The following is a 71178-nucleotide window of genomic DNA, read 5'->3' as shown; positions in this document are numbered from 1 at the left end:
GTGCTAATGTGAGTCAGTGTTGTGGTAAAACAGTGTCGCCCAGTGGCAGTGGCGTCCCTAGGGTTGGTGTCCCCCCATACCTCCTCCAGTAGCAGACCATACAGAATCCTTAGAAATGTTTTTTGTTCTAATGTTATTCGTAAATCGTAATTCCCCTATATCACTGAATGTAACATAGTAGTGACATAATGAGTAAAATTAAAATTACACCTTTAGTTTATAATATCATACACACAGCCTAAATCATAGTAAATGTGTTTACATTTACATACTTTCACGTGGTTAAAGTTAAAATTCGCTAAGAAAACAGAATTTTAAGTAAAAATGTTTAAGAACTACAATGCAATGTTATTGATATGTTCACAAATACTAATTACCACAGTATTGTAGCTACAATACCAGAAAATGTGACAAAGTCGGCGACTACAAAAATAGCAGCGGCGATGGAAACAACAGCGCGTGATCGTAGCGCGTGGAGCCGAAACCACGCGATTGGAAGCGTCACTGTAAATGTAATTGGGTAATAATGAGAGCTGTGAGCGGAGCGCATTGGAAGGTAAAAAAAAAATCAATGAGCGCAGAGTTTAATCCTTGTAGGTTTATTGATACATGTAAACTGGGCTTTGTTACGAAAAGTGTTTTTGTTTTTATAAAACTAAAGGGATATTTTTTATTTAAAAAAACATTTGTGTTGAAGCACTGCACAAACATTTTACAGACAGTCATTTTGGTGTCACCCAGCAGTGCGGCTCGCACCCTCATACTGATGCCACTGGTGTCACTAACCCTAACCTCTTAACTCAAGCGCCTGCGTGTTCCTCTCTGCTCCTTTGGTCTTCTGGAGGGGCAGCCTTTGCCCCCCACATTGTTCCCAGTTGTAAGAATAAAGTATTGAAAGTGCTCAGTAGAGAACTCCCCATGCTACCCCAACTATATCACTACTCTATATTTCTGGTGCAAAATGCTAAATACACACCTAATATTGGTGAGCAACATCACTGCAATTGACTGTGCAGCCCATCAGAATCAACAGTTAGTAAAAATCCCTAATAAACCTTTAATTAGAGTCATTTTACAAGTAACAAATTACATTAAAATATCTGAACTTCAAAAAAAATACTTTTGCTCATATTGTTTAGCATCCCTTCTTGCTCGCAGGTAGATACACTGGTCTACTTAGTTTGCATTTATATAATGGAAAAATAGACAATGGTACATGTTACAATTAGATGTACAGCTTATACATGTAACAGAGGAAACACATGGATCTAAGCACCTTTGCATTCGCTCTGTCAACAGGTTATAAAAATGTCGCCAAGAATATACAAAATATACAAACATCACCATAACGCAAAGTACAGCACAAAAAAATATATCTCATAACATTACCTTTTGTGCAGTTAATAAGGTGTTCATCAGTCCAGAATGTTATCAAGCCAGACACTGAACAAATATAGTGTCATATTCATTAAAAGAAAAAAGGAAAAAAAAAAAAAAAAAAAAAAAAACACACCAAGGCACGATGAGGTCATCTGACGCAGGGGTTACAACAGTTGTATGCTGTCCAGCAAAGTCCGAACTCCTACTTACCAGACTGCATGATTAGAAGAACTGCAGTCCAGTCAGCTGGATTTAACCCAGAGATTAAACAGAGTAAAATAACTGGGACTTCAGTTGCAAAATAATTTCCCCCAAAACCCAGTGAGCTTCCCACTCTTTCATGTATCACTGCAAAAGTAAACAACTCTAATGGCTTATATCTGAGTAGCAGTACACAGTAAATGTCAGCATCTTCAGAGGTTTCAACCTTAAAGACTAGTGTTTCTCTCCAATGATGTAAGCCCTTACTCTACCAGTGCAGAGCACAAGCCAAATTTCCCTCTAAATGCAACCATTCACACCATTGCAGAGCAAAGCCAAATGTCAAGGTACAGCATTTTGATGACAAACACTACCTTCAACGGACGGGGAACAAAGCACATCATTTACAAGCCTTAGTATTTCCATTGGCATTTCACTGTATAAAAAAGACCTTGTGTTTGCTTTTTATACAGAAAATTCAGCAAAGCATGGTCACCAAAGTTTATTTACAGCAACCTCAACCAGAAGAGCCTTACGTGCCGTCTTTGTTGGACTATATAACTCCAAAAAGGGTTTTAGAACACCCCCAAACACTTCAAAATAAATATCCATATTATATGATTGAATTCAAAGTATAAATAGGGTATTACGTTCAACAGCACATGCAGGAACACAACAATGTCAGAATAACTTTTTAGCCTAGGGGGCCAGCTGGACAGAGAAAGTTTTCCAAAAAATAAAATGCTATTTCCATCAAAGTCATCTGTCCAAAGGTTGAAGTGCAAGCAAAACCTGCCTCCCCCTCGTTGATCTGTAAACAAAGGCTCTGACACAGAAGCCCACTGCAAGCAATGAAGGCACATCCAACACGTTGAGGTCTCATCCGTAGGCAATGCAGGACAAAAAGTTCACCTTTTTTCCAAGCACCTTGTATTAAACACCCACACCACTGAAGGAAAGGCTTCTGGAGTCAGTAGTGAGGGCACCGTCATGCAACCACGTGGGTGTGTCCTCAGGAGAAGCTCAGATGGCTGTCGCTTTTGGGCTGGAGCCGCAGGTGAGACAGTGTGCTCATGTGCTTGCTTGAGGGCTTGAGGGGTGTACTGCAGCCCAGAGCCTGGGGGAAACGCTGGTGGTATCGGTCCAGGCGGAGGTACTTCACAGTCACCAGTTTGCCTTCAAAGAGAAAAGTGGAGCCCTAGTACAATGGTACATAACAAGGGTTCCCTACACGTTTCTAGCTGTGTATCATTTTTACTATCACTAACCCTTGCTGCATGCCTCCATTGCTTTCTGCATTATTCTTTGTTAAGCAAACTGTCGGGGTGTGGTTAGAAAAATGTTTTTTCATTAACAGGCTAGGCATGACACACCCTGGATGGGATACTATTCCATCGCAGAGCAATAACACACATTAACCATGCACCACCATGCTGTCCTCGTTGGGCAACAGTTACACAAAAATAAATGGAAAAGAACAGAGAAAACCAAGGAAAATTACTTCTCTGCACTTTCATCATAACCATGGTTCTCTCCCTGAACCTACCAACACACATGTGGCAGCACTGTCTGTACATGCAACCACAACCATCATGTTATGTGCAATCACAGACATGGCAGCAATGTCAGGATGGACCATCACAGCTACAGCAGTACCACCTATGTGCCCCATTAGATCTGTGGCACAAAAGCAATCATTTAAACACTGCAAAATGGTCATGCCTCAAAGTGTAAACCTCACCATCAAACCAAGATCCATGAAGCGCCTTAAATGCCTTCCCAGCATGTTCAGCCGTCAGACACTTTACATACACGCAGCCCTGCGAACAAAGTGGGCGATCACTACATAAACAAGTACCGAAACAGATGCTGTTTGGGGTAAAATGATAACGTCACAACATCACCTTTTACCTCACGTGAGCTTTTGTCAACAGCAATGTGGACAATTCCATCATTGTCACTGCACTTCTCCAGAATGGCTTCATGAATGGCCAAATCCCAATTTTCCCCAACCTCCCTAAGAGGAAACAAGAAGTCACATTACCATGCATTACTGGGAAAACTCGATTTCTAGGTTTATGAACACTATTTTAACCAATTGTCTCAGTCATATTACTTAGCAGAAGACTACTTACATTACAGGGTCAAACATATTGCGAATCTTCAGACATGGCGTCAAGCTGTTTGGTGGAGAGTTCCTCCGATCCAGCGGAAATGCTAAGAGGATAATCATAGCAATTAGATTCTATAAGGGTCTAACAGGCTGCAAACACACAAGTCACCTACTATAAAAGTCTATGGTGGTTCACTTGAACAAAACAAAGAAAGTTACAACCTGGCTGCACAGCTCTGGAAGACGCTAAAAGCTGCATCAGATTACCTTTGCCCTGCCACACTTTTGAAGGTGTGCTTGATATTTTATTGCAGGTGAGGGCTGGTTGGATCCACCTCCAGACTAAGAAGTCTGCACCTCCAATCCTCTGCGTCTCTGTCCGGATGCGAGACTCATTGGCGGAGAGAAAGGCTACAGCACGGTCCCACACCTTCTTCATCCTCTTCCTATGGAAGGAAGCAGCTTCATTAACAAATGAACAGCCAATATGGTAGTACTGCAGTGCAATGGCATCCCAACGCTGTGGAGGCTCAAGAAGGTTCACTCTGACCTGTCCTGGGGCTGAATCAGAGAGTCACGCACATGCGGGATGGGCAGGTAAGGCTGCAGGTCTGGACTCTCCTGACATGCTTCACTGTGGCTTCGCAGCACATCTTTGACAGCAAACATGGTGAACAACACAAATGGTCACTTTTCCGCATTGTAAATGTACGGTCTGGACACAAAGTCAACAGTTTTACCAATACACAAAGCCCATAGTACACTGCAGTACTCCAAGACCAAACATGTGATCCTTTTTTAGATCAACCTGTTAGTGTTTCAATCCTCTCAACAGAAGATATTTTTCAGCTAAAAGCAATGCTACAAGGCACGCTGACCAGGACCATGAAGCTGAGCAGCATGAGTACCGGCAATGTGGGTTTAAGCTTCTGCTACTTGTTTAAAAAAGCTGCAGCAACAAGCTATTTCAGTATTTTTCCAGTATTCCAAAAACAAGGCTTCCATTGTCTCAATCAGATAGACAGAAACTTTGTTCCCAAAGCAAATTCCACAAGGTTATGGCAGGAAACATACAAAATAGCAACAAAGAACAGTGTGGTAAACATCACTGAGACACTACATTAAATACCCCATTAATATGACTTTCGATTGTTTGTACCCTAACTTCACAGGTAATGGGAACAGTAGCTGAGGTAGTGGCTAGTTTCTCTGCCTCAGGATTCACAGGTCATTAAGATCCAATCCCACCTCTTGCTGTAGTACACTCGAGCAAGGTACTTACCCTAAATTCCTCCAGTTACCCAGCTTTGTAAATTGGTAAGTCACCAAGTAGCTCAACACTGCAAGTTACTTTCGAGAAGAGCAATCAGCTAAATGAATAAATGTAGAACTATATTTAGAAATGTCAGTTAACAAACCCTGTTGTAAAATGAGTAGTTATGGTTTTTGACTTTCTCAAAGTAAATTTCGGGTTCGAACTACGTAAGTGAGTGTGATGCATTTGCCCATGTTGAAAAACCATAAAACTGATCTTTTTCTCCCCTCAGAAGATTTGCCATTACAAACTGTAATATGGAAAAAGAAATACCAGCTGTAGCTTTTCAGCACATAAAGCAACTTGTTTGTAAGTAGTAAGTGTACAATTTCAGTAATGTCACTGTAAACATACATATATATTCCATACCGATGATTCTCTCCACCATGTCATACATCTGCCTTGTCTCCACCTCCTCCTTCTTCCAGCGGTACTTCATGTAATACAAGACCCCCCACACTACCCCAACACCTGGGAAAGTATTTAAAAACAACCATTTAAGTAGCTAATACAACACAAAGCATTGAAACATTTTTACAATAAACCGGGATTCACAACATGATATATAAGCCTCCACTGCAATCACCTGCCAGGAGGAGCAGGACCCGATGGATGACTGTGAAGAGGGCCCGGCGAAAGCGGCAGATGAAGGACATCCTGGGGTGCGTGGACTCAAGGCGTGTGACCTGGGACACATCTGTCACGGGTATCTCACTGTCATTGCCTATCAACCTGCTCCCCAACAAGAGACCGGTAGTCACGTCAGAAAGCTCAATGGCTAATTTAATCCCCTTTAATCCCCAATGAGGTCCGAGCTGTTTTTACAGCACCCACCACAGCCATTCTCAAACTAGCCTCCTTTATTTAATAAAAGTACATGCATTCAAGAGGTGGCACCTCAGTACACTGGGTAGTGCAGGTCCCTCGCAATGCCTAGACTGAAAAATTAAATTAGTTCTCCTGGGTGCTCTGGTTTCCTCCCACAGTCCACATGCATTTCAGGTGAATTTGTTACTCTAAATTTCCCTTAGTATTTCAATTATTGAGCAAGTCGCTGCATGCAGCTACACTGTGATGGACTTGTGTCCTGTCTTGGGTGTATCCTGTCTAGCCTAGTGCCTGCTGCCTCTGGGATAGGGTCTGGACCACCTCGATCCTGCCTTACAATAAAAAGTTAGGAACAATGAGTGTATGAGGGACATATATTCAATTTTCCTCCACGTTTAATATTTTAATATACATGTACACCAAAAAAATGAGGATACAGATTAATCCATTCACCGTAAATGTACTAACCTTATTCCTACATCCTCCCCTGCTCTGATAATCCAGTCCAAGGCAATGCTCACAAAGTCCATGTAGTCTGTACCACGAAGCTAGAACAAGCAAATGCCATAACAGACTAATTTTAATTAGCTATTCGTGTCATTACAGCTCACAGCAGTTTCACTGCTAAAATCTACATGGTCATCAGAACAATCTTTCCCCACAGGGGCTGTAGGGTCTACAACTTCCCTCTCCATCTTAAAAGCTAGATGGATACTCAAAACTTTCTACACGAATATGAAAAATTCAACAGGATTCTGTAAGTAAAAATTAACGGTTCAAAGGAAGGTGAGCCAACTACACACTAATTCAAAGCTAAACAGAATCAGGTTAAGTAATTTTCAAAAACTTACTCTACATGGTTTTCCTGGGAGACCAAAAAACCTACAAACCCTAAAGCCCAACCCTTCGCTAGAAGACAAAATCATCTCAGTACTTACAAGTATATACTGTTATTCCTGTGACGCTCAAGAGGAAAACTAAGAACACCTTTAACATTTAAAAAAAAAAAAAAAAAAAAAAAAAAAAAAAAAAAAAAAATCTAGGTGTAAATCAAGTCTACTTACCATTAAAAACTCTGAGACCTCACTGAGAGAGAGACTTCTGTTTGAATGTTGACTGTAATCCCCACAGTCATGTTCACCTACAGATGTTCATTACAAAATAAGCAAATAATACAGCAAGTGTCAAGACATGAAAATGGCACAAACATTTCTGGACATTAAATCACAAGGGAAGACTGGTTGAAGGCAAGATGAAATGTAGCGTACCGGCGATCTTTGCCAAGTGGTTGTGGAGGTGGTGCAACACTCCGAGTATAGTGTCTCTTTCTTTGTCTGTCTGTAATCGACACGGTGTCAGTCATACAAATCTGCACGAGGCTCACACATTTTGTCACACATTATAGTTACGTAAAACTTATAAGCTTTTCTTAAATGACAATATGTTAATTTGTGTCACAATGTTCCTATTTAAACCAATGGTTGGTATTCCTTCTTGTTAAGCGCACCAGGAATCGGAAACATATCAATGAGACAGAACTAATACTTACATGGGACGTGTCAAAGTCAATCCCAAATGGGTGGCTCTTAACTGGAAGGGGGAACAGAGAGTTGGAAACTTTACAATTGGCTGTTTTAGAGCATCACAACCGGCAGCTTGCATGCAGACAGGACTGGGAGTGTGAGCTGTGCTTTCACCTCCAGCTCGCTGGGTTCACCTGACTTTGCCACATGTATGAAGCAGAGAGGGTACTGGGTGTGGGGGCTGCCCAGGGTCCTTGGTGTTCAAATCCCACATTTGTGACAGTGCCTTTGATCAAGGTACATACTCTGAACTGAAACAGCAAGAACACCCTGTTGCTTCAATCGGTCACGCTGGCACAGCGGGTGAGAAAGGACGTCAGCTCAACCCCCAAACACTGTGTGTGGAATTTGAACATTCTCTCTTTGTGTTTGCGTGGGTTTCCTCCAGATGCTTCCAGTTTCTCCCCACAGTAAAAGACATGTACTTCAAGTAACTTAGTGCTTCTACATTGCCCAAAGTGTGCGTGCGTTGCTGTGGTGTAGTAGGCAGCGTACCGTAGCGCATCTAACATTGTTAAGTCCGCTTAGGTGAAATAGCACGAGATAAAAACTACATGTATTCACCGAATGTCACTTTGAAGGAAAGTGTCTGCTAAATAACTAATGTGTACAAACACTAAAAGCATAGTGAGATCAATGCTAAACAGCAGCTATCTCACCACAATTGACCCCTGAGATCCTGTCACTGTACCATCACAAGAGGAATGTGGATTTGGAAAAACCTCACCGCTTGGATCAATTTACCTCAACCACCATAATAAAACTTGGCTGTTTCACGTATCGATCATTGATCTAACAACTTTTTTTTAAAAGCAACTTACTTGCTGTGTCAGTTCAGAGGAAGGGGGTAATGGAGCAAGGGAATGGAAATGGAAACCTTCAGATTTTAAGAACCATCGTTCAAACCATCATGCCACCTGCACGTTCCTTAAGGCTTGCAGACACTCACTGGTAGCGTGTGACTCTGAGACTCCGGAACCCCGCATCCTGAGGTACATGAGGCCGAGGAGGATGAAGAAGAGGCAGGCGGTGGTGAGCAGGACCATGGACAGGTAGTGGGCGCTGAAGCCACCAGTGGCCGACGCCTCCTCCTCGCGCTTGAACTGCTGAAGCAGCTCGTCTTCGGGAGCTGCAAGTTTCTGCTTGAGAGCCGTCGCGCCGGAGACACGGCCTCGCTCCGCGTTGCCCGAATTTCCAGACAGGTACCTGGAGGACAGGCTGCCAAAGGCAGAGTACCGCGATCTGGCTCCGGGGCCCTCGCCGTGGATGTGGTTGTTGCTGTGGACAGAGGACCCGCTACTGGTGCCTTCCACATCCACAGCGTGGGAGGAGATGCCCGGTCTCACAGGAGAGCTGCGGTTCCGCAAGCCATCGCTCGGAGACATCGCCCTCCTGCAACCCGGCACCCCGTCCTCGCACTCCGTTGCACCCGCAGCCACGTCTCCTCCGGTCCTGCGGGTCACGGGGTCATCGACTCCCGACGTCCCAGCCCGAAGGATGCCTACCCTAGCGGCGTTTTCGTGGGACAGGGGCGCTGTCTTCGGGAGACTACGTCTGAGCGGCGGGCGGCGCTCTCGGTGCGCGTCCTTCGGAGACGGGACCCCCTCCTCGTCCGAGTCCGAGTAGTCCACCGGAGGAGGGATGACGGCGCTGCCCAAGGAGCCCGAGACACCGTGGCTGCAGCTGAGCCCCCAGCGGGTCCTGTGCGCCGCCGCCGCCTCAAGTTCCTCGTTCTCTCCGAAGCTACTCCTGCCGGGGCTCCCCGAGGCACGTCTGACCCGTTCATCCCACCACGCAAGACCAGAGCCAGCAGCAGCAGCAGCAGCGTGTCTGGCGTCCAACAGCTGAGGCGAAGAGAAATTTCCAGCTCCGCCACTGAGCTCCGCTCCTGAGCTCCTGCGACCGACCTGAGGCGTTTCTTCAGGCCCGGAACGCAGCCGGAGAAGAAGGGGCTGCTGAGGCTGACGGCCACACTCTCGCCGGTCTCTCCCGCCGCGGCTGTGGTTCGAGTCTTTTTTGAGGTTCACTTCCACATCGGACTCGTCCGAGCTGAAGCCCAGAACGAACTTGCCTGTTCCGACAGAAGCTGCTCTTTGGCTCGGCGGGGAAGCGCAGTAGGTCCCGCCGCCACCGCTCTCGCGCCCGTGCCGCTCCAGGTGTGTGACGTCATCGCCTACTGGCCTGGTTCCGAACGCCGAAGCTCGCGCCGCCGTGTTGCTGCGACTAGTAGTAGTAGTAGTAGTAGTAGTACTGGTCGTGCTGCTGCCGCTGTTGTTGTTGATGCTGCCGGAACTGTAGCGCGCCTTGTTCGACCTGGTCCTTCTCTGCTGCTGCTCTTCCCGAAGTTTCTTGAGCTTTTTCAAGTAAACGGGCCGCGTGCTCTCAGTAACCGGACCTGGAGTGAAGCCAAGGCGCTTCAACTCCGCGACGAGCTCCTCATCCGTTAACTGTGCAGCCGCCATCTTCACTCAAAACTCACGCAAAGGACTCGCCAGGAAGTGACGTCAGAGGAGACTGACGTTTGTCCTCGGAGCCTCGGAGGTTTCGGTTTTGCGTCGCCTTTTAATCTTGGCATTTTCATACTTCTGTGAAGTGCGTAACGAGCACGGTGGAAACTTATTGCTAACTTTAAACATTTTACATTTTCAGTGGGGTTGTAAGTTCGTACTATACGATTTTATGAAGCACGTTATCAGTGACAGGTCTGAGGTTATCTTCATAAAACACTCTGATTACCACCTGCATCATTTACCAGACACTTTTCTCCAAAGTGACTTACTCTGGAATGTGACAAAAATCGGAGAAACGGACCCGGTGACACTAGACTGTCACTGTCTGCAGCGACTGGGAATTTTTTGAGGCTTCGGCTTGCTGGAGAATTGCGCCACCGGCTGTCCATGTGGCGCCCATCGCGTCTCTTCCGATGCTCAATGTCGCACTTGTCACTTCGGTGTCATGGCTGGCAGTAGGCGAGACGTGACACCTCCGCTGAGGTCCCTCAGTTCGGACGAGCCCACGTACGTGGACTTCGTGAACGAGTCCCGACGGCCGGCGCGCGCTTGGTGGCTCAACTTTTGCGGACGACCCGTGTCGTACGGTGACATAGAACCGGGCGGATCGATGAAAATGAACACATTCCTAAGTGAGTGGAGACTTTTCTTCCCTTCCAGCATTTTCTCGGTGCGTTCGAGTCGTTCGTATACGAGTGAAGAGCACAGGCGTAACCGAACTGTGTCCTGAAGTGAACCCCACCGTGTGCGCATTCGGAGAAATCATCATCTATGTGTCGCACGTCCTCTTCTTTTAAAAGCTCATCCGTGGATCTTCAGAACCTCTGAATGTCGATCGAGACTTCGAGTGAACACACAGGACGTGTTCTTCCCATCTTCAGCGGTGTATGAGGACGGGTACCCGGTGTACGTGAAGGTGTGCATCACCTCCCCCGGTAGGTAAACGGCCCGTGTGTGTGCGCGTGCGTGTGTGTGTGTGTGTGTGTGTGTGTGTGTGAGTGTGAGGGGGGGGGGGGGGGGGGCTGATGGGAGCCTCACACTAACTCCATGCCTTGCTTGTCACCCAGTTTATTCCTTAAAGGATTGTTGCACCACGGTGATCCGTAAAAAGGTGAAAAAGGAGGATTTTGTCAAACTCGAGATTCCAGAATGTCTCCAGAAAGACCTTGCCAAGACTCCGAACCTACTGGAGGAATTAAAGATCCTCAACTTGCATTTTAGAGCCAATGATCAGTGAGCAAAGTGTAAATTATTATTATTATTATTATTATTAAATGCTAAATGAGTAATGTAAATGTATTATTAAATCAGAAAATAATTGTGTTTATTTAATACATTCTGCTTTTTTAAATCTTTTCATGCAAGAGCTGTATTGTGTGACTTTCCACTTAAGGCGTGGTGTTCATTGTACAATGTCAAGATTTTTTGCAAGGGAAAGTGGTTATTGTGTGGTGAACAAGTTTTAAAGAACCGCGGACATCGCATCTTGAGCGCCGTGCAGAGCTGAGCTCTGCGAGATCAATGAAACTGACCTCTAAGCATAAATAAACCAGACAAAACGAACTGGTCAATTTGTTGTTGTTGTGTTTATTATTATTATCATCATTATTATTATTATTATTATTATTATTATTATTATTATCGTCCGTCATTTCTTTTGGCTAGAAATTAATATCTAAAGCTTACGCGTTGTAAAAGCCTCCGAAAAATTGTTTTTGTTTGCATGTGATTTTATACTTTCAGTTTTGATTCGGTTCTGTGCATTACGTAAATACACAAAACGGACCGTTTCAGGGAACTGGGAATCGGATCATAATAAAAAGAGATCATAATAATTATTATTAATAATTATTGGATCTTTCACATGAAAATCAGCTAAGAATTCACACATTTCTAACAACCTGTGTCACAGGAAGAGAGCACCTTTTGCTCGAAAAACACATTTTGTCACTGCTCATCATCAGCGTTCAGTTACTTTTACGTTTGCCTCAAACTTTAGTTAAAAAGTTATTACATTTTCAATTCTTTATCAATCGACCATTTTAAGAATATAAATACTTCCTTATTTCATAACTTCTTTGGACATGGGAAGGAATGTTATGGCTCAGCTGCTAAACGACAAGAGCCATGATATAAATAAAGAGTATGATGACCACATTATTCAAAGTTTAAACTACTCTGAAAAGACTATGTTTCCAAGAAAGACGGAGCCAAAAGGTTCAGCTTCACGATACTTATTCTAGACTGTTCCTAAGAAAATAAACACAGTCATACTATCATAAACGGCTAAACAGAAACTGGTAATGCGGAACGACGTATTTATAATTTTTTACAAGTATACAAAATAAATCCTTAATTTAATGTAAAATCTGCTCTAAATGTCCAATTTGAGCACGAGGATCCACAGTTTATTTAACTGACTGTGGTCTCTGACTAAAGGTTTTTGTTAGAAGTCCTCCGTGTTGCTGACATTGATTGTTGTTACTAAGAATTAATTATACAAGCAAAATGTACACATAGAGAAAATGCTCCAATTTCAGCTATGTTACCTAGATTATTTTAGCAAAAAAGACCCAGTTGATCAATTAGAAATATAACGTCGCATAGCTGATCGCAGTGAACAAAGAACTTTAAAACTGTTGACTCCTGATCACAGTAGTGACAATAAAAGCAAGGTGTTCGAAAATACATTAATTCAAGCGGTTTTATTTCTTTATTTGGAGGCCAGAACAGTAGACAGCATAGTGACGGTGTATAAAACCCGTAAGAGAATCCGCGTCTTCGGAGCGCAGAGCTGCTCGGATCGCGACAAACCTGCAGGCCTCACATCAGCCTAGCAACCGCACGCTGCCAATTGTGATTGGCGCAGAAAATGCCAGCGGGCGGGGCTACGGTGCGAATAAACGGCGTCTCGCGCTGCTTTCGCTTTCAACTGGAGTCGGAGCGCAACTGGGCGAGAGCTGCTGCGCATCTTCACGGAACCTGTTGGCGTCCAAAGCGAGAAATAAGAAAGAAAATGAAGGCGATCGTGGTGGCCGTCGTGTTCGCGGCAGCGCTCTGCTTCGTCAGCGCCAAGAAGTGTAAGTGTGGATAAAAAAAAGCCAGTTCTGGAATCTCGACGGTGGTGTGACTGTTGATGTCTCGAGGCGTCATTAATTAACACTGCGCGCGCAGCGACGACGTCTCTGAACTAGAAGTCTTCTTTTTTTTCCCCCTGCATGTTACTGAAACGCGTGTGTACTGCGGTAAACTTATTCGTCTGATTCAGTCCGATAATACGATTTTTTTTTTTTTTTTTTTTTTGTAGCGACGAGGAAAGGAGTTTAATTAATTTTTGAAAAATCCTGACATAATGGTCTGAAAATGTTAACCGCTTTTATATACTGATCATGGAATTATTAACCAATTCATGTGAAGTCAGGATACGGGAAATGGGATAAATTTGATTTCTTTTAGTTTTAAGGAAATGGGAGGGGGGGGGGGGCGATATGCCGGAACCAGGAGTGTAGTTTTTTAGTTATTATTGTTATTTGTATTTTTCTGTATATAAGAACTAACTGCATGAAAACATAACCAGAAAATCCCCTTAAATACCGTCGAGTAGCTGGAGCCGATTGAATTTAATTTTTTAATTTTTTTTTTTTTTTTTTTTTTTTTTTTTTTTTAAAGCATAGGTGCGCGTCGCGTGCGGGGAAAACGGATACAAAACGGGGATCGCGAGCGCGGCTACACTTTAGAGGATTTATCGGCGTGTTATAAAACGTTTTTTTGTTTCTTCCAATTCCTTGCCTGTTTTCTTTTTGTTCTTGATTTACCAAGTGCGCGTTCACGTTGACGGGCGCCGGAATTCCCCCCCGCGGTCCGACTTACTTTCACTTTCGCATGAGAGACGGAGGAGGCGGAGCTCCGCTCGCTCGCGCGCCTCTAGAGGCCTCGAAAGCGTCCAGCCTTCGCAAGACTAGTTGTTTGCTCCAGGATTTGTGCTTTTTCAAAAGGATAAAACAGGGTCTATTTCAGGAAGAAGGTTTCTCCAGTTTGATTAACTTGAGACATAAAGTGGTCCATGACATCAGGCTGTACAGTGGACATTTGTCTTATTTGTCTGATACTTGTGGAAAGTGTGATTTACAGTACAGATACCTTGCTCAAGGTTCCTTTAGCAGGAGGTGGGAATGTAACCTGGTTTAGCTCTCAGCATTACTCTACCTGCTGACCTCACGTTGTCTTCAGCTCCGACTCTCGAGGGGCACAATCCAACAAGATTTAGAATATCCATTTTTAATTAGTCCCTGGTTAATGCCTGAAGCACGAAATGGGTGGATGTGCTCTCCAGGTGTAGTAGTTAAGAGCATTACTATGGAGTTATGTGACCCTGGTTTGGGCCATCCAGCAGGCTGAAGAGTCCTACTGCATGAAATTCCCCTATGGTGTCTCAGATCTAAAATCTATTGCAGTTTGGGAGAGTCTGTATTTCTGTTTATTTTAGAATGTTCACCTAGTAAACAAATGTAGATGCTTCTAATACTTGCCTTCTTTCTCTGCCACCGTGTTCCTTCCAGCCCCTCCTAGGGTGTCGGTCTACAGCCGTAACCCTGGCGAGTTTGGGAAGGAAAACAAGCTGATCTGCCACACTAGTCACTTCTATCCCCCCAACATCGTAATTAAACTGATGAAGAATAACAAGGAGATAGGGGACAGTTACCAGACTGACCTGACCTTCAACCACGACTGGCACTTCCAGCTCACCAAGACAGCACCCTTCATTCCAGAGAAGGGCAATGTGTATACATGCGAGGTCATGCACGATGGTGAACAAAAGGTCTACAGCTGGGGTGAGATTATAATGGATGCATTGAAGTTCCTGCTCAGCTTTCTCTGTCTCTCCATACAGGAATGTTAATCCCTCACATGCTGATCAGGGCAGCAGCCTTAGAACTAGGAGACGGAAGATGAACTTTTCCCAAGAATTTGTATCGCTTGGTCCCACACGGATAAACTGCATCATAATAAACTAGTACTTATGAGTAGCCTTTATTATGCGTGAAGGGTTAAGTTTTTCCTTCATTATATTTAAGATGTCTCAGGTCTCTAAGGATGTAAGTAAAGAAATATTTATTTTTTCCCCCCACACAGAGCCTGACATGTAGATCTTTGGAGAATTTCTTTGGGTAAGTATTGCATTGCATGGTATTTTTTTTCATAGAGGGGTCTGCTTCCTATTGGAAATTTTAACACACATGCAAGTAACAATTACAGAAATTCTAAGTAAAACTAGAAACCTCCATTTTTCATGTGTGCTTCTTGTTTTTCCCACAGGATGCAGTACTAAATGTGTGACCAGACATTATATATACTCTTGGAGTTTTGACAGTTTATCATCAATCGGAACACAGTGTGGACTAAAAGATGGCAACCAACCAGTTTGCATAGAAATTGAGATGGATGTGGAATAAAGAAATTACTGTAATTCACTGATGTAAAAAGTCGAAAATGGCAATTGGTTGTGTTGATTTCTTAGACAGTTTGATTTTACTTTCATTGTTCTTTATTCATAAGTAGCCACATAGAACAGCTTTACTTCACATTCTTAAGTATTTTTGAAAGTGCTTTCACTTGTTTCCAACTTTACAACTGAAATAAAATAGGGTGATGTTAGGATAGTTTTATCAATAGCAGCATAATGTTAGAATCTGTATCTTTGCTGGGAACACTACTGTGGTGTAGAAATTCCATTTCCCATTATAGTCAGTTGTCTTGATTCCAGTTCCTGCAGAATAATATGGATTATTTGTGAAACAATACTGGGTAGATTTCCATTTGGAATGTAATGTAAGATTTGTGTTTTTTTTTTTTTTTTCCTTTGGATTAAAATATTCTTTAAAACACACAGCGGTGTTGGATTATTTACTCTTCAGCTCACCACATGACAGTTTTTGTACTTCAAGGGAAATGTGGTCAGACTAATAATATCTGATAGTAAAACACAACCTTAGATGGACTGGGGTCCCTTCCAGGGTGTATCCCCATCTAGCCTAATGCAGTGATTCCAGGATAGGCTCTGGACCACTGTGACCCTCACAAGCACAAGAGGGTAAAGAAAGTGAGTGAGGGATAGTGTAATACACAAATGGTATGTCCAGAATAAGGGTATAAAGGCCATTATGCAAAAAAAGAACATTTTCTCTAAGTGATTAATTCTTTGACATGATTTATAAGGCAATGGTGTAACTAGTACCATAAGAGCTGCAGAGCTACTGCTTACTGCTCAAATTCTGAATTTAGCAGGAGGAAAGAAGGCTGAACCCAGATGTCTCATTCACTCTAATTTCTGTGGGAACAACTGAATTTTAACTGAAAAGGAATACAATTGATGACAGTTTTTTGTTAAGAGGGAAAGGGAAAAAATTGTACACATTGGAGGTCCTGTACACAAGCCATACCTGCAATCAAAGTTCTGAACGGAAAATTATAATGTATTAATGATTCTCAAAAAGAGGCATGGTGGTGCACCGGATTGTGCGGGTACCTCACAGCATCTGGGCTGTGCGGTTGGATGCAGGTTGGGACCCGTTGCTGATGTTCCCTCAATGTTTACATGGGTTTCTCTTGGGTCCTGTAGCCTCCTCCCGCACTCCAGAGACCTGTTTCAGCTGGATTGGAGACTCCACATTGAACTTAGTGTGTGTCTTTGCCCACGGTGTACCCTGAGTAGCCTGGCACACAATGCTTCTGGGATAGGCTCCGCACCACCCTGTCTTAGAATAAGCGGTTATCAACAGTGAGCGAGTGTATTTTCTCCCTAAAAAGTTTAACGTGGAACACGAGTTCTATATAGAAGATCAAGTGCTGGATTTTCCCCTGGATCTCATCGTCTCATTGTTTGATCAACGCGAGGCGGAAGACAACCTGCGGCGGTGAGATCTGCCTGTTAACCGAAGGACGCGCTGTGATTGGTGCATTGCCGACGGGAGGCGTGGCGGGGGCGGGGCTCCGCCGCATATCATTTGCTCCGCTTTGAAAGGCGGCGCGAGACACGGTGACGGTCATGGTCATGTGTCACACCCTTCTGCGCTATAAATAGAATAGATATAAAAGCAGTAAGTGTTGTGCTCGGAACAGGACAGGCAACACTGGTGTATTTCTGGTCTTACTGATTTTTGTTTTATTTTAGATTTTATTATTGGCATGGCAGTTTTTTAGGATTAATTTTATTGAATAAAGATTTTAATTCTCGTAAATGATGAATGGAGAAACTTATTTTTGAATTCCTGTCGACTAGTTGGACAGCGCGTGGAACCAGGTGGGCTGGTGATCCATTCTGATCCGTAGAGATTACAAATAATAATTAAAAAACCTTACTTTTGCCTTATTCACGGTGTTACAGTGTATTCCGATTTCAGTATAGTTTCTGAGTGCGTTTGAACAGGTTCAGTTAATTTTCAATCCATCTTTTAATTCCTGTAACAAAACGAGACACCTTTCCCTCTGACTTCCCTTCTTCTGCTTAAAAAACATGATCTAATAACCTCCTATTTGCATACACACACACATTTTCAGAACCGCTTGTCCCATAGGGGGTCGCAGGCAACCGGAGCCTATCCGGTAACACAGGGCGTAAGGCCGGAGGGGGAGGGGACACACCCAGAACGGGACGCCAGTTCGTCGCAAGGCACCGCAAGCGGGACTCGAACCCCAGACCCACAGGAGAACAGGACTGCGGTCCAACCCACTGCGCCACCGCGCCACCGCACCCCCTCCTATTTGCATATTTATCAGGAGCTATCTTTAGAGGAACACATTGTTGTCAACTCATAAGGAGAGCAGTATCATCAAAACACACACACACACACATTTTCAGAACCGCTTGTCCCATACGGGGTCACGGGGAACCGGAGCCTAACCCGGCAACTCAGAGCGTAAGGCTGGAGGGGGAGGGGACACACCCAGGACGGGACGCCAGTCCGTCGCAAGGCACCCCAAGCGGGACTTGAACCCCAGACCCACCGAAGAGCAGGACTGTGGTCCAACCCACTGCGCCACCGCACCCCCTGTATCATCAAAACACCAAAGGGAAATTAATTAATTTACTCTTGATTGTAAGACTCGGTGTTTCTTTGCCTTATGCCTTTGCTCAAGTGCTCTGTGTCACTGAGTGAGAAGAGGGCACTATAAAAATAAAGTGAATGTAACTTTGATATTCAAGATTTATTATTATTACAAAACAAAAAATCTGGGAAAATTTGATTTATTTCTTGTGCTAGACATATTACGCATATTTTTGCATTTTAAGTTTTGGCTACAGTTCACCGCTGTGTTCAATGTGTCAGGAATCTGCTTTGGACTTTCGAGTTTATTGTCGAGCTGATCGCATTGTCATCACACTTTCGGTGTTGTAGGTGTGTCATGCTTACTTTTTTTTTTGCTTCTTCTCAGCTATAAACACAAGAACATTGAATAGTGTCACACCCATTTATAAGAAGGCCACAACAAGCACACAGCACACACACACACACACACACACACACACACACACACACACACACACCTCTCCTATTTAGCCCGCCTTATTGTTGATGATCAGATAATAGGGACTCATTAGGGTCAGGTCATGTTTACAGTAAAATTGCTAGGGACTTTTGAAAAGATGTGTAATAAAGTACCTGGAGTTCCCCTCTTGCTACTTTCATTTTTATTTTCATGAGAGCAACGCTGCCACCTGCTGGAGAAAATCCGTTATGACACGAGTCGTGCCCTTCCCAGAAGTGCTGGAGCCTGAACAGGATGTCCCTCCACCCAACACACACACACACACACACACACACACACACTGGCTGAGGCTGCTTGGGGCTGGAATGGGCGGGGGGGCACACTCCGGACAGGACGCCAGTCCCTCACAGGGCACCCCAAGCAGGACTCGATCCCCAGACCCATTGGAGAGCAGGATCGGGTCAAACCCCCTGCGCCACCGCAGCCCCTCCACCCAATATGCAGTGCTGGGAAAAAGATTTACCCCCTTTTCAACTCCTGTACAGTATTTCCACAGCTTTTGATCAGATCCGTTCATTATGTGTGTACAGGAATCGAGCTTGAGAGAAAAAAAGTAACACAAGTACAGTTTTTATGTTTCTTCCTTAGTGTGTAAGACAATGAAACAGCAGTTTCATAACTGTTTCATAACTTTTAATGCTACTGAACATCAGCGAGTGGACCACAGCAGGGCTGTACTACTGTATTTATCCATTTTAATACACAGGAATTAACAGAGCACAATAACACTACAGTGCTCACATTCACCGTTACTAATGTACAGGTAGGAAAGGAGTGCGGTAATTTCTGGGATATTAAATGTAAGCAAAGTGCCTTGTAAGGTGTACACTGGAAATAACAAAGCAGGTGTTCTTGGTGATCACTGGCCACTCCCATATAGAATGTATAACCTGGATACAGTCCGTAACCCTCGGTAAATAAACCCCTTTCGAACCCATACCCTTTTTAACTGATACTCCCCCTTGCAACCTATAAGCCTTTTGGAACCTCAATGGAAGATGTAACACTTTACTCACCAGATGCAGTAAGGAGTTTATTCCAAGCACACGTGATGAAGTAGAGTTTGTACAAAGCATGTATTCTAAATGGGCATGGTGGCGCAGTGGGTTTGACCGGGTCTAGGGGGTTTGAGTCCCGCTTGGGTGTCTTGTGATGGACTGGCGTCCCGTCCTGGATGTGTCCCCTCCCTCTCCAGCCTTGTGCCCTGTGTTGCCGGGTTAGGCTCCGGCTTGCCGAGAGCCTGCTTGGGACAAGTGGTGTGTGTGTGTGTGTGCACAAACTGTACAGTTACAGAATGTACTCAACACTTAGTTAACAAGGTTTAAAAGAACATGTTAAACTGTAATTAGGCAATTAAATTAAAGGCAATTTGACATCTTTATGCATCAACGGAATCATATCAATTATTATAAAGAAATAACTTATATAAATAGCTCTGAAAATGTGCACCTTGTAAAAGAAAGATTAGTAAAATGTATATGTATCTACATGAGTGGGGGGCGCGGTGGTGCAGTGGGTTGGACCGGGTCCTGCTCTCCAGTACGTCTGGGGTTTGAGTCCCGCTTGGTGTGCCTTGTGATGGACTGGCGTCCCGTCCTGTGTGTGACCCCTCCCCCTCTAGCCTTACGCCCTGTGTTGCCGGGTTAGGCTCCGGCTCCCCCTGACCCCGTGTGGGACAAGTGGTTCAGATGGTGTGTGTGTATCTCTACATGCTATAACAACAGATATAAGAAGCCAACGACTGTAACACATAGTCAGATGGTAAAACAGGGTGTTTGTACTATAGTGCGTAGGACAAATGGAGCCTGAAGGTTTCCCAACAACTTGACGGACACACATTTCCCCGTGAACTGTAACAACACCTTTTGCTATTGGCTCGGCATTAGGAGGAGGAATGACACGTTGAGGCACTTTTACTTTTATTTTTGACCACTTTCACTTTGACTGACACATGAATCATTACTTGACATCGTGTTGTTTTTCATCGTATTGCGTGTTAACCAAGGATGTAATACGATTTTTTCTTCAGTTTTCGGCCCTTGGTGTCATAATACTCAGCATAAATAAATTAGAAACACTTCAAAAGAGGTGTGTTTAATACCCCGGGTAATACGTAACGAGATCTGACAGACTTCGGACACAAGCGACATCTTGAAGGTGTTTTGAAATGAATAACATCAGTTATGGCGAAAATGTTTGGCTGTATATTTTTATTCCGTCTAGGACTGATCCCCAGCCAGTCCACATGTCCAGACTGACAGTTGTACACGGCAGATCTGTTCTCACAAAGATTGAATAGCTGTGAAAATAAAAGCAAAAGTATCTTCATCTTTTTTTGGACTTTGATGTGATGAAAAGTATTAGCGAACAAAAACCAGCATCAATTTTCAAGCCAGCCGGGAAATTTTGGCCCCACCGTCATCCCTCTCTATACCACCCCCCCCCTTCCTTCCCGCGTGCTGCACTCTCGTTAGCGAAGAGCGCGGAAGAGATCTCCCAACTCCCGCCACGCCGACCTCGCTTCCGAACAGACGTGGCGGTGCTTTATTTTGCGGAAACTGGAACTTTGTCCATTTTTTTTTCAAAAATGCACATCCACAAACTGTGAGAAAAAAGTGACAAATTGGTTCACGAAGAACAAAAAAAATGACCTCCTGTCATGCTGACAATGAAGACGGCAGCAGCCCGGATGTCTGCCTCGGGAACCTGGACCCGAGTGCCGGACGCTGGCCCCGCGGCACCGCCGCACGGCCCAGAAACAGGCCCCGCACACACTGCGAGGAGTGTGGTGCAATACGCGCATGCGGTAAAGAAGTGTAACCCGAGCAGCGAAAACTTTGGCTTGTTCGTATGACGATGACACTCTCTGAAGCAACTATCAATACAGTGCATATACATTTAGAAACACGGTATTGTTGTTCGGGTGAATTCTATAGTTGATCATATTGTATTTTTCAACTATGTTATATAACGCAATGTCACAAAATTTTTCAAAGTTCTTAGGTCAATTTTTGCATGGATTATGATTAGTTGAAGTTTACCGATTACAAAAATACCACCAGTTCAGTGTCAGTTTTAGCTTGGTACTTTACAGCCATTGGAACATTCTAGAAAGTATCAGATGCTAAAAGGTAGTGAAATATTCCGTGCCTGGAACTGGGTGCCAAAATTTACCAAAATTTGCTAATTTCAAGAATGTGGAATATTTTTCGAAAAACTGACATGTAGTGCAAACTAACACCAAAAGGATGTTTAATCTAAACACTGAATGGAAAAAGCAAAAAATGGGAAAGACTTTTTTGTTACATTGTGTAATCAAAGAAAAACAATATGCTGACTGAACAGCATTACTGGCTGTTTATAAATCATCTCAGTGCGGTATAAATAAAGTTAAATACGGTTATTTTTCCTCCAAAATTCAGCAACGTGCATGACCAGTACTGCAGTTACCAAAGGTGTCAGTGTCGTACTGCACCCTATTCATTGTGAGTTGCTATAGAAAAAGTGTCTCCTAAATTAATTAATATAAATGTAAATGGTGAGAGGGGGTGCGGTGGCGCAGTGGGTCGGACCAGGTCCTGCTCTCCAGTGGGTCTGGGGTTCGAGTCCCGCTTGGGGTGCCTTGCGATGGACTGGCGTCCCGTCCTGGGTGTGTCCCCTCCCCCTCCGGTCTCGCGCCCTGTGTTATCGGGTTGCCTCCGGTTCCCCGCGACCCCATATGGGACAAGCGGTTTGGAAAATGTGTGTGTGTGTAAACAGTAAGTAACCAGGAGCCTTCAGAAGTGTCTCTTTGGCACCGCTGACCACTCTAAATTCCTTGCATTTTATTTTCTTCATAACGTTCCTCCATGTTTACAACTTTAGCAGTTTCCCTAATCGTACATATTACCGGTGAATTTAAATGGACTTGTTCACTATGAATAAAAAAAAAATACTTAGTTTGAGTGACTTGCCTTGATAAAGTCTTGGTTTTTTTAGCAGTGCTTCACGCCGTTAAGGTTTGGGCAAAGAGGAAATGTCAGACAATTCACGTGTCAGCTCAAATATAACACAATTTATGAGCAGTGGCCTGCTAGAAAGATGAGTCCAGAAAGTACATTTTAACACAACAGCATAATTAAAACTACAGTAGAATTTATGAATATTGTCACGTGTTGTTATTACCATACGCTTTAATAGCAACTAGTACAGGATGAAAGACGGATTCAAAGGAAGGATAAGACCACACTTACACATACCTTAAGGGGTCACACAGGTGAACACACACACCCCCCTCATTGGTGTGTCGCTGATTAGTGTCATTTGAGGCCAGCAGGAATGAAACTGAGCTGATTGAGTGACAAGTCATGGACTCCACACAGTTTAAACAACAGCACATTTCATTTATTTTCGTTTCTCTTCGCACTGTAAACTCTAAGAACGTTACCTACGAGTCAAGGTCATCCTCGGAAAGTGAGCCAACTACGGGTTACCAGGCCTGCATCCTTTTGTCTCTCTCTCTCTGTCTCACACACACACACACACACACACACACACGCGCACACACACGCGCACACACGCGCACACACAAAAACACACACAATGAAGTGCTGTCTCAGAAATGTAACCACAGTTGACAGGGCAATCACACAGAAACACATAAAAACATAGAAAAACTGACCCTTTTTTTAATAATGCCAGTTTCACATGTATATGCATATTATTTCATATTTACTCAAAGCAGGGAAAAATACAAAATACAAACGCACAGTAGACTGTCAGTATTGGTACCTCATGCTTGTCTTTTGTTTTCATATATATTTTTTTTACCCCTAACTTTTCTTAGTGTCCCTTCAGTCAGTATTTCTGCTGCTTTCTTTTTATACCCAGGGACAGAGGACAGTCTCCAGATACGAGTGTAACCACACATCAGACAGAGGTGGCGTCTGGGCAGCGGTGTACTATGACATGTGCTTCCTGGTCCCATCAAGGCCTCGTTCACACACAGCCGGCTATCGCTCACTGACCTCCCACTGCACGTGCCTGCAGATCCTTGTCTGCCCAGAACTGCCTCCCCCAGCAGAGCAGCTGCTACAGCGAGTAGCCCGCAGAATTCCTACAAATCCCCTGATCAGCAAGGAGCATCCTGCAGCCGTGCCGAAGTGACCCTGAGATTTACTGCCACCCTGCAGACACCTGAGGAAGTGCATAATGGGACACAGGTGGACCCTCGGGACCAGCTGTTGGTTTGCAGTGACAGCACACATGTCAAGCCTGGCCACACAGGATCGGGATGAAAGAACTAGTACAGATGTGTGGTTTGAGCAGGTGTGTGTGAGGGTGGGTGGGTTGGTTATCTGTGTCGTTGCTGTTCATGTCGAACGGTTTCTCTTGGATGCAAACTTCTACCACTACATTCTAACACTACTGGTCCAGACTTACAGCAGCTTCTCTGTAGTTTGTTTAATTTAAAAAAAAAAAAAAAAAAAAAAATTACAAAAATAAGAGTCTGACAGGTGCTGTGTACGTTTGCTGTACTCCGGGACAACGGTCCTCAGGCGTAGGTGAGCTGAGGACCTGGCAAACGCACATTCATGTGTATACACATGAATGCACACCCCACGTACACACATGAACGCACACCGCACGTACGCACAAGCACATCCAACATCACGTGTAAACAATGTAGTTCTAGCTGCTGTTAACTATTACTGTCCATCTGGATGAAAAAGGAGGGATGGCACTGTATCAGTCGTTGTAATGCTTCTCCTCATACTAGGGGTCCTTCTGGTTGTTCTTCTGGTTGTTTAAAGGGTACAAACACAAGCCTGTCTACCGCAGGCTTCAGGAAACAGGCTGAGTCCAAACCAACTCTGTTGGGCCTACAGAGACACTGCCTGGACACTGGATCTCCGTTCCAGGGATGTTAGCACCATAGGGAGCAGTACTGGTCCGTAGGCTCCAGTCCCGTTGCTATAAAGTCTGAGTTGCTTCAGTAGCCTCCCCCTCCACAGGCTCATGGTTCTGCCTGCCCAGCTCACTGGGCTCAGTCCAGTCCACTGACACTTCTGCAGCCACATTATTCAGTTCTGTATGTGACTGGGAGGCCAGCGGGTTCCTGCTGATCACCAGGTCCAGTTTATTTCCAGACTCAGCGATCAGAGGAACCACCAGATTGCAGTCGTAGTCTCTTGTTCGGACGTGGTTGATCTAGATGGAAGAACACAACCACAAACATTGTGACCCAGCTGGGCTCAATGCCTTTACTTAAGCTATCAGAGTGTAATACTTTCATTTTTCCTGTATCGGAGCACTAGCTATTAGCCAGCACTACGTTGCTCAGAGGTTGGATGACGTCAGTGACTGTTGTGCTCGGAAGGTATACTTAGAGAGAGTCCATTTTGCCCCTCACTGCTGGTACCTGAAGCAGCCTGTCATAGGTCTTGAGTCCCCCAAGCTGAGCTGCCCCACCGGGGCGAATGTTGCTGACGTACACGCCCTTTTCCAGGAGGCTATCAGACACGCTAAAGCCAAAATCATCCATGCCCAACTCCTTGAGCAGCGTGACCTGGACAGAGCCAGAGAGGACATAGGTTCAGGGCTCCATTGTAGAGAACAGTGGAGGGGGGGGTCACCAAACCACATGGTCAGTGTGTAAGCCCCTTGTCACTTTGTTCTAATTTCAGAAAGCAAAGCATATTCCAGTATGTCACTTGTGTCAAAAAAATGAGATGCTGAAATCTCAATTACACATTTTAAATCACAACAGTCTTCAGCTGCATAAGAAGCATTACGAGAACGTGCACTATCAAACACGTGGAATTTGTAGCGTAAAATCTGCATAACAAGCTATAAGGTTACCTTTAAGTAAAATGCTATAAGAGATTTCAGTTGAAATTATGAGCCTTTGTGACACTGAGCATCATGCAAGGTGTGAAGCCCCCACAGCTTGGCATGGGGTCTCTTGCACATCTCATTTGTCTCATAGGCATGCTTGCAAGCATCTCTCGGAAATCATCATAATGATGAGCCCTACCACAAAGGTTTTAAATGAAGTGCAAAAAAATGAAAAAAATAAAGGAATGCCTTACCTATCAGTTTAAAACAGAAAGTGAGAAAATACATAGAACTCTTCTGGAAAGCAATACCACTACACATGACTTTGTGCGATTTAAGATTCTGTTACTGAAAATGATACTATCCAACTAGTTCTGTAGAGAGGGGTTATGGGACACATTATTTATTTTTCCCATGTAATTCAGAGTTCATTTTATGAGTAGACTTTACAATCAGACATTCAGAAATGAATTATGCTTGTTTATGAGAGGGAAGCTTGTATGTCACTGCCTACTCACCTTGTGTAACTCCACAGGTGTAGGAGACGCATCCTTCACCTCCTGCTTTGTCATCCTTGCGGCCAAGGCCTTGCGGGTAGGATCACTAGGCAGTGTATAGCTGCGACCAGCCTGGGTATACTGTGCACGACTGGGGCTGCGCTCTTGGAAGCTGGCCTGGCGACCCAGATGGCTACGCAGGGATGGGGGCTCATTTAAGCTAAGGGTGCTGCCTGCCATGGTTGCCTGGTGGGGGTAGGCATTATCAGAGAGACAAAGGAATTTACTGAGGCATCCTGTACACAGAAACAAACACACTCACAAACACACGTACAAGGGATGTGCAGGACAACACAATATTTAAAGACATCCCTTGAAGTGATAGGGATGAAGATATGAGCACAGCTGGGTGATAGTGACATTTTTATTTTTCCACTCTTCAAGGGGCTCCATGTGTTTGGGGAATACAGTTCTCATCCCTGGTACGTAGGCACACACAGAAAGAAAAATGTTGAAGCATTTAGCCGGTAAATTGTGTAAATGCATTTGGTAGGAAAATTATGTTAAAGAAAGAGGAAAAAAGAACAGCGTATCTAGTAATAGAATCCTTTGGAATCATGGAACTTTTTTGCCATATTACCCCAATTCCTGAAAAGCTTTACATGTAACCTTTGATTCAAGCCACATATCCTGCAAGCTTCCTCTTGATCAGCACAGAAAAGATCTCACAAGCAATACACATTCATGGAAATGTCCAGATCCTAAGATTTCTTTCAACTGTTGTTATATCTGCACCTGAAAACCATCCACGTTCTCCATTCTGAAGGCTTGCCTGCATTTTGACGTGCTATCAAAGCCAAATGAGGCAAATGACGGCATAAGTTTTCCCATCATGCTTTGGGCTACCTCCCATGCTCATATCAGTCCATTATCTATTCACTCGAAAAGCTTTACAAGTAACCCTTGATTAAGGTAGCACATCCTGTAAGCTTCTTTTTTGTAAACACATTCACCAGAAGCTATATAAATCAGAATGTGAACTCAAATTGCATGAGTTTTTTGAAGGGCAAAACAAAATATCAAAGTGCTGCTAATTTCACCAGGCTGATGCACAAAAACCAGACATAAAAGCAGAAAATACAGCACAAAAAATATAATAAAGACCTGGGGAAGATTTTGTTACAAAAAAGTTTGACTTTCCTACAGGGCCACGGGTGGGTAGAACATATCTGGCACATGTGCGGGTACCAGAATGCACTCTGGTTGTGAGAGAACAACCACCAGCAAGCTACAGCAGGCCAACATAGCCAACATGGTGGGGCCAAATGGCAGAGCAGAGCAATGTTGCAGGGCTACAAGCAGAGAAGCAGCACAAAACAAAAGGGTACCAAGATGGTCAGGTTTCTCTTATTCAGAAGCCTGTCTGGCTTGTCCTAGAAAGAAAAGCAATGTTATACAAATCTAGAGAAAGTGACACCATCCAGCTGGGAAGACTCAACAGAAAGGAAGGAAAGGGGTGAGAGCAAAGCAGTCACTGACAAGGGTCATCAACTACTAGATGTCATGCTGTTTGATCCATTGTAGGGTATTTACTGACTTTGCCCTTTTTACCTCCAGCTCACGCAGGATTCCTGACTGTCCACATGTCTCCAGGTCCTCTAAGGCTTGGGACCAGAAGTTTTCTTCCTGGTCAGGCTCTGTTGTGTCATGGCCCATGGAGAACCTGCAAGGACAGTGTGGAGTAAAGTAAAACCTGTCACAACTGACCAAAGGCAGACGTCACACAGAGGGCCACAGAAATAAGGGACACATTCTCTGTATAACCTGGAAGGATTCAGAGATGCATGCATGTTTGAATATGCACAGAAAATCACTGTAAAACAGGCTTCTGGTTTGTGCCTGACCTGCTGTCTGAAATACGGCCAGTGGGCAGCGTGGCAGATCTGCAGGCAGAAATGAGCAGCGAATTAGTCCGTCACAACAACAAGCTGAACTGGAGGTCATGCAACACTCAAGACCAACCAGGAAAAATGCACAACTGAAACAGAACTGGGGAAACCTGTTTATGGTTAAATAAACAATATTTATTTGGCCATAAACAGGTCACAGGGGGCAGCTGTTAGCTTGGTTCGAGTTACTGCCTTTGGACCCACAGGTCGTAAGTTCGATTCCCACCTCTGGCTGTAGTACCTTTGAGCAAGGTATTTACCCTAAAATTGCTCCAGTAAAATTGCCTAGCTGTATAAATGGATAAATAATTGTAAATACCTTAACGCTGCAAATTGCTTTGAAGAAAAGCGTCAGATAAATGTAACATTATATTTAACTGCTTTCAAAATTAAACTGGGTTTTCTCAATGAACCAAATAAGGAAACCAAAGTTTCATAAAAATACTTAAAAATATAGAATATCATTCTAAGAACAAATGGAAAATAAAGATCAACAACCTATTATCAGATCTGTTATTCCAGACCTAAGAAAGACCGAATCTCTGGTAAAACTATGAGCTATGTGTACTGCTGTGAGTGTATTTTGCAAGGCATAGGAGGGTAAGAGGCTCTCGATAAGGGTGTTTAGGGCTAATAAATTAAACACAATAATGGTGCTGATTATTTCATCAGCTTTCCAGGTAAAACACGATGCTCTCAAATTAGTACTGACCCAATTCAAACAGTACTGCACAACCATGTACGGGCAAGTTCTAAAAGTAGAATGAGGATTTGAAGAACAAAGAAAGAAGAAACTTCAAAGATATGCATCGCAACTAAGCCCACTTGCTAGAAACAATTTTTTTTCCATAACAGACAACATTTTATGTCCATGTAATAAGTTTGGGTTGTATTTCACTTTCCAGTGCTGCCACACAGTTCTTGCACAAGTATGGGATATGGGGCAAATCTGGTTTCAGGCAGGGGTACTCAGGGTTTCACTCCACCATACTCATACATTTCGATTTAATATACTGTATTTTTATGGCACGCTCTTCTCACGCAGTGACACAGACTCTTTTGGAACTTGCCTGAGATTTTCCTCATCAGAATCATGGAACCCTGCAGCCCTGACCCCACATGCAGGTCATACCCACTGATGGTGATTCGCTCCCACTCGTCATAACTTCTCCCCAGGTCCTGTAAGGAGTGATCCTTCCGACTGTTTCCAGGCAACCCGCTGCCCTGTGATTGGTTGCTCCTCCCCTCGGGGCTGGGGAGGCTGTACCCAGAGGCTGTCCAAACCACAACGGACATACACACCTCAATTTGAGACATTAATACGCATACAATATATTAGCATTAGCTAATTGATACAAATGTTGTTGCAGCAACACAATTAGGACAGGTGTAACTTTTATAGTACCATGGAGGTATGGGTTGTTCGCAGTCTCACCCTGACCACCAACAGTGGAGTCGACGGCGGAGCCATCCCAGGACTCCACGGCACTGTCCACACTTGGCACGGTGGTAGAGTAGATGTCAGAGAGCTTGCCTGGTTTTGTTGTGGTCTGGACTTCATCCTCCACATCACCAAACTCAGTCATGCGGCCAGACTGGGACCTAGGACTCGGCACTATAGTGAAAACAGAACCGGACATTTCTGGTGTTACTCGACCACAGAGCGATCGCTATTCCCACGTCTATTTTTCTCTCAAATTATGTACAAAAACATTACTGCACAGAATTATACTGCAGATGTTTAAAGGCACAGCAGATAGTGGAGTGGATGGACTTGTTTCCTTGAGTTCAAAGAACCAAGTTGGAATCCCACACCAGCTGTAGTAAACTTCAGCAAGGTACTTGCCCTGTAATGTCTGCTAATTAATTAGTGGTATTTTGTTAACTGACTAATTTGAGAATCTGGGAACTGCATCTATATCGCTGTCTGGTGATGAAATACATTTTTTTTCCTCTGAGTTGTATGTTTCTTTGGAGTAAAGGATCTGCTATTGAATCAAGGTAAATGTAAATGTAAGGTTAATAGCTGGACCAAGAAACAGCTGCACACAATTCTTACATTCACAAAGGTGAAATAAACAAACATTGCCCCCTACAATGTATCAATCCGATGAAAAAATTAAATCAAATAAACCCTTTATATGTATAATAATTTCCAGTATTGTTCAACTGTAGGGACAATTGATGATTTATTCAAATCCTTTCATTTGGAACTAAAATTAAATCTGAAATGCCTGGTTTACATTACCAAATTCCAACTGAGCTGTTTCGTGCAAATGTTTTGTTGAGTGCTTCATCCAATCGACTGTACAATATAAGAGCAATAACAAGCAGGTGCACAAAACTCTGGAATACAGACAGTGACGACCAACTGAAGTGTTTGACACAAACAGCCTGCAGGGGGGTTTTACATGTTTGAAGGATTTGTAGAGACTCACAATCTCCCTGCTTCTTAATGCGTAGTGTAACGGACTCCCCAGCCGCCTGCAGGAGGTGGATGGCCTCGCTCAGTGGCTTGCCCTTCAGACTGTGATTGTTGATCGCGAGGATGCGGTCGCCCACGTGGATGGCGCCAGTCCTGTTGGCCGCAAGAGGAGCAGTGGGATCAATAGAGGTGCTAATAACAAGACTGCATAGAGCTGGAAGCCCTGAGCTGTACTTAAAACACAGTTGGACAGAAACAGATCTGCACACAAAATACCATACGTCATGTAAATAAAAAAAAAGTCCAAAGTGTTCTGTTGGCAGTCAATTTGTTGCTCAGGGAGAAACACAATCTGCCTGTTATTTTTAGAAACTCGTAACATTAGTTCATAAACAGCTAAAATAATGTGTTTGTGAAAGAAGAAGCTATTCAATAGCTAATATCCTTGTTACCATTTTAATATCTGTTAAAATCACCTTGTAAATCTAATTTGCTTATCCAACTGTGTATAACTCTTCACACAGGCAATGGGAATGAATTAGCTTTGTGCACCACTGTACAATCGAAGAAGGAAGTGTGTGTCAAAGTTTCATTCAAAACAATACTAGAAAAACTGGGTAGGGTCAGAGTAAGAGGCAGCTGGGATCAGCGTAAGGACTATTAGTGCCAAGCAACAGCAATAACTCAGATTCAAAATTAAAACAGGCTCTGTATTTTTGTCCCTGCATCCATGCAAACCTGGATACTTAGGGTACCTTTATGTTTTAACACCGAGGCAACCTTCAGGACTGGTTACATTCTGCATTACAGAAGTGGTACCCCCCAGATCCAGAGCAATGCTACGGTACATGGACCATATTGACCGTGTCCAGCTCAGTCATTCAGTGGTTCAAGCAGGGTGCTTTTCCTTACCTCTCAGCCAGGCCTCCTTTGGTCAGACTGGAGATGATGATGGGGTCAAAAGGCTCTTCAGTGCCTGAGATGGTGATGCCCAGTGGACCTCCATACCGCTTTAGCTCTACTGTGTAGATAATGGTTCCAGAGTTTTCCTGCTCATCTGAACACAGCACAGCACCAGGTCATCAGAACCAGCTGATTTAGAACTGAACAGACATGTAAGACAGCAGAATTCCTGAGACTTTGACAGCAGAGTACAAACTCCAGATATAAGATGCATTGAACAGGAGACTGGTGTCATGTTCCAAACCCAGATACACACACCAAAATCAGAGCCAAGCAATCTCCACTTGTCTCCTGATTATCTGCACCTTCACCTTGACAAGACTGCCTTACAGCTTCAACAGGAAATGCCCCTTCGCTTCCCCAAGACAATCTCTCGTCCATACCTGAGTTGTCTTCATCCTTGCGGATCTTGAGCTTGACAAGCTCCTCGCAGCGCTGTAGGATCTGCACGGCATCTTCCATGGAGCAGTTTTCCAGACGAATGTTGTCAATAGCCAGCAGCTTGTCCCCCATCTCCAATGTGCCCGTCCTTTGGATATGTGCATGTACATGTTTAATGTGTGTATTACCATTATATTATATGCATACATGCATGCATAAAGGAAAAAGGTGAGGAAACAGAACACTGATTTACATTGTTAAACGTTTAAAGACTCAGCTTGTGGCCTTGTCAGAGGTAAGCAATGTGTCATGATGTAAGTGGGTTATCAATCTGAGCTGCACTTTTCTCTGAGATTGACTAATTTAATGGGAACATAGAGTAGTAATAGGTGTCATTCAGGAAGGACCTTGGACTTCAGTAAGGACAAAACTGCAACTAGAATACATCATTCAACCAAAGGACGTAATACAGAACAGTAATAAACCCGGCGGTTGATACATGGACAGATCCTCTACCTGTGAGCCATGCTACCTTTCTTGATGTCAGAGATAATAAGGGCATCGCCTGGTTTCCGACTGGACGGGGCTGAGAACAGGAGAAAGACAAATTACAATTAACTATTAGTACGACTGTAACTAATACTAAGATAGACAGAAGGTAGCATAGTGGTTAGAGCCGTAGCCTTTGGATTTAGAGGACTCAGGTTTGAATCTGAGGTTCCCCCATAGTGTGTGAGTCACACAGAGAGAGTGCGTTTCACTGATGTATGGTTGAATGACCCATTGTAAGTAGTGCATCTAGCAGTATAATAAGTCACCATGGTGAATAAGGTGTGTGGGCTTGTAACACTACATAATATCCATTGTAAGTCGCTTTGGAGAAAAGTGTCTGCTAAGTGAGTAAATGTAAATGTAAATCTCACCATCTGCTGCAGTACCCTTGAGCGAGGCACTAACCCTGAATTGCTCCAGTAAAAGTTGCTGAGCTGTAAAAAATTGGTGAAATCATTCTAAACAACTTAAGTCACATTGGAGAAAAACATGAGCTAAATGAATATAACTAATATTAATTCATTCCTTAGCTGATGCTTGTCTCTAAAGTAATGTACAATATCTCATCTCTATACATAACTAGGTTTTTCACTGGAACAATTCAGAATAAATACCTTCCTCATGGTAACAGTAAAAGGGAACAGGACATGAATCGGCAAGCTTCAGTTTACTTGTCCATGCCCTTACTACTCTGTCTCTTGCACTCATCACACCATGACAAATTTTTGGTAATAGTGTTTGTTCCTATTTGCACCAAGATTATGACCATGGAAGGATAACAGCTGTACACTCAGAAAACTCCATACAGTGCCCTCCAACATGACTGGCGCACATAATGACCACTTCAGAATACTCTGGCAGACTCACATTTTCTGTTACCATTACAAGCACCTTAAATACTCTCTATTGTGTATTTATAACAATCAAAAAAAGATTAAAAAAAAAAAAAACTCTGCTGTGAGTAATGTGTATGTGGCTTTGCAGACTAGAATCCTGAATCAATATTGCACATAGCTAGGACTGACACTGACTGCATCTGCTTGGGAGAAGCTGCAGCAAGATGCAAGTAGCTTTACTCCAAGCAGAGTTAATCCACAGGGCCCCAGGCTCCTCCCCTGCAGATGTGGCTTCAAACTAACAGTTTCCATAGCAACCTTCAGCCTAAGCTACATCTGATGTTCTGGCACATCCCTGAACACATTACAGCATATTACTGCTTCCCTAAAAATGCTGCATCAAAAGCAAAAATGTGCTTTGGGAAGAATTCCGATTCTGAAATTCTGAAAACTGTAAAAACTATTTTTATAGTTAGAACAGGCCAGCATGGCAGCCATGGTCAAGAGATGGCGCTGAGGAGAACTTTCAATGCTTTCAAACTGGGAACACATCAGAGCTAGGCAGGCTTTCAGAGTACTAGAACAGTCGAGAGTGGTGGTCTCTGGCAGTGTGAGGCAGTCTAATGGGACAACCATAACATGGTGTATGCTTTGGCAAGGTGGGGTCATTAAGGGTGGCTTTGAAAAGTGCAGAGCAGTACTCAAGTATACTCACAGCTGATGGTGATGCCCAACTCTACTCCAGGCTTCTTTGGGAGCTTCACATGGAAAGTGCCACTGCTGGGGATTACTGACTCTGTGTGTGAGAGACGAGATGTGAGGAATCAGAGAAGAGGAGTCAGCACATGGTGCAGAAAGACCCAGGATGACATCATGGACTACAGCCCAGACTTACTGGTTATTAATAATTCAGGAGCCTAAATTCCCTTCTTTCTACAGAGCTGTTGTATGACTGAGGCCGAATTAGAAAGCACAGTTATACATTCATTCCGAGTGTCCTTCTTTGTAAGAAATATTTTGGGGAGTTTCAGATTTACTGCTGGTAAATTATCAGATTTACTGTAACTACAGTTATCTGGGAGAAGGGTTCAAGGAGTTTGAGCAGTTGGAGACAGGAGAAATGGGAGCTTTGGTGGATGAATCTCTGGTTCAGCTGACTGCAATGCAATTATTTTGATACAGACTGATCAAAAGCACCTCAAAAGGTCAACAGCCTAGGGGGAAGGTCAACTGTGAACCAATGAACTGCTCACAATCAACCACTGAGTTACTCAATAGGTTACATAAACACCTTCTTCCTACTCTTTCTCTCAAATTTCTACATGCTGACTGTCTTGGTTCAGTTGACAACAAAACATTTGCACCCCAACCCAACTGCCAGATCTGGCGATCAGCTGAACATCAGTCTAATTAGTCATAATACGTGTTCTGTATAATAACTCTGTTTTTTGCATCTCATTGCAATCACTGAGGCTCATCTTAATAAGCCATTATGAAATGTACCTGCTACATCAAACTCGATCTCCAGAGTTACGCTGCTCCCGACAGGCGAGTTGCGCAGCATCTGGTTGGTTTCCTCCAAAGAACTGTCCTCTGTGGGGACGCCGTTGACGGCTAGGACACGGTCACCAATCTGCAGTATTCCACTCCTAGGCCGTGCAGACAATACTGGGCAGAGCTCACACACAATGAAACATCAAACAGGGACAGACGACACACATAGGGGCCTCACCTCTCTGCAGGGCTATCTGGATCCAGGTAGGCAATAAGCGGAGGGGAGGACTGAGTCTCCGTGGCAAACACACCGCCCTGCAGCTGGATCCCAAAACCCATGATGGAGTCGCTGACAAGGGTCACCTCTGTGGTTTCTGTGTGGACCACCTGACCAGACAGGCCTAGGGTACTGGAGGCCAGAGATACTGGTGGGGCCAAAAAAGGAGAGGAGGTGGTCAACACGGACCTGAAGCAGTCAAACATTGCCTAGAAGAATATGACACTCATTGCAAATTGCTCTGCAATGACTTTAGAGAGTTCTCCTCTAGGATTTATAGCACATCTAAAGTTGTTGAATTTACTGCCCAAGACACATTTACTGTTTTAATGTGTCAAACTCTTATTGGGTGTGTGAGAGTGAAGGACAACAGAATGAGGAGGGGAAGCAGCATCGCTTGAGAAAAAGTGAGCAACAAGGTCATCTTGCTTGTGATTTGTTGCTTAGCTGCTGATTTTATCCATGGCATCATACTTACTATTTTAGCTTATTTTATGACTGTACAGAAGTGATGCTGTTCAGATTAAAAACTTTGTTCAGGGAACTACAGCAAGATGCTGTAGAACAGGGGTGTCAAAGGTACAGACCACGGAAACAGAAGCTTTTTGTCCAGCCCTCATGATGGTCCGTTGGTCGGTGTCTGTGATTATTGTCAAGTTTTATTGCTGAGACATGTTGAGGTTCAGTAAAGTGTATGGTCCTTAAGTTCTGTCCCTGGAGCCCTTTATTACGAACACCAACAGCAGGACTGAGGGAACAAGTTACAGTGTTGCTCTCAATGCACATCTTCTTCAGAACCGCTCGTCCCTTACAGGGTCACGGGGAACCGGAGCCTACCCGGTAACACAGGGCGTAAGGCCGGAGGGGGAAGGGGACACACCCAGGACGGGACGCCAGTCCGCCGCAAGGCACCCCAAGCGGGACTTGAACCCCAGACCTACCGGAGAGCAGGACTGCGGTCCAACCCACTGCGCCACCGCACTCCCCTGCTCTCAATGCAATGATGCTCATTTGAAAGCTGTTCTGAAGCCTCCCGCCACCAGTTGCTCACCCCAAACTTTGCTGCACCCAGTCCAAGCTAAGCAGTGTCAGACAAAAGGAAGCCAGTAGCAACATGAATAAGCTGCAAAAAATGTCATGGTGTGACAGCGATGCTTTTTCTGCATTTTGAAATTGCAACACAGGGAAGTCAAACATACATGCTAACAAAGGAAAGATAGTGAAGTAGTGTACAGCACCGTAGGAGTATAGTCGAATATAGCCCGGATAACTGACAATGGCTACAGTGCTTTCTCTGCTAGTCTCTGCCAGTCACTTTTGCTGTTGCTCCACGAATCCTATTCAGCCTGTCGTATGAACAAATTTTCTCTAGGAAGTTAAAGTCCTTGTCCTTTCTCATAGTGTACTGGCTACTCAGACATAAGTGGTAAACGTAAGGTTAATTAACTGAAGGAAGCCTTATACAAAACTACATTCATGCATCACTGCTTACTTGTGTACTCCTTTTCCAGGACATATTGACCAAACATCATTATATGTAGCTCACATCATTCCAGCTTAAGTAAAACCACAGTGTTAACTGTTGGTTGATGTGCAGAGTTCCTTTGCTTCAAAAAGAACACAATAACTGGGGGGTAAATAACTGTCTCAGTGGGGAGTTATTGTGCCACTGGGAAGCTGGCTCACTCTCAAGACTATTGTTAATCCCATTAAAGCATACGTATCATGTACAAGTACATTCAGTAGTCATATTGAGTCTCATTTGACCATTTATAACAAATATGTCGGCGATTACTATTATTCTTATTATTCAGTTGATACCACCTCCAAGGCAACTTAAAGGGATAAGCCTGATATATCACAGAGTAAATATGGCTCAAGCTTATTAAAGCTTATCCAGAGCTTTTGTTCACAAAGCATTTCTGTTTTTTTACTACTTTTACTCGTTTAGCTGACAGTTTTCGCCAAAGCAACTTACAATGATTCACCCATTCTTACAGATGGGCAATTTTTACCAGAGCAATTTAGTGCAAGTTCCTTGCTCAAGGGTACTACAGTGGTAAGTGGGATTTGAAACTGCGACCTTCAGATCCAAAGATGGCGGCTCCAGCAGTTACATCACTTGATACTTCAGCTGATCAGTGCCAAGTGGCCCTTTTTACACGTAAGCACCACTGACTTGGAGGATGGGTTGGGTAGGAGAAGTCAAACAGGTAGTGAAGAAGGAAGGAGAGGAAGATGGAGTTAGAGGATGGAAATGCAGGGTAGCTGGTGAATAGGGAAGGAAAGGCAACTGGAAGGGGTTTTCCTGTGGAAAAAAATAAAGAGACACTGATACAGTAAATGGTCCATCAAGCCCAGCAGCAAACTCCCAACAAACTGAAATGTCATTTTGTTTTTTCTAGCCTAACTTGAGTCATGATTTCTCTTTTTTCACCAGTTATGATTTTGTACCTCTTTTAGTTTGCGATTTCTGCCTGTCCAAGAGCTCAGCTCATACCATCCTCCCACCTGAACACAGACTTAGCAATGTGGCACCAATCCTGCAGGAGTCTCAAGCGTTCATTTCCAGTTCATTTTCAGACTCATTGAAACGGGCTCATTTTCAGCAGGGTGGCCATCTTTAGATTTATTGCTGGCTTGGGACTGGTTATTTGTGTCTTAGTACAAGGATCATTCTGATGTCAGAAGAGTGGCCGGGGCAAGTGTTTATAGCTCTGTCTGAACCCCCCAGTGAGGTAATTTGCTCCCGGAGACATGAGGCAGACAAATGTGCTGTTCCAGCCCAATGCACAACACCAGACATTCCTCAGGACGCAATTACAGAACCAGGAAAGATGTAATTCTCCCTCTACTTCTCATAGCAAGCAGGAGTAACACAGAATACTAATGCCATCTGAATAAGAGGCTTTATGGCTTCTAGCCCTAGACTGTGGACCCCCTGTGGTGGATATTATTTCGGGAGGGGAAGGGGTGGACACTGTTGTATTATGTTTTAAAGCCTGAAAAGGGATCCACTTTGCACATGGCTGTGTGGACTTGCTATATGTTGTTGGACACTTACAGGAACTCTTCTGGTCCTTCTTGTGCAGCTTGCGCCGCATTGTGGCAGTTCGGGGGCTAGGTGGCTGCAGGTTGCGGGGCAGTGTACCCATGCTGAGGGAACTCAAGCTGTAGGCGCTCATCGAGGAGTTTGAAAAGGAAGAGCCCAGCACTAGAGAAAGAAAAGCACACAGGTGAGAGGAAAAGCTATGGCAGAAAGACCTTCTCCAGCATTACAGCCCATCTTCTTCCACTTCTAGGACCCCTTATTAACACACTGACAACCAAAGCAGAGTAAACAGCCACTATTTCTAACAGCCTCAAAGACATGGCTCTAAGAATCCCAGTTTCTATCTGACTAATGTTTATTGCTCAAAATTGCTTAAAATACAAGAATTTCTAATCCTAAACTTGAAAAAATAATAATATACAAATGTAGGACTTCTACACAGACTCATGAACAACATGGGAATGACAAATCCATTAGTGGAAAAAGGAACATTACAGGGACTATTTGTAGAGGATTTGTGGTGCCTCGAAGCTTGTGTCCGTGACTGGTCAGGATGGTAGGTGTTGTAGTGCTGTGGGGGTGGAGGGTGGCCGTTGCTGCTCGGACAGGAGTCCCAAGGCAGGGGCCTGGAGCTCCGCTGAACCTTCACTGTCCACATGAGGGGCAAGTCAAGCCAAACCAGACCGGAACAAGTGCAGCGCCGTCACAGAGGAAAGAAGTGAGAAACAAACGAGACTAAAAAAAGAGCAAGGACGACAAAGCAATAGTCACGAGGATGATGACAGGTAACAGAAGGGCCAGCTGATTTGAGCAGTGTAATTCCTGGTTAGTTACCAATGATTGACACATCAGAATCCTAACCCACACCACTGATACTAAGGCCCTAAACAAAACACGACACTGGTTTCAGAATGGTTTTAAAAGCTGTCCAGGATTAAATAAACACAACGGTGGAACAGGATTGCTAGGTAGGTTGTTACACATCTAGCTCCAACAGCTTTGGAGGATATTTAGTCTTGACATGGAACAGACCTGTCATTGTGATACAGTCTAGAGTGAAGTACAGTGTAGGGAGCTGTAAGTGTCCTTGACAGATACTCTCCAGCACCAAGCTCACCCTGCTCCGAGCTCTTGAGGGCAAGTCGGGTCTGGTGGTGCGGTAGGATCTCCATCTTGACGTGATCGCAAGCATTAGCCAACAACTGTGTTGCTTCCACTAACGTACAGTACTCCATGCTCGACCCATCTACTGACAATATATGGTCGCCTGCATGTAAAGCACCACACCTGCAAACACACGGCACCAGTCTCTGTCAATTATATTTCAGATTCCAAACATCTCAGTTGTTATGGTGTTTCTAATCAAGTTATATGTTATTACATGCTACTGTCTGCCATTACCTGTCTGCGATGCTGGCAGGCTTCACCTTGTCAATGATGATCACCTGCTTGTTACAGTACATGGAGGTAGATAGCGCTATTCCAAGGCTTGAACCCAAGGGCTTGGCCACTTCCACCAGCAGTGGCCCGGAAGCTGTCGCTATCGAGTCTGAGGAAAAAACAGTTTGAAGAGTCACAGTCAAGTCCTGCAGCAGTACCTGAAGACTATGTGGATAACCCTATCCCACCCCTTCCCTTACAAATGTGGTATTCGCACGTGGAATTAACATCTTCAAGGGCAAAATGAGATACTAAACCAGGACTTATAATTTCTTTCTTACTGTTACAGTATGAAATGTATAGGAACCCACCTTACAAATAAAGACAACAGCACTAGTCTGTGCAACACGGCAGTGCACAAAACAGATGTATGATGGTTTTCATGGCACTGAGAGGGGGAACAATAATGTATTTGCACAAAATTTATTTGCACAGAATACTAGAAGTAGTATGAATGATATACAACTGGGTATAAATACACTTGTGTATTACACAACACAACATTGTGAGAAAATGAAAACTGGTACTATGTGCAACTTAAAATATTGAATAAATGATTCACGGGACCCTTTGGTGTGTTAATTACTGAAAACAAATGGATACTTCATGATTTAAAATGGCTGAGGTTGGTGACTAAGCACAGCTGGCACAGTGTTGCTACTGAGTACTGTTAGAGTGCTGCTCACGTTGGTGGGTATCATGGGCATGGCTGGGAGCAAAAGACAATATCAGAAGAGTCCGTAAGACAGACATCTGGAAGATACTGGTCTGATTAATAGTGCAGTGTCAGGGTGTAGCCCTACAAATGTACAAACATAGTCCACAAAGTGTGTGGGTCTGAATGAGAATGTGAGGCTGCTGCCTGAGCCGACAGGACGCACCCATGACAGACACGTCATACTCGATGAGAAGTGTTGCCTCCTGGCCGCACTGCTTGAGGATGCTCATTGCCTCAGCATGGGAGGTGCCATGCAGACGTATTCCATCGATGCTCAGCAACCGGTCCCCTGGCTTGATTGTCCCCTCCCTGTGGGGGAGCAATGTAACAGTCAGGTGGGCATACTAGCACACCAAACAGGGCAGGACACACTGCAGGAACAGTTTTACTTCAAGGACACTGACTGCTACTATAAAATCTTTGAACACATGAGCCTCTCATGCTGCTCTAGTATTAGTACCCCCATCAGGAAGAGAGCCATTCCTCAGAGAAAATGGAATCTACAACATATTACAATGAAACCGAAAACAAGTGGTTCTACAGGAACAGCCATTCAACGAGGGTGGCTACTGATTACATGTCAAGGAGGACACACTGCGGCACGACAGGATTCTAAACCTTCCATTACAGTGAAATACTGCATCTCATTGTGTACTCATTAAGTTCTTGAAAAGACTGACAAAGAGTTCTCACATTAAGGTTCCAGTTAACATAAAAAACAGAACGGACATTTCGCACCAACAATTTTTTTCAATCTAAGTGCAGCTTTAAAGTCCTGTTTTGCCTTCTCAACTCTGTGTCAGTGGCCCCCTAATCTCCTCACAAGTATATATCTGTTTCACCCATGGCCTTGGAATCCTGGTCAATAGTACAGTTTAACTGAAATACACTTGTCTGAAAGTGCAGGGAATCACCAGCCCCGCAGAAGGAAAAACTGGTTTGGATCAAGCACTTGCACACAGCCAAAGTGGATCTGAAGATGCTGGCATTCCAACTACACACCAGAAGCCAGTCCCATAAGGCAAACCCAGAGGACTGAAAACCTAAAAGGACGAGCTCACCTGTCAGCCGGGCCCCCTGGCCTGATGGACGTTATGACAACGGGTCGTGACTTGCTCCTGTCCTCATGGGCACCGCCTGGAGCAGTGAACGAAAAGTGGCGACATGCTAGACCAAGACATGCTTTGTAGTCAGTATAAAGAACTAATCTCGCAACTACTTCTGAATGATCTCGAACTCTACATTTTTTTGTCTTCAAAGTTCTGTTTTGAAAAGCAGTATTTCCCATACTGGCAAAGTGTTTTTTTTTTTTTTTTTTTGTTTTTCACTTACTGCGGAAGATGAACTGTAGCTACGGGTACTTTGAGACAGTTTTCTTGAGAATAAAATCTAACTGACAATATACTGCTGTTTAATTGCTTTATTCAAATACAGTATGATGCAATGTAGCACAAAGGAAAAGATTAATTGTGATCCCAGCAAGAAACAAATAAAAAATTCCTTTCTTACAAGTGAATACATTACAAATACAAACGTGTCCAACCCCAGAAAGATCAATTTGTTGAATTCTATTTTCCAAATCTGCCAGATTCTCATTGTCACTTGATGGTGTCACACATTTTTGTTTTCTCTGAACTGTACATCACTCTGGAGAAAAATGTCTGCTTAATGAATAAAAGTACATGAAAATGCACAAACAACTTTGCCAGGCAGCATACACTTACCTCTTAATACAAACCCAAATGTGTTTCCTTCTTTGTGCAGTGTAACTTCCACATTTTTGAACATTACCCCTGTTCCTTGCACAGCTGTCAGAAAAGAGAGGTGATTGGACTTTACATTGAAATCCAACTCCAGAACTGCACAACAGCACAGAAATTGACCAATCAAAATATACATATGTTACATTCCCACACCATTTGCTATATTCCTCCCATCACCCACATATTGGAACCAGGGAAGCAAAGAATCAAACTGAAGGACCAATTTGACATGTTTGTGATAACAGAGCAACATAGTTCATGGCATGTTATACGTGCAAATAATTAGACAGAAAGGAAACAATCACTGGGGGGCTGTGGTGGTGTGGTGGTGTGGTGGGTTTGGCCAGTGCCTGCGGTGTGGCAGGTCTGAGGTTCAAGCCCTTCTTGCGGTGCCTTGCAATAGACTTGCATCCCGTCCTAGGTGTGTCCCCTCCCCTTTCGGCCTTGAGCCCTGTGTTGCCAGGTAAGGCTCCGGTTTGCTGCGACCCCGCTTGGGACAAGCAGTTGTTGACGATGGATGGATGGTGACAGAAACAATCACACATTGCAGCCCTATTCTATACCGCAGTCAGACTAATGATGTTTGGCCGTACAGAGGTGCAACCTTATAGGACAAGGACCATTATCTTTTGCCCCTGAGTCTCTTCTGATCTCAAGCCTGACGTCTGCTTAGGGGGCTAAAGAATGGAGTAAATTGCCTTCCAAAAACACTCACAGACAGAGGGCAGCTCATACTCCACTTCCAGGACCACCCGTTCCCCAACATTCTTCAGTAAGCTGATGATCTCATCGTGACGGAATTTAGTCAAATTGATCCCATTGACTGACTTAATGTAGTCTCCGACACAGAGCTGGTCACTCCTGCATCAAGGGCAAGGTATGAGGAGACAGAGACAATCCGAGATGGGGAGTTGGAGAGAAAGTAAAGCAAAGACACAGACATACTGCATTTTAGTCCTCTGTTCTCCATGCAGAGTGAGTATGTTACTCTTCCAGTCTCAGGACATATAATGTCCCTGCATCCTCTATAAATGCCAGGCCACTAGTCATAATACTTGGCCCACAGAAAATCATTGTAAACAGATCACACACTACAGGACTTTACCAATAACAAAAACACAGTAAAACCCACAATCACACGTTCACATCTGGCATCATCTCACCTGGCCGCTATGCCTCCCTGGCGCAGGTTGGAAACACGAGGCCTCCCGTCCTTGTCGATGCCACCGGAAACAGTCAGGCCCAGAGTGGTGCCTTCTTTCTTCATCAACTCCACTAAGCTAGTCCCCCTCAGTTCCTCTGGGATTGGAAGAGATAGCAGGCGGTTCTCTCAGCTCCATGATCCACACACTGGTCAAGAGAATACTAAAAAGTAGCGACCCAGTCATCACTAACCAGCAAACTGCAGCATAACATTTACTAACCAGCGACAACAAAACACACACTGGCCAGTCATAGCCCAGCTCTCATTAAGCACTCTGAACCAGCACCTCACTAAACAGTTATAACCCAACTTCTACTAGTGAACCACTGCTCAAACTCTAGTAATCATGACCCCAGTACTCACCAGCTGCTTTCCTACCCATAATGCAATTTGCTATGCATAATTAACATATTATTATTAAACTTTAATTCACAGAATCTTATCCAAGGCGACAATACAATATCAGATAATCAACTTTACAAAGTCTAACATTCATACCCCTACAAGCAGTGTCCTATCTTTATAAGCCTAGTAAAGTGTAACGCTCATACCTACCCAATGTGTTTGTGGCACATTATTGTTCTTTAAAGTACCGCCTGTGAGCCGGTCATTGTGGTACACTGTGGTACATTGTGGCGTTAGTCCCCATGTGTTCCCACCCAGTATTTTGGTGTAACCGGAAAGTTCACAACAGTGTTGGAAAAGGAATAAGGTCAAAAGGTTTTTCTACAAATACTGGTGTGCAGAAAACAGCCTGCACAAAAAAAACACTGATGACTCATAAAAGAAAGAAGGAGCGTGATTATGCAAATTTCTACGTGTATAGGGTTGGAGGAAGCTTTTCAGTAACAAGACATTACATGGAACAGACCAATACCTCTAACTGGGACCAAAGATTAAAGAGAGCAGCAAGAGAGGACAACATGCTATAAATGCCCTGGTATGAAGATGGATCCTAAATGAGGTAGCCTCTGATCAGGCCACGTTTAACATACCAGCTCAGCATGCTGAGCATTACAGAAGAGCACACTGAGGTGTTCTCTGCAGAAGAGTCACACAGCTGGTGCAAACTTTCAAGGGCACTCGTGTTTGATACACGCTGTGCTTGAAAGCTCAATGAGTTATGTCACTCATGGGGTGTTAACCCTTCTGTGTGTTTTTAATTCATAAACTGTCAGTAATTGGGATTAAAAAATATTAACAATATTAGCAGTACTCAATGAAGTTGTACACAAATATTAGGAATGACAAAATAGTCTTGCTTCAACATCTCCGCCCTTGTTATATCCAAAATTCAACCTAATAACTAAAAACACTGAATCCCTTTTCACAATGCATTTTACACATTTGAACAAGTTACACTAACACATACATAATTGGATTCTGGAAAACAGATTGAAGATGGAAAAATTCAATGATTCTGAAAGTACTGTGTTTATGAGTAAAGCAAATATACATAGTACTACAAAACGTCTATTACAGCTAAGGGCAGCGACTAAGAGGTTAATTTTTTCCCAATGTTCCTGGTGTTACACTCCATAACAAAATACAATCAGCCTACTTTTACAAGGGTTTGTACATCAAAGGTGCATCTGTCTGCATGCTTAAATTGAAATTATTAAACATATGGAAATGATAGCAGGATTAGTCAAACTGCAAACCACAAAATTATTCAGCATACACAACACCAGAAAGCACTTCGCAACTGTTAAAAAAAGAGTTTATAAGTATGCAATTTAACCGAGAAAATTTTAAGTCTGGGAAATGCTGATATTGGACAGATAGTCAATATAATTAGTTAGGCCAATAGCCCACGTAATTTTTAGCCTTCACAATCAAGAAAAGGTTTTGAAGGCTTAGAAGACATTGCACTCGCTGAACATGGTCCAGTCTATCAGGCCGAAACACACCAGACTTCCGCCTCCATCGCACAGCCTGAATATCCTGTGAACAGCTCAGTGAAAAATCATTCAGTGGCTGCACTAAATAAAAACATTTCTGAGGTGAGCTAGATGGTCACAGAAACTACACTGACTTCCACAGCAATGGCATATTTACGCACGATGCAAACTAATCAATCACTGAGGTCATAAACTGCTGACAAGTCATCGGTGACGAACACAAACTGCTGTAATAGATAAGTTTAAAGACCTCTGACACCTAAGTGGAGCCAATTATCCTCCTTGGTTTTCACCTTGCAAACAAATCACTTTCTCTTTGTAAATTAAGCAAATTAAACTGCTGGATGCAATGAAACTCAGTAATTACGCATTAAATTACTGGAACCATAAACAAATATTTAATATAAATATTTTCAGGGAATATATGTGTTTGTGTTCTTACGGTTTTGAAGGAAAAAAGGCAGGAAATGCCACTCTAGTTACTCGCCACGTTGATGGTCTTCAAAACAAAAGCTCCTTCTCTTGACATGGCCTCGCTAGAATCACAGCTGCAAACAGCTGTCATCCACTGAATAATCACAGCCCAAGTGAAAAGGGTGAGGACAGATGAGGATGAGCAATGAGAAATGAGGGAGTACAGTTTAGAAGGACTTACCTGGGATGCTCTGTCTCCTGATGGACAGTCCTCCATCACCCGGCCTGGAGGACAGCTTTGAATACGGCCCTTCATCTGGGGAGCAGAGGGAAGCCAATGCCAATCAGAAGACATCGATTATGGGATGCGCATGCACACACACGCACACTATCTGGGTTCTTAGCAGCACACACAAATGTAAGTACACTTCCTGTCATCTGCAGCTGACACACAGTGCATCATATAATTTCACTCAAGATATTCCCCAGGGAAATTATACAATGAAAGTGCTTTTTAATGCAAAAATGTGGTATTCTCAGCAGCAGGATGTGGGTTGCGGATTGTTTTGAATCGGCTCAGCATTAGAAGAATGCCAGTATTATGCACAAGACCGAAATTATAGCCCGAAGTTCCAAAAGCACCTAACATCCTCAAGAACACATTACGGAAATTATCTTTTGCAGTGTTTGAGTTTGTTTCACGTGCCAGCCTGCCTCCTGTGCAGGTGTACACCGGCAGCTCTCAAAGACACATGTAAGTGAGCACCTCTGTGCCAAGAGCCCAGGTCTACTGCATTAGCTGCCAATAGAGCCACCGGTGGCCAACTGTTTTTCAGGTCATGCTGTGCCAAGGGAAGTAGAAAATTACATAAAATACCTTGCCTTTCGGGTAATGAAGGAAAGAGGAAAAACAACAATACCAGATCTGGTTCAGATAAGAAAGTGAAGCTGCACAGTGCTTACTGAGCAGGCGCTGCCTTCAAAACTGAGGAATACATTACTTCTATCAAACGGCATATTAAAGAGTTGCCTGCAAAATTCAGAAACAGAGACTTATACATGAGGTATGCAAATGCAAATGCTTACACACCAGGTATGTAAATGCAAAGTCTTTGTAAGTCAGACAATCATGTCTCCGACCCACAAGGGAGGATGTGAAGTGTGTCATCCATATTGCAGTCCATTGATCGGTGCAAAGGCTTTGCCCTTGACAGCATCTCTCTTTAGGGCTGAACGGCTGAACTTACACCAGCTGCTGTTTCCCAAAACCAGCCAGCAGGAGACGGAGACGGTCATGAAGGTTGAGGATCGATGTCTTTGGTCAGGTGTCTGTCAATCATATAGCTGAGCTACAAAAAAGCCCCGCACCCAGTCACAGCTCAGGGAAAGAAGGAGGTGAGGAGCTCATCACAAACTGAATTATACATCCCGCAGAACACACTATGAATTCACACCGAACAATCACCCCTGAATACACCGCGTATGAATTCAAAGTGCATTAAACATCCCAAAATCCTGAGGAAAAGCAATCACAAACCACACAGGTACCCAATCACTCTTAATGCCCCCAAAACATTAATGGCCTATAAAAGATAACGATATGGGCTCCGAAAGATGATTTACACAGAATCTCCTACCGTCTCTGTACAGAGCACTAAGAGAGAATATAATGAACCATGCGAACGTTTTGTGCCTTGCAAGTTCTTGCCGTACTGTTGCAATAAAAAGTTAAACGGTGAAATGGATAAGGAAATTGCTGATGGCTCCCGCGCCTATGGCTATGTTTAAAATAAAATCTGATGAACCATTCAGTATTTTAAACAAAATTCATAATCATACTTCCACAATACAGGTGGGGATTTTTAACTTCTTGTTGCTAGTTTTACCCCTGCTTTATAACCCTAAACCTTCGTAGCAGTATGGGTCAGATATGTGTTTCCTACGCAGGGCTGTGAATTACACTTTCTCCTCATGAGTTCACCAGCCAGATGGGGGGGGTCATGAAATTTAATAGAATAACAGGACACTTGCTGGCATCACCAGAAGGCCAGTGGGCCCAGGGCTGCAGGGCACGGAAGGTGGCCACTGTCCTGCCCTGAACAAGGGCTTGCAGCTGTTGCTGTGCCCCGCAGATGACCCCCCCACCCCACCCACACTGCAGCACCTTCAACCGCCATGAGCAGTACACTGCCGAGCAGCCCGGACCACGCATGCAGCACGAGAGGTGCGCGCGGCCTTCCGCCACGTGCCAGTTACCCGCCAGCGCACGACGACGCGCGCGGCACAGCGCCAGGAGACCGTGTGAAAGCAACGACTAGCATTTCCGTGCGTTTTACCACCGGACATCCACATCGAATCAATTTGTCCCAACAAGTTAATAACAATTTTGCATTAAGACGGTTTCCATAAGAACGGATCTGATTAAAAAAAACGCGATGACAGTGCTCCTTTTGTTTATTCAGACTTGTTCTTAACTTCCCCTCGGCGGACAGGACAGTCGGAAGCGGTCACGGTAACCGCCTGTCCGGTACACTGCCACTCTTATTCTGATAGAAAAAAACGGAATTACAGTGACAATGATAGTAAAATACGTTACATTTTTCACTGAACATGTTCAGAGAAAAACACACACAGACAGGGGAGAGGTACTCGGCGACGTCCTGTTCAGTCTCTCAACGTCGAGTCTCCTGTCGAAACTAGTCTCCAGTTATTTGCTGTGTTTAAGTAACAAATTAATGGTGTTTTAATACTTAAATGACAGGAAAGCGAATACGTAATAGGCATTTTTAACAGCTAGAAACACGTCAGTGAGTGGGACTCTCGGGTCTCTGAGGGGACTCGCGCTCTGCAGTGTGTCACCGTGTCCGCGGCCCTTCTTACACACGCCTCACTCGAAAACGGGGCCAAAATGATTGATGAACGCCGTCGCGTAACGACTAGACACAAACGTACAGTTTACATGCGAAATTCATCGAGGAAACACAAGAGAACCCGTTGAGTCCTTAAAGTTTCCACGACGTTCCCCTCCGTCCCGCTCTCGCGCACTCGCGCGCGCCACACACACAACAGCAGCAGCAGCAGCATCAGCGCGAGCTGCCACAGCATCCCCGCAACCGCTCCTCATTAATATTAATGCGCTCCACAAACGAGAGAAACGCTCGAGCGCTTCGTCGGGCCCGAGGCGACGCGACAAGACGCGCCGCCATCCATCCGCACCTCTGCCAGGTAGCTCCGCTCAAAGAGCCAATGTCCTCCCCGCCGTCCCGCGCTCCGCAAACACACTCCTGGCTGCGGGTGCAGTTTCATGCCGAAGCCTCGGCGGTTATTAACGCCAGCGAAGCCTTCGCGCTGCAGAAGATGTACGAGATGATGCGCCGTACCTTTATTGACCCTCCGCAGTATCTGGCAGCGACATTTAAACGAGAGCGCGATCATCGTTGAGGCGACGGCTCCGCTCGGACGCTGACTCCGCGGCGGCGCGCGCACATCTCCGCTGGGCTGCACTCCCACCGGGCAGCCGCACAGCGCGTGCGAGCGAGCGAGCGAGCGAGCGACGCGGCGGCGGCGCAGACGAGGCTCGGAAGCTGACGCGCAGCTCCCCTTTCGCTCCCGCTACCAGCACAGAGGAGATCGGGGCGCCGTAATGACACATCACATCCCCCCCCGCAAAAAAAAAGCGCCGGACTGGGGGGAGCGCGAGCGTGTCCTCGCGCTGCGACGTCCAACGCGGCTTTGAACTTGCGCGACCGCGAGGAGCCGTCGCTTGCGTCTTCGTCGTCCGCGTTTTCTTTCTTTCTTTTAACGAATTAAAAAAAAAAATCATATTAGTTTTGCTCCTGTTTGAGCTTTGGAAATATTGTAACCAATTGCGCCATTGTATAATGACGTGGGATTCTTTTTTTTTTGATAAGCCAAGGGACTTCATCAGAGGAGCGAACGCAGCCACCGCTCGCTCTCACACAGAACCGCCATATAATTAATCCGCTTCATTTGCTCGCCACTCTTCCATTAAACGCTGGCCTTGCTTTCAAAAAGTCACATTTACATTTTTCTTTCATGCTCAGAAAAATAAAATTAGTCGGCTCCAGAGCCGCAAAACATGAAAAGAGCTCTCGATTCTTCCTGTCCGTCCGAGACACGAGGTGCGTAAAACATCTCATTCGAGACACTTTATTATGTGTGCATTGTGACACGGAGAGCATCTGGCACAGCTTCAGCTCCAACCCTGCGAAGATCTTTCTGAAAAGTGACTCCTCCGTAAAGATACATACAGTATATAAGGACTCGAAGACAGAATCTATGGAGACACGTGTGTAGGGATCCCTTGTTCTGCTGCACCTGCAACTGGGCCTTTATGGAGGACCAGTGAGCCCAACAAGAAGAGGGATCCCTTAACTGGTATTATATGCCTCGCAGATTACTGGTGCCCATTAGGCCATAGTGGTAATAATACTCTTTTGGCTTCCCTGTGCACAGGTAGAGCGGTGATCTTGAGAACTGCAGTGATGCTGTGCCCGGGGTCCATCCTGCGGCGCGGTGAACGGATGCAACCCGTTCCAGGCCCAGGAGAAAGCGGGCCGTTCCAGTGTCCCACAGGTACGAGCAGGCTGTCGAGCCTCTGCACCTTTTTGCTGCGATGCATCTGAAGGTGCCTCCTGCACAAAAGGTGGGAGGAGGAGCCTTCTGGAATGATGCTGTATTCAGAAAATAAAATCTGCTTCTGTGTCGCCTGCATGTGCACTGGCCATGTCTCAAGCAAGTGCTTTTATTTAGAAAGAGCTGTAGATGCAGTTCTTGAAATTCTAAAACCGGGTCACGTATTGTGTACTACATGGTAATTTTTTTTTTTTATGCACTAGCACATGTACGCATCCTCAGTGCTGCTCAGGTACTGTTAGAGTATTATATCAGGATTGATTTTTTAGGAGGAGTAAGTGTTTCCTTAAGGAAAGGGTTCGATTTTATAGTCCTACTTCATCTTGAATGCGTAACCTTGTAGTCAAGTCTCACCTTCTGCTGCTGCAAGCAGACCCCGCAAATATCCAGCCAGAATAGAACCATCATCATAAACCACATACAGGGAGCACAGGATATAAAAGAAGGAAATAAAAAAACATTATAATGATAAAACTGTTGCGGAATGGTAGAGCGAGTTCACAAGACCAAAATACAGCCGCTTTTTCTGGGCCACGTGCTAGGTGTCTAATACCCAGTTTAGATGCAAGATGGAATTATTGATGCCTTTCTTTTTGATTAATTCAGGGATTTCCAATTGTTATTCAAAGTAGCTCCCCTTAAAGCAGCTGTTACAAATAAAATTTCCCCGCTGACACGGGAGGGAATGGTTCGCCATTCAGTTTGTAGTTCTGCATCCCAACATTCCCATAACCGAAAAAAGTGAACGAGTTCACGGCCCTTAAAGAGTAGCAGTTATTCCAACAGCGTTCTTTATCATTCACATTTATATTTATCCGATTTAGCAAATGCTTCTTTCCCCCAAAGTGAGAAGTACAATTCTGCAAAATCAAAAGTGCATCTCACCAACAGATGGCTAACATAAGACAGTTAAAACACTAACCAGTCTTGGCAAGGTAGCTACTTTCAAATATATCTTAGAGTATCACAGATTTGCAATGAAATGCAGCAACACATAAGAGCTCATAAGGTCCACCATCCTGCAGGACATCTGGTGCAGCGCTGCTGCAGTGACGGGGACCCGCTGCCCTGCTTTTAGTGACCCCTAGTGGTTGGGAGCGAGAAGTGCAGAATCCGGCAAAATCCATTCCGCAACATGCTGTACATTTGAACTGGAAGCCACCTTATTTCACTCAATTTCAAAGTAGTCCTCCTGTTTATATACATTTTATTCTCCGAATTCTAATCCTCTCTAAATTACATTCAAAGTTTTCAGTTTACATCAACCAAAGTATTTCAAAAGAGGACAGCAAATTACACAGCCTTGTATCAGCAACCCATAGATTAACTATAGATGAGGAGAGCTGAGCCAATGACACAAATGACATCGACAACACACTTAGACAGACTACTCCGGTGCTGCTACACAGATGCTTTCTAGAGATTGCTGTTTTAAACCTGGAGCTCCATTTAGTTTCTTTAAAAAAATCTAAATTTCTCCTCCCGGGTGTGATAAGGCTTCTTTTTTATTATGCCCTTTTGTGTGATACACAGGTCTTAGAACGGTGCTGCAAGAAGAAACTCGGTGAGGATTCAAACGGAACGTTTCCAGAAGGCACAGTAAACACAGTTCGTAACAGAAGTGCAAAGCAAAACTCACTAGCATTCCTACCCTTGTGAACATTTGCAATCAGAACAGAGTCCCTTACCTAAATCAGTTCAGAAATCACACTTTGGACAAAAGGTTCTACACTCCTTGTTTTCTGGGCACTGAACTGCCAATATTTTTTATCACAATTCCAGGTTCTTAATCACTAAGGCAGCAACACAGGCTCAGCTGGTGACGGAGTGATAACTGTTTCCTTTGGACCAAAAGGGCACAGGTTCAAATCTCACGTCCAGCTGTACAACTCTTAAGCACGGTACTTACCCAAAATTGCTCCGGTAAAATTACCAAGCTGCATAAATGAGTAAATATAAGTTGCTTTGAAGAAAAGCCCCGAATAAACATAAATTTCAGAGTCGGTTTATTTAAAATACGTGATGGCTACTGGATATGGCTGTTGCTACTGTTAAATTCTGTTTTCTGGAGGCACGGAGGTGTTTATTTCACAGTACTTATTCCCAGATGTTGCTCTTCTGCCAAGAACCAACAAGTTGCAAAAGCACCTCAGTCACACAAGTCTCTTACACCATCTTACATGCCTTTATATTGTTTCTGGGTGCCTTTTTTTGTTTTAAAACTTTACACACACACAGCTGAGAAGCTCATCGGGGTCTTCCTTCCTTCCATCACAGACATTTACACCACACGCTGCATCCGCAAAGCCACCAGCATTGGGGATGACCCCACGCACCCCTCACACAAACTCTTCACCCTCCTACCATCTGGCAAAAGGTACCGAAGCATTGGGGCCTCACGGCCAGACTGCATAGCAGTTTCAAGCCATCAGACTCCTCAATAATGAGGGACTGGACTGACACTAACCCACACACAAATCCATACTCAGCTGAACACCATTCCAGTCCCTTGGCAATTTTTTTGCACTCTTCTTTCTTAAATTCATGCTAACGCCTTACTAGTATGTTTAAATGCACGCAATTTATTGTATATTTACTGTTTATATATGTTTGTTTACATTTCTTGTTTATTGTGTAGGTAACTGTGTCGTTTCTACGTAGCATCATGGTCCTGGAGGAGAGTTGTTTCATTTCACTATATACTGGACCAGCTGTATACGGCTGAAATGACGATAAAGCCACTTTGACACCCACAAGACCTGCTTTCAAACGTGTAAGGTTATTTACTTTGACAATTTGCATTTCCCAGGTGCCGGAAACAGTGTTTTACCCTGCACACATGAAATACATACATAATGCACACAAATGTTACACTGCAGTTCCTTCAATGGACTTCATTGGAATGGACTGCGCAGCGTGACGCGGGCGGACAGCGCCATCTAGTGGCCGTCCGTCATACTGCGAGTCCGGCGCGGACAGTGCGACAATGTCGCCATGAAAGCGGCTCCCATTAAAGTTCTGCGCAACTGCTGTCGCAGGAAAAAGCTTTTAACTGGTCCCAGTAAAGTCATCCCACTATACAGCCTGTCCATAGCTCCTTTTTCCACTTATCCAGTCTGCGATTATTAACACCGCCTACCGTTATTCGGCCTGATTTTCGCTTATGGTTCTACGACATCGGATCCGCTCAAGTAAAGTAGGGCCCAGCTTGGAAAAAAAGGAGAGCGCATTTAAAAAGTGTCTCAAACAACGCAGTACATTGTGGGAGCCTCGTACCGACGCTCAACTGCGGCGCTTGCGCACCACAGTGCTTTAATTTTAATTGCCCCATTATTCATTTATTTAAAATGCTATACACCCTTTATCCTCCTCCAGCCAGTCCCCACACACTGTCACAGTAAGTTAAATCTAAAACATCATGATTTAAACATTTTCAAAATTTAAGATTCCACTAGCTCCTTCATTTTGATCCTTCTTACGAAAAAAAAATATTGCTGTTAATGTATAGGCCCAGAAAACCTTCAAAAACTGCAACTATAAAACTCATTTCTGCATTTGTAACTTGGAGTAGAACAAAAAAAACCTATATTTTATGTTTAGCGAAATAAAAATAAAATGGTTTTTACCTCCATTCCAAAGATAGACTTTAAAATCATACAGATGTAGAAGGCGAGAAATGTATTTATATGCAAGCCTATAGTTGCTTTTCAAAATGCCCTGGACATCCATGCAATCCCAAAAACAAAATTTTGCAGATGGAAAAGTGAAATTTGAAGGAAAAAAAAAAAATTCTGCAACAAATTGCACAACAGTACAACCATGTTAAAAAAAGAACACGAAGGGCTGAGCGTTTAATATTATTAAATCTATTGTAATGGGTTTTGCCGTTTTCTCCTTATGATCGTAGGCATCACTGAGTGTGACTTTGGGGTGAACATGGGATGGGCTTGGAATAACCTCTTTTTTCCCGTAAGAAATAATGGAATAAGTAATTCTGTTATCGGGTGTTTCAATTTTAGGTTTGTTTTCAAGAACCAAGTAGGAGTAATGAACAGGAGGTAAATGTGTATATACTCTGTCTGCTTTTTCTGAGAATTTACACTGGTATGACCATCGTCAGACCAACCCCATTTCAATAATTCTGTGAGTCATGTTACATATTCCCCCCACCCCAAAAAAAAACACTCTTGCAAACAGACTGGAATGCCGCAGAACAATAAATAAATAAAATCACAAAACAAAAAGGAGTTTTTGCCATTGCTGCCAATTTTGCACCTCTTGTAAGAAGAAGCACTTTTATCAAGTCATTCTTTTTTCTTTCCTTCCCCTGCAATTTCTTTCTGAGTGCAGAAGGGTGTTGACAACAGCAGATCCAGCACTTGATCTTTGTTTGGATCCACATGAAGACCGAAGAAGTGACAGTCACGAGATCTTCTCACTCCCACCTCGTGACACTTCCAGCTCAGCACGAGGGGATGTGGTGAAGAGTAACTGCCCGAAACTCTGCACTTGAGGTCCACCTCCAGCCCGTCCACACCAGGCTTTTAAAGAAGATTTGTTCAGCTATTATTGCTGCAAGCAGCTCAGTGAGGTAAAAATAAAATGTCAGTTTTATTATGATATTGTTTCACGGTTATTACCCACATGTGACGTGCGGCGAGTCCTGCCGTAAACAAACAATTCAGCTCAAATCTCAGGCAGAACAAGGGGATAGCGCAGAAGGAGGGGAGGGGGAGCTGTGCAAAGGTTGCTCCGGGGGGGTGGAGGTGATGGGGTACAGTGCGGTCCAAAGGTGGTGGCGCAGGTGTGTGTTGCATCACTGACACCATCTCAACGTCCAGCTGGGGTTCCTACATGTTCATCTGCCTCCTGGATCCCTAAGGCCTGTGAGATCCATCGCGTTACTTGTTTTTGGACGCAGACACCTTATAACATGAGGACGCAGTCAAACTGCCCTTCATGGAAACGGTTCCACCCGCAGAAGTGCCACTTTGTCCATTACATCATCAGTCACATTTATGCCCCCTAGTGGTGAGGATGTTAATGACAGACCTGTCACTTTTACATCTGTGTAATTTGCATCCCTTGTACAAGCAACCCTTGGATGGGAAGGGGTGTGTGTGTGCATGTGTGTGTCTCTCTCCAGCGCTTCGGCGGATTGAAGGCCTCAAGGCAAATAATGACTAACTGCAAGCATAGCTCTGACCCGTTTACCGCTGGATGGCTGCAAGTCAACGCCGAGCTTTGCACCGCGCGTGAGTCACAGCGCCCAATTCAGAGGGGTATCATTTTGCCCTGAGTTACTGTCAGCGTATCTGCAGCATGTGGGAAGCTGTGAAACAGAGAGACTGTGCTGCACTGGGAGGTGAACATTACCTGCATTTCTCCGAAACGGTGTTGTGGTGCAGGTATGGATACCAGTGGGTAAAGCAACATGGAACTACAGTGTTCTCTACACTATTCATTATCCTCAGGTAATGCGGTACACTGCTGTACACTTACTGCCCCGGGGGTTTTATTTCCCTTGTTCAGCGTTCCGTAGTGTTGCGTATTGTTTGTCCCATTTAGTATCGAGTTAGTATGGAATTCACCTTCACACGTTACCGCGAAGCTACTCCAGCCAAACCAGGGTCTTGTCTGCCGTCCTGCAACACCGTGGACCAGCCAAACTGTCCGGCATCCCGGTCGCTCCGAGCACAGTTTGTTAGTATGGAAAAGGACTGCGAAGAAGGAGGAGCTCCCTAAAGAAGAGCATCGAGGTGTACGGAGCATCAGTGCAGCAAATGAAGATGGAATGAGACACCGCCCCCCAACACTACGGGTCCTGGATCCTAGATGGAGGCCATTTAGCTGCCCTACACAGCATACCAGACCTGCATTTCCACAGTTCGTATAAATTAATAAAAACGCAGTAGTTCACATACAGCTGAAGCTGACCCTCCCCACCTATAAGCGAAGTGGTGACTGTACAGTAAAAAACACGTGTGCAGAGCAGCTACACTCAGACAAGCATCACAGCGTAGTACAGGTTCCCTCACACTGCCTACAGCAGCCAGTACAATCCCACGGTAAAGATAAGCAAAGCCCATCTCCGGGAAAACACCTTCTCGCCAAACGAAGAGGTGAAGGCAAACCACCAGCGACGGATCGAATACCTTTAAAACGAGGTACCTTCACACCGCCCTGCCCATCCGGCGCTGCAAGCGCTACTACAGCGAGGACAGGAGGCTGGAAGGGTGTCAGCTGGCTGGAGCTTCTGGAGAATATCTTCTCTACAGTTTTCTGGGCTCCTTCTTCCAGCTCAGTCTGCCTTCGCAAGCCTCTCGCACCTTTCGCCCGATGATTCACGCGAGGTCCTGTGGGGGCCGTGTCCCCGAGCCATAGGCTCTGCGAGCTGTGATCACCCACACAAACAACCATCTGCTGAGCTTAAAGATTACAGAATGATGAAAACGTGTGTAACGACGTCTTTAGACAGAGCCAACAACAAATTTGCATTTTTTTTCTCCAAAGCAGGCAGCATCATTGGAAGGGGAGGGGGGTAGGGACCAGGAGCGACACCTGTAGCATTGCGGGGAAAGAGTGGCGCGATCCATCGTCAGTTCATCATCCAGTCACTAAAGCATCTCCTTCATGCCGCCCCAACCTGCTCATCTTTATAACCGCCACAATCACACATATGTGGGGATCAAGATGGGCTGTTTGAAGGTGGCAGCGCTCCCAAGGAACATGTTCAACGATTCGGCCAAAACGTTTCCCAGACGAGAGCAGACTGACGCCGAAAAGAAGAGCAACGACCCGCTCGGATGCGGGCTCCCTCCACGAGTCAACAGCAATGCGGTCCAAGATGACCGAGGAGGTACAAGAACAGTCGGAATGCGCGCCTAACAGCACCATACAGGAACACGAGCGGTCAGTTCACAAGCTGGACATCCCTGCACTATAGCCCAAACTCTGAAATGCTGGACACTGACAGCACAGTACAGTCAAGGCTGCTTCCCCTAAAGGACTTTTACGGACCAGTCCAAAAAGCCAACCCACAACATCAAAACTGCGTGATCACTTCATATTCAAAACATCTCACCACACAGCACCACACGCCAAGAACACCGGTGCTAGGGGTGTACGGTGACTCAAGAGAGTAACTGCCCAGAGCCCAGGTATAGGGGGGAAAAAAAGTCCATCAATGGGAAATACCCTGCGTCGAGGATTCGGGATTATGTCCGGCTGCAGAACGTAGACAGCGTGGACCTCCTAGAACTCTGGTAAACCGTTACCCTGCAGTCATTTTTGCCATTCCTGTTATTAATGCATAATAAAAATATAGACAGAACAGCTTTGGCTGACCTTGTGGATGCTCCTGGTGGAAGTTCCTGAGTGACAATTCATCGTACTTTGTCTCCCAGGCTCATAAAAAGCCCTCAGGTCGGGCTCTTGTCTATAATCTACAGTGGAAAGCACATCTCTTCATGTCGGAGACAATTCCCCTTTTCCCGAGCTCAGGGAACCTTTAGAAACCCACATGAAAGAAGAGGGATTCTAAGAGGAATACAGAACTGCAGCTTACGCAGACAAAATATATATATTATATACTATATATATGTGGGTTGGACCAGGTCCTGCTCTCCAGTGGGTCTGGGGTTCGAGTCCCGCTTGGGGTGCCTTGTGACGGACTGGCGTCCCGTCCTGGGTGCGTCCCCTCCCCCTCCGGCCTTACGCCCTGTGTTGCCACGTTAGGCTCTGGCTCCCCGCGACCCCGAATAGGACAAGCGGTTCAGAAAATGTGTGCGTGTGTATATATGTGTGTATATATTAAATGTAATTGTACTTAAGGACAGGATGTCTCAGAAAACTTCAGCAAAATAACGAGTGAACGGCAACACCCTCCATCAGTCGCGACTTCAGCTTTCAAATGAGTCGCCACCAGGTTGCTACAGGAGTATATGCAGTAAAACCCATTTCCAAAAGCCCCACATTTTCGGATCGGCGAACTTGATTTGAGTAGGTTTGAATCCAGCTGTAGTACCCTTGAGCGAGGTACTCGCTCTAAATTGCTCCAGTAAAATTACCCAGCTGTATAAATGGGTAAATAGTTGTAGGAAGGTAAAGAGTGTAAGTTGCTTTGGATAAAAGTATGAGATCAGTACATTACTCTGGTAGTGGTACATATATGCACGCTGCACTGGTACGTTTATACACTGTGCCACCATTAACACAATCTCAAATGGGGAGGCGGTTGGCATAGCAGTTAGAAGCACAGCCTATGAACTCCGCACACTCAAATGTCATCTCCTGCTGTAATACCCTTGATAGAGGTACTTACCATAAATTGCTCCAGTAAAAATTACCCAGCTGTTTAAATGGGTAAATCATTGTAAGGAGCTTGTCAATGCAGGATGCTCTGGAGAAAAGCGTCAGCTAAATGAATAAATGTGAATGGTATATACCAGCGTGCTGAGCGTAGCCCATACGCAAGACCTCTAGCACGAGTGTGTGTGTCACACACACACTTGCACAGCACAGGTAGATGGCAACGGAAATACCCATCATGACTGCGTTCCCCAAAACCCATTTCGGTGTTCGCATAGTGCAATGTTTCAAGAATCGCAATCATTTCCAGTGCTCCAAAGCATGTTACATTTATTCCAAAGCAACTTATAAAGTTAAGCTACTCATAATTATTTACCCATTTATACAGCTGGGTAATTTTATTGGAGCAATTAGGTATCTTGCTCAAGGGTACTAGAGCCAGAGGTGGGATTTGAAGCAACAACCTTTGGGCCCAAAGGCAGCAGATCCAACCACTACGCTATTATCTGCGTCTAAAGACAATTTGTTCTCAGGCCAGTAATGTGAGACCAAAAAAAAAAAAAAAAACGCTCAAGTGGTCTCTCTGGTTGGTGCTTGTCTTGCTGGAGCCCAGCCTATGGGAACAACATCGGAAGCATATCCTGTAAGAAATGGTTCGGCGAATCCTAAATATAATATAATCCATGGATCAGTCGCCGGAACACGAGGATTCCTCTTAATATGAGGAAGTCTTACTTGAGGTCAGATTTTACAGCAGACGTCTGCAAAAGACAGTAAAATCGAAGGCAAGAGAACACCGGGCAACGCAATATTTTTACGACCCCAAGGTGGTCTAGGGGTGTGAAGTATCGTTTTCGTACCGAGTTCTGGGTTAGGAATTGACAGGAGAACAAACACTGTGCACAAACGGGAGTGTGTGTTTAACCCTCTCCAGGCAAATTAGCATCAGCTGGTACAGATTTTTTCTACTGCTAGTGTTAATTGAGCCCTGAGAGGGTTAATGTTCTTGTTGAAGGGCAAATGAAGTGTAAAAATTAGAGTGAACAAGAGCACCTTATGGAAACGGACAGAATTCAAAGGGTATTCAAGAAAACATGTAACTAACAACCCATGTAGACAAGCAACTTTTTAACTCAAACACAGAAACAAAAAAGGGTAAAAACCCAAAGTCTTGTGCCACCTTCTTAACTACGCTACTTTTACACTACTTAAAGAAAGAAAAACCACCAACCAACCAAAAAGGTGTTCCAGCAGTATACAAGTCACACAAAGAAAAAAGGGGGAAAGAAAAAAGTGACAAACTAAGGCGGCAAACAGGAAGCACATATTGAAATCATGTCAGAATGTTTGTGTTTGGTTTTTTTTTTTTTCGCCCCATAAACAAGATCTTGAAATGGCCTCCACAGGAAGTGGCTTCCGAACGTGAGGGAAGTCCCGCCTTTCCGGTTTAGCGAATCAGGTCCGGCTCTCCTGGAGTGACGTTGACGGACAGGGGCGACTCCAAATCCAAATCAAGGGGAGGAGAAAATAAGAGAGAGATCAAAATGGATGCTCGTGGATGTAACGCTACAGGTAACAAGCAATCTCAACGGCGTGGCGTTTACTGTGATTAGTTTACGGTCAACATAGAGTCACTGACTGGAAATCCTGCTCCGAACTGCTACGCTAAAATCTCAGCTGTGGAAGTGATGGAAAAGAGGCGAAGACTTAAGGAGGCACAACAGCTTGGGGGGGGGGCACCTCGGGAGCGCCTGCTGCATTCCAGGTCTCATGGGGTCAGTAATGAGAGAGCCTTAACCGCTCTTCCCACCACTGGCCCTACACATCCCCACCCAGCAGTGCCGCTATAGCTGGCACTTCCTGGAAGCACGGGCCGCCCTAAGCATCCCGGAATGATGGCGACCGGTTGGCGGGCACCATCCCGAGAATACGTTCGGACAGAAAGAGACGCAGGGAAACGCAAACAAGAGGCGTCGAGGTGTTTGTGGGAGCGATCTTGGTCTCGAGAGTCCCAGTCTCACATGGTAAAGAGCAGCGGTAAACAGCCCGGCCCACGCTGTGTGCAGGAGCCAGGCGGTCACCTTTGAAAAGACTCTGCAGCAAGTAATTAAACCGCGATACAAATCCTGCTAACAGCTGATTCATCACCCTTACACAAATAATTACACCGTGTGTATTTTACCGGAATCTGTTTGCACTTAGACAACGATTTAGAACAAAATGAAAACACAAAAGTAGTTAAGCGATAATAAGGCTGTAATTGGACAGGCATTCAAGGATCATATCAATGTAGTGTCATTCCCTTCGGTCTCCTCCTTCGCTCCTTCTGCGCATCACAGGCCGCCATCACTTCGTTCTTTACCCTGCTCTTTTGACACGTCCACCCAGGGCAGAAGGTCGAGTCAAAAGGTAGGCAGATGTACACTCTCTACCTGTACCCCTGACCCACAACCACCCAGGGCACAAAGGGCAACAAGGCTCAAAGGTACACTTCACTCAGCCGCCTTGTAACCAGGACTCCGCCACCCCTGTACCCGCCACGCCTAAAAATGACATTTAATGCCCTCTTCTGTTTTCAGTCTAGTAACTGAGGGCAAGAACTTTGCTCGAGGGTACTACAGCAGAAGGTGTGACTCAAACCCACGAACTCCAAGTCCAAAAGCGGTAGCTGTTTCCACTACCAAAGAGGTGCCAACATGTGTACGAACCCAAATTTTTCATCGCAGCTGATAGTCAAAGAGAAGAATCACGTCTGCATCCAAACCTCTTCTTCAGTTGGCGTGATGCACTTTTTAGACTGTTCTGAGATTCAGAGAAAAACCTCTGCTAAATGAATAAACGTACATGAATTTTAGCACAGTTCCACATTCCGAAGATCCGGACACATGTAGGACTCTTCCTCAAACTCAGCGGAGCGCAGCGCGCAGAGCCTGCGAATGTCAAGGAGCCCTGGCCGGCTGCACGGCGCACGAGAACAGGGCAGGGGCTCCTTGCGCTCAGCACGACGGCCAAAACACATTCGCGAGGATCCGCGAGCCGCTGACATCTCCAACGCGTCTCTCGGTGGGAGAGGCTGATTGTCATGCAGCAAGGAGAAGCGCAACACCACGCTGAAATAACCAGAGCAGACGTATGCCACCATTCCACAAACTACATTTATCACATCGGGCCAAAGGACAGCCCTGCAGCGTTCGAGGGAACTAACCCCGAGGCCTGCGACGGCGCCACCTGCTGGGCACCAGGATGTTCAGTTCCTACTGCAAAGCCACTTCATAAACATTCATTCACGCATTCATTCAATGCTTTTCTCCACAACAACTTGCAATATTCAGCTCCTTGCACTTTTTTAAAAGCCATTTATAGAGCAGGGTAATTTTACTGGAGCAATTTAGGGCAAGTACTTTGCTCAAGGGTCCTACAGCTGGAGGTGGGATTCAATCCTGAAACCTTCGGGTTCAAAGGAAGCAGCTGTAAGGACCATTACAATTAGACGCCATGTATTCCGCCCCGGAAGGTGTCTGAGCTAATGAATTACCGAAGCAGTCTTTAGACATCACTTATTCCTTGCGTGGAAACTGAGAATGAACACACACCGCTGGTGTTACCTTTTACAACATGACCGGTATGTATTGACAGACCAAAACAGGAGAAAACGGCAGAGAAATTATCACCACCTCTGACACGAGTGAAGTGGGAAAAAAACCACTGCAAAGAGAAAATGTTTAGTCTGACACTTTACGCAGAGCGATATTTGAGAAAATAATGACTGCCACCTGCTGATGCTTCCAGATCCCGACTTCCCGACCACGGATGCGGGCTGGATGACTGTCCGACACAGCTTCCCCACGCGAATCTGTCTCAAACACAACGTCTGCTGGCGTACAAGGCAGCGGAAAGCTAACGAACGGCGCCGGGAGGCCGAAACCCAACCGCCGGTCCACGTTGCCTAAAGCATCCCCAGCCGCCCCATCCTCCGACAACATCCCATCCCGAACTTGCCGAATGAAGGGTGGAGGGGGACTTACTGTGCAGGTGATCGGAAGTGTAGTAATACACATCCTCATAGCCCTCGTGGTAGTCCTCCTCGGGCCGATACTTCTTCCCTCTCCATCTCCTGGACCTCCTGATCTGCCTGACGAAGCCCAAGAAGCGCTCCATGGTGAGTGGCAACAGGAAGTGCCTCTACAGAGAGAGACCGTGTGTGTGTGTGTGTGTGTGGGGGGATGGGGGTTAATCCTGCTTGTCCTTGAGGGAAGCCAGGTAGCAGAAACCGCACCGCAGGAGCCTCGCCCTCCAGCCTGTACTGGTGCTGCGATTAGCCGTGTCGTCCACGCATCGGGTAGCAGCTGTCCGCACCAGCCATCATGTGCACTGCGGGGGCCCGACAGGCACTGCTCATAAAACACACACACACACACACACGCGCGCGCACGCACCACTGCTCCCTGCCGACGGGCAAAGTTGAAAGAAGCTGACAGTCAAAAAAAGAATCCCATAGCTGCAGCTTCTACGGCCCTTGCAGAGTGCAGCTCTCGCTCTCCTCGCTCGCCCGCTCCTCCTCTGTGCCTCGCACCGACAAGCCACTCCGGAGGAGGGGGGAGAGGTGAGAGAGAGAGAGGGAGAGGGAGAGGGAGAGGGAGAGGGAGGGAGGATGTGTGCAGGGTTAGGGATGCTTTCCTAAGAGCAGCAGCAGGACAATAAAGGGATGCGAGTCGACACCCTTTAAGCAGACAGTGTCGGCGTCACGGTGGTGGAGGGGATGACCACGCGGGAGCAACATGGGGCAGAAAAGGTTCCAAAGCGCCTTTCAACATAAAGGTATCCACAATTATTTACCCGTTTATACAGCTGGGTAATTTTACTGGAGCAATTTAGGGTAAGTACCTTGCTCAAGAAGACTATAGCTGGATGTGGGAATAAAACCTGTGACCTTTGGGTCCAAAGGCAGTAGCTCTGTCTACTATACCACCAAATGCCAACAAGAAATATGCCGTCAGGTCGTGATTGAAAGCCCCTCCCGGCCCACCGCTCCAGGGTCCCTAGAGGGCACAGTAAAGAGCTCAGAGGGACAAGACCACCCTATCGGCCCACGGGAGTCTGTTCAACCGCAGCGCTACTTTCATCCCTCAGTTTAGCGTCTCCATGTTTTGTCTCAGATAAAGAACTGTGCTTATTTCTAAGAGGAAAGACTCACAGCTGTGTCCTTGATTCAGACGTTGCACGTATTGGTCTCAATAAGACAAACCCTGCAGGCTAGGATTTAACATGAGTATCAACATGACTGCCAATATGCGCACATATTCATATGGTACTCAGCTACGGTCAACTTTATTATACCCTACCTGCAAGAAAATAAAAACGCTGATTTTGTTCCCAGCTAAGATCGAAAGATCTATACCACATGTGAAAAATACACATGTGATAAAGAGCGAAATATCCCACCCCAGCGCCGTTTACATTTATTCGATTGACGCTTTTCTCCAAGGCGACTTACAATGTTAAGGTTACAATTATTTACCCATTTATACAGCTGGGTAATTTTACTGGAGCGATTCAGGGTAAGTACCTTGCTCAAGGGTACTACAGCCGGAGATGAGATTTAAACATGCAACCTTTGGGTCCAAAGGCAGCAGCTCTAACCACTACACTACCAGCTGGTCTTTAATAGTTGGTAATCGGTCCTTTGTGAACTGGGTCTTCTGATCTCCACTACCATGTCCACACTGCAGTATTAGACTCCCTCCCGGCGGGGTGAAAGCCCGAGTGTGTAGCGATGCAGGTAATGTCACGCAACCATCATGTAGGTCAAAGCCACACGAAGACCCCCCCACCTCCTGGCGATCGACAGCATGGAAGCATCAAGCACAAGGCAGAGTCTCCGTTTCTCACACGATCCCTGGAGAAGGGAGGTCACGGAAGACAGGGCACACAAGTGGAATACTGATCAGTGCTCAAATTGGGTTTCTTGTAAGCCCTCGATTCTACCTTGTTTTCATGCTCCGTACATCCTGCTCTCGATAAGGGCATATGTTAAAAAAGCAGCCATTGCAACAACAGCTCTTTTAAATAACCCCAGCATCATCTTTGGCCATATTGGGGCTGTGATTGCGTAGGGAATACAGAGCACCTTACACGCACTACGTCTTGTCGGATCACGCGAGGTAGCCAGAGGAAATATTGGCTAGTATTTGAGTTTGCGTCTCCACAGCTATGGAGCTTCGATCCATTCCGGTCCCAGTCCTTCGAACCCGCCATTCAAGAGAGGAGCACACAGCATGTAGCATCATGGGCCATTTGGCATGCAGTCTCTTCCCAGGCTGATCACATCCATGGGAGAGACATCTCCAATACATTTTTAAAGGGCAGGTAACCAGAAATTGCACTGCGAACCTTAAAAAAAAAGTTCAGACTCAACTAGGACATTTAGTATTAGATGGCTGAACACTGGAGCGAAGAGGCGGCGTATCGCTTGGTGCATCTCTGGGCTTATTTGTCAGCCCCTCTGAGGGGGGAAATGGATACTGAGGGAAACCAAACACTCTTCCTGCTCAGGAGACTGAAATAGCAGCCACTGCTGACTAACAAAGGAGTGTCTTTGCGAGGAGGCCCTGTCTCTAGGGTGCAAGGGGCCATACGCTTGGTTTTCAACTGCTTATAACCACTCTCGGCAGCAGCACAGAGATGAGCTGCAACACCCAACCACGCTCGGGCAGGATATTAGTCCCAGGTGGGGCAGAAGCTTTGTTTCTACTTCACCGTGGAGACAGAGATGAAGACCTCCAAACATGGTTGCAGGGTTAAGTGCTGCTTTCAAAAACTAGACCTCCAAGGTATCAATCCCATGAGGTGAGCAGCTCAATCCATCTCACCAGTACCGTCAGGGCTTGGGAGAGCAAAGCAAAGAACCTCAATAAATATCATCCAACCACACACACACATACGACTCTTCTGATGTGGTAGTCGTGTGACGTTGAGTAGAGACTTGGACGTGAAGGACATCTTGCCGAAACACAACATGGTCCACGAGACCGAAGACTCAACGTGCCTTCATCAGATTTGTTAGCTCTGTTGCACTCCCGTGACAGACTTGCACTGAACGTAGCTCCTGCCGCCAAGACAAACGATGCCGAAGCTCATCAGAGAAATGAGGAGAAACAAAATTAAGAACGTTCATTTGAGGCGCGACACCAACACGCATCAATCACATCCCGGCTCCAATCAGCCTGCGAAAGAATCCCGGTCTCCATTTGTGCTGCACGAAGCACGCCTCATTGCAATTCCTTGACAGTGTTGGAGGAGAAGACATTAGCACTTGGCTCTGGGAATGTGCTTAGAGCCTACTTATTAGAAGGACCCGTAGCTTTGAGCTTGGCAGCGGTCGAAAGGCTCAAAATGAGTTTCCGACTTCCACTTTTCATCTGTTCCTTCGCTGCAATTTCAATCAAGTGCGATGAGAAAATGCTCTCACTCAATCAGCCTTTGCTCGCAGTAAGGAGAGAAGGGAGGCTTCGCGGAGAGTTCCGGAATGGGTCCATGCTTGTGCGAACCGTCTGCGACGCCCAGGGCAGCGAGGCCTCCTCATGCACCGCTGCTTCCGATGTGATAGCAGAGGGAATTTATTCCAAGGCTTGAAGGACAAGGAGGTATGCTGCACATGCCAAAAGAGCTGCCATCAACACCTTGGTTGTTCACTAATTCATGTTTATTCGAGGTACTGGGGACTTTGCCTATATGATGCCACTGTAGGCAACAGCATTGTGGGATTTTAGAAGCCCATGCTGGCCAAGTGAGCTTGTTGATGCAACTCTTTTAAGGAAACCTGTGTTCTATCGGCAACCCATTTCCTGGGCTCAGCACGAAGGAGCTAAACGGAAGCTGAACAGGGGTCCAGTCAACGGATCGCAACGCTCAAGATCGTTGAGGGCTCAGACATCCCTGGGTTTCAGGTCAGTAGGCACACTCAAATGTCACATGGCATCACATGCCACTGCTTTCCACCTCCAGCGCCATACTCTGAGAAGCCAGGGTCTCACAAGACGCATCGGAACCCTCCCGACCTTGCTACTGGCCCACTCCCTTGCTCGTTGGGCAGAGCGTTTGTCAGATACAACGCGTACCCTCAGCCAGAGGATGAGACCACTAAGATCAGCTGAGTAGCTGCTGAAAAGGCATTCTCTGCACAACTGGCAGCCATGAATTGGGAGGAAATGTGCAAGGCTTGCAATCTGCCAGAGGAGGAGTCCCAGTCGTTCAGGAACGTGATCTCCAGGGAAAATGAGTGCGAGCTTTGACCGGGGTACTCTGTGATGAAGCAGGTACCAGGACAAACTAGCAAATGACCCACTCTCGAGCTCAGTGAGCGTAACCCCAAGCAATTTCCTGGTAAATAGCGCAACACCACACCACTTCTGCAGGGAGGCAAGAACTTACCATGGACAAGCCAGTCCCACCGCGCATCCAGAGGGAATAAGGGAGGATCGCTGCATGGCTTATGGAGAGCGACTCCACCAGTGGCACAGAGAAACAGCAGTAGCTTCAATAAAATGTCCAGCTCTCTTGGCTCACCAAACAGCCTCAACTGTACACTAAAATACCGTGAACAGGTCACTACTGCTGAAATCCAAAAAGAGGGTAAAGAGGTAGGTCATATTCAAAAATATTTCTCTACCTGGCTTAGATGATTTATATGCCATGTCTGGGTCAATCATCTACAGATATTTACTGAAGCACATCAATATTTAGCCCTATTACATCTATTAAATTTACCCGGTGGACCGAAGGGCTAAAAAAAAAAAAAAAAAAGTGACATAAAGCATGAATTTATATGAGAATCCGGTACAATGCGAAGTGATTGCATTTTCAGGCTACCTGCGGGTTGACCTGAATCAGGAACGCTGTATTTCAGAGTTTTAGATCATACGTTTGCAGCATTCACAAGGGTATATTTGGCTGGGCTGGACAGGGTGAAAATCAAAGACAGGAAGGTGCTATCATTGCTTCGAAGATGTCCCCACGAACTGTTCTCATCGCCGTGATCCAAGAGGGTTCGAGCCCATGACCTGCAGCCACCTTCCTGGAATAAAAGAAGCAAAATGATCGCCGTGGCCTAACAGGCATCAAACTTGAATTTGGACGTGCAGGAGCAGGCTGTGGCTGCAGAGGACGTCTCCAAGAACAGCCCAGCGACTCAATGCGAGTTTGTTGGGAGCCTTTAGCTACATGAGCAATGCTAAATCACCGGGGCCATTAGGAGGTAGAAAAGCAGCAGACTCCACTTAGAGGAGCTCTCCGCCCCACATAGATCCCGAAATGCTTTTAACTAAAGCTTCAGCTCAGAAATGTTTACATCTGTGGTCTACGGGGTAGGATGCTGGGCAGGAGAAAGAGCTTCATAGAGAATAGAGCAAGACTGAAATGAAAGGTGGATTCTCTGTGTGCGTGCCGGTGCATTTCCTCTAGTAATCCAGGTAGAGTCCGTGAAAAGGACCCCACCACAGGCAGACTTATTATTGGTCATCATGTCCATTGTCGTTGTTATTACTATTAATGGGTAACAATGAATAATGCTTAGCAAATCCCAACAGGCTGTAGACTTCTTGTTGGCTAGGAACGTTATCATCCATAACTACAAAATCGGAGGGAAAAAGAAGAATCCCAGGACACTGGGTCCATCTCACAAATATTATACAAAAACAGCAAGGTTTTGTTTCCATGGCAACATGGATCTCTCATGTCTTGTGAATTAGGCTGTTGGTGTGTGAAGTATCACGCTGAGCAATCTTGGGGTCAGGATCCTACCACCGCTGTGAAAGGTGAAGGGCTGGATAAAGCCAAATAGGAGGGAGGGGTTGCTGGCAAGGTGAAATCATAGCCCTGGAACCCACAGGTGGGTCAGAAAATGCAATTTAGCGCTCTAATGGAGATCATATCAAAAAAATGTGTCAAGGCAATCCACACATATCACTTGGTAACTTGTGTTGCAGGAAAATTTAAACCTTTCCCATCTCATATCCATCACCAGCAGATGGTGCTTTTTTTTGAAGAGAAAAAAAAAAAAAAAAAAAATCTTCACCTGCTACATAAATATGTAACAATTTATATGCTCAGTAAATATAAATGATCAGCTTGTCAACACAATGTTATTAATTAAGTTGCAGCCATAATATGTTATGCAGGAAGACAAATGAATCGCACAAACCGGAGGAATTTCTCTCGCAAATTACTTTTGCGGCAGTAAAAATTAAAAATGTTATAGTGGTGAAGTTATGAAGGCGGCAATTTCATTCCCTGTGCAGGCTTGGAAAGAAGACAGTGGCTAAGAACTCCCGAGACAGGCAGAAGACAGGATCCTTGAAGGAAACAAGCACGTATCCACATCGAAGACGGCGGCGCGCATGGAACCGAAAAACCGAACCATCTCATTAAGCGCCACTGCATCCGCCCACCTGCTTCACCAGTCAGGTCCACTGTGGTGTTGAGGACTTGCAGAAAGGTGCCTTCTGGGAAGTGGCCTGTGACCAACCCAGCACGGCACCCGGCTCCCACTTCCCGAGGGCACCGATCCCAAAGAATGAAGCCATCTGATCGCTCAAAGCTGTCAAGGTAAGGCTCTAGTCCTCCCTGAACTACGAGTGCTGGTGTGACCACAACCCACCCCTGGTTCTGTCATGAAACTCATATTTTTGAGCTGATGTGTGTGTGTCCCCGTTTTCCAAGTGGTCTGAAACACACCATCAGTAGGCTTTGGGGAGGAAGGTCAAATGGGCCACCCACCTCAAGACCAGTAAGAAAGACCCTTCGGCCAGTCTTCAATATGACACTTATCCGAGAAAAAGGGCCAAACTGTAAATTCCGCAAGTCCAAAAACAGCCGGGGGCACATGTGCCGGAAGGGGGGCAGGGTAGAAATGGACGGAGAGCAGGGGTGACTGAATATAGACACAAAACCAAGGAGAACAAAGATCGCTGAATGTATCTGGGTGTCATTTTTCATCTGCAGCTTGTTGCAGGTCGCAGTACGGTAAATCAGCTTGTACGCCAATTATGCAACGTACCGAACAAAAACAAACGCGAAAATAACACCGACCCCACAGTCCACAGAGACAGATTTACATATTAAATGCATCAAATTATTATTTTACATGAGTCGGCGCTGGAGCAAAGATGGAGAAGTCTAGTTTTGGAGCAACAAAGATTCCCAATCAGGATATCACAGTCAAATCACTGCTTGTCCATTATTTATATAAGGTCAAATAAGGTCAAGACATGGTGAGACAGGTAGACAGTCAAGTCCTGCCATCCCACGGTACGTCTGACGGCACAGGCTCTTGGGTCGCTCCTTCCATTAGTGAAAAGTTTAAGGTTTCATCCAGGCGCACCCAGGTCAACGGCACCAGATCGCAGCGGTAAACCGGACCCACGTTGGCCGACCCAACCACGCCGTCCCCCATTCCAGTCCACACAGCGGTTATTAACATGCAGCACATTGCATTAAAACACAGCAGCGGGTAACTAATTACACAGTCAGAACGCATTGCTCTTCGTATGACAGTTTTATTACATCTATTTATCACGGCATGTGCTCAAAAATATTTAACCGCTCTCACAGTCGTGTGGAGATCTCATTTATCTTGACCTTGACGCTTGCTTTACACGTCTAGTCAACTCTCTGGACAATTATCTGAGCAAACAAACATTTTAAGCGCGACACGCATCAGAGAACTCCACGCGTCACAGGGTCATGGAAGATAGATGCCAAAATAATCCCCCCCAAAAAAAAATTACTTTCAAAGACAACCAACAATTTTCAAAACGAAGAAATCTTTAATTAGATTCTGCTGACCTACGAGCGCATGGCTGCCGTCTTCAACAAGCGTACCTACTAATTTATTTTCCTTAATTAACCGTAGTAAAACAGTGCGGTGCAATTAAAATGTCAGCTCCGACAGGGAACCCGGGTTGAAGAACGTGTCCTTAAAGGGGAAAAAAGGGGGCTCCTTTCACAAACGTCATTCCACGAATGTCAATCCAGTAACTTCCATCAATAAGACTGAAAACAGAGAAGACAAGAAACCAGCAGGCAAATTCTAATAGATCATTAAATCCCCTGATCCTTTGATGGAGCTCATCTTTCAGTCTGGATTCATCCAAGACGGCACCTTGCAGCGATGCCATAATCTTGAACGGTCCTCCTTCATTCTCCTCCAAAGTCTTTCATAAGGGGGTCTTCCCGCGTTAGGAGCATCCTCCCGGTGTTCCTCAAGCACCAGTGAGCGACACTGGTCGTCCACCTGCCGTCCTTCTACTTCACCTGCCCATCTCTTCTTACTGTCCTACAGCGTTTCTACAACATCTCCGCTCTCCTTATTTCTCAGGGCCTAACGTGGTGCGTTTTGGTCATCTTACATTTTATTTCTATTGTTCTCTGGGTAGTGATGGGACCCCCCCTCTTTGCTTAACACGGTATTCCATGTTCCACAGCGGAATCATTAAATAAACTTTGCCCATTCTGACCCTGGGAGGCGTGGTGGTGCAGCGGGTTTGACCGGGTCCTGCTCTCTGGTGGGTCTGGGGTTTGAGTCCTGCTTGGGGTACCTTGTGATGGACTGGCGTACCGTCCTGGGTGTATCCCCTCCAGCCTTGCGCCAAGTGTTGCTGGGTTAGGCTCCGGTTCACCGCGACCCTGCTTGGGACAAGCGGTTTCAGATAGTGTGTGTGTGTGTGTGTGTGTGTGTGTGTATTCTGACCCTCGTAAGCCACGGAGAACAGTTGCAGCCAACTGCAAAACATGCTCATGACTAAGCTTCAAGAAGCATACGATTCCGTTCATTCTTAGGGCACGACAATTGAAACGTTTCTCACAACTAGCATTCGGAATTGGCTAAAGCGAAGTAAGAATAAACAAACAGAGGTGGCTCTAAGGAACAAGGTCGCCAGACTATTAAGCGGCTGGTGTCAACACCGACCCCGCCACGTTATAGAAATTCTGTGTTCACGGTTTACGGTGCGACGCAACCGATGGACAAAGACTCTGAACAAAAGACCAGTATATTGG

At 45.2% G+C, this 71178-nt stretch overlaps 4 protein-coding genes across 4 annotated transcripts; 2 read left to right on the top strand and 2 right to left on the bottom strand.

Annotated features, from left to right (window-relative positions):
- Positions 1–705: 705 nt before the first annotated feature.
- On the bottom strand, positions 706–9905 carry LOC108920817 (inner nuclear membrane protein Man1-like). The gene is made up of 13 exons (XM_029247477.1): positions 8370–9905; positions 7387–7427; positions 7106–7175; positions 6902–6978; positions 6306–6385; positions 5596–5741; positions 5379–5480; positions 4245–4347; positions 3962–4140; positions 3717–3798; positions 3493–3598; positions 3323–3401; positions 706–2757 (listed from the first exon to the last, which is right to left on the bottom strand). Exons 1-13 carry the CDS (start codon positions 9880–9882, stop codon positions 2594–2596), a joined length of 2742 nt encoding a protein of 913 aa, XP_029103310.1. The 5' UTR covers positions 9883–9905; the 3' UTR covers positions 706–2593.
- A 448-nt stretch (positions 9906–10353) lies between these two features.
- vhll (von Hippel-Lindau tumor suppressor like) lies at positions 10354–11167 on the top strand. Its single transcript, XM_018729865.1, has 3 exons — positions 10354–10562; positions 10731–10865; positions 10998–11167. Exons 1-3 carry the CDS (start codon positions 10376–10378, stop codon positions 11165–11167), a joined length of 492 nt encoding a protein of 163 aa, XP_018585381.1. The 5' UTR covers positions 10354–10375.
- A 1671-nt stretch (positions 11168–12838) lies between these two features.
- LOC108920748 (beta-2-microglobulin-like) lies at positions 12839–15685 on the top strand. The gene is made up of 4 exons (XM_018729760.2): positions 12839–13010; positions 14490–14762; positions 15064–15098; positions 15247–15685. Exons 1-3 carry the CDS (start codon positions 12947–12949, stop codon positions 15075–15077), a joined length of 351 nt encoding a protein of 116 aa, XP_018585276.1. The 5' UTR covers positions 12839–12946; the 3' UTR covers positions 15078–15098; positions 15247–15685.
- Positions 15686–23922: 8237 nt separating this feature from the next.
- LOC108920725 (glutamate receptor-interacting protein 1-like) lies at positions 23923–48716 on the bottom strand. Its single transcript, XM_018729714.2, has 23 exons — positions 48540–48716; positions 45401–45475; positions 42804–42939; positions 42356–42501; positions 41602–41685; positions 40939–41014; positions 40041–40186; positions 39121–39268; positions 38828–39006; positions 37732–37881; positions 34629–34815; positions 34400–34545; positions 33612–33692; positions 32025–32094; positions 31511–31656; positions 31077–31221; positions 30125–30317; positions 29145–29334; positions 28872–29013; positions 27402–27513; positions 25812–26036; positions 24878–25024; positions 23923–24666 (listed from the first exon to the last, which is right to left on the bottom strand). Exons 1-23 carry the CDS (start codon positions 48592–48594, stop codon positions 24430–24432), a joined length of 3216 nt encoding a protein of 1071 aa, XP_018585230.1. The 5' UTR covers positions 48595–48716; the 3' UTR covers positions 23923–24429.
- Positions 48717–71178: the final 22462 nt, after the last annotated feature.

The sequence above is a fragment of the Scleropages formosus genome, chromosome 21, assembly GCF_900964775.1.
Source record: "Scleropages formosus chromosome 21, fSclFor1.1, whole genome shotgun sequence".
In the NCBI taxonomy this organism is placed as follows: domain Eukaryota; kingdom Metazoa; phylum Chordata; class Actinopteri; order Osteoglossiformes; family Osteoglossidae; genus Scleropages; species Scleropages formosus.
This window is presented reverse-complemented; position numbering and strand designations above follow the sequence as displayed.

Coding starts and splice junctions, on each gene's coding strand:
- LOC108920817 (XM_029247477.1), bottom strand. CDS start 9,882: ATGGCGGCTGCACAGTTAACGGATGAGGAGCTCGTCGCGGAGTTGAAG. Junction 6,979..7,105: donor CCACTTGGCAAAGATCGCCG/GTACGCTACATT, acceptor GAACATCTGTAG/GTGAACATGACTGTGGGGAT. Junction 3,799..3,961: donor AAAAGTGTGGCAGGGCAAAG/GTAATCTGATGC, acceptor TTATCCTCTTAG/CATTTCCGCTGGATCGGAGG.
- vhll (XM_018729865.1), top strand. CDS start 10,376: ATGGCTGGCAGTAGGCGAGACGTGACACCTCCGCTGAGGTCCCTCAGT. Junction 10,563..10,730: donor GAAAATGAACACATTCCTAA/GTGAGTGGAGAC, acceptor TTCTTTTAAAAG/CTCATCCGTGGATCTTCAGA. Junction 10,866..10,997: donor GGTGTGCATCACCTCCCCCG/GTAGGTAAACGG, acceptor CTTGTCACCCAG/TTTATTCCTTAAAGGATTGT.
- LOC108920748 (XM_018729760.2), top strand. CDS start 12,947: ATGAAGGCGATCGTGGTGGCCGTCGTGTTCGCGGCAGCGCTCTGCTTC. Junction 13,011..14,489: donor CTTCGTCAGCGCCAAGAAGT/GTAAGTGTGGAT, acceptor TGTTCCTTCCAG/CCCCTCCTAGGGTGTCGGTC.
- LOC108920725 (XM_018729714.2), bottom strand. CDS start 48,594: ATGATCGCGCTCTCGTTTAAATGTCGCTGCCAGATACTGCGGAGGGTC. Junction 29,335..30,124: donor CCCCCCTGCAGGCTGTTTGT/GTCAAACACTTC, acceptor CCTAGGTCCCAG/TCTGGCCGCATGACTGAGTT. Junction 27,514..28,871: donor GAGCGAATCACCATCAGTGG/GTATGACCTGCA, acceptor CTGTCCTTGCAG/GTTCTCCATGGGCCATGACA.